The 67,901-nt window shown below is 42.1% G+C and overlaps 1 protein-coding gene across 2 annotated transcripts; it reads left to right on the top strand.

Annotated features, from left to right (window-relative positions):
- Positions 1 to 41,797: 41,797 nt before the first annotated feature.
- LOC306774001 (TSC22 domain family protein 1) lies at positions 41,798 to 63,143 on the top strand. Of its 2 annotated transcripts, none has more exons than XM_079263967.1 (3): positions 41,798 to 44,548; positions 59,984 to 60,035; positions 61,420 to 63,143. In XM_079263967.1, the coding sequence occupies exons 1-3, from the start codon at positions 42,495 to 42,497 to the stop codon at positions 61,681 to 61,683; spliced, it is 2,370 nt and encodes a 789-aa protein (XP_079120093.1). In that variant the 5' UTR covers positions 41,798 to 42,494; the 3' UTR covers positions 61,684 to 63,143. The 2 variants fall into 2 exon arrangements, with proteins under 2 accessions (XP_079120093.1, XP_079120094.1); XM_079263968.1 differs by lacking the exon at positions 41,798 to 44,548 and adding an exon at positions 59,431 to 59,695.
- The last annotated feature ends 4,758 nt before the right edge of the window (positions 63,144 to 67,901 follow it).

Genomic DNA, 67,901 nt, shown 5'->3' with positions numbered 1-67,901 from the left:
TGCAACGAAGTCGTGAGGCCAGGATATAGTACTGCCCACTGGTGCCGACAATTACCCGCGGTCTTCCCACACCAGCTGACACCACCTGCGGATGGGCACAGCCATTGAGGCAGGGCAGGATGTAATTGTTCCGTAGCCTAACCATGACGTCACTCTCAGGCTTCCAAATGAAAAAAGGATGCAGCTGGAAAAAATTTGGCGAAGGCAGGTCAGCCACTGTATCCAAGAGCTCGGGTTGCGGAGGGAGACGCCACAGTGAGATGGCGTTGCCTGGATTACGCACTGGGCGGGACCCAGGCCACAGCCCGAGGTCTTGAAGCTCTGTCTTCATCCATAGCTTTTGTTGTGGTGAACAGCTCCAGGTAACCATGTCTTGGTCAGGTGGGAGAACAAGAGGTTGTTGCTGTGTCGATGGCGCTATTACATAAAAACAATACAGATACAACATAATAAAATTATTAGACTCAAATTATCTATCTATATTATTTAATATTATTTATACATACACACAAACATACACACACACACACACACATATATATATATATATATATATATATATATATATATATATATATATATACACATATATTATATAATATATATATATATGTATATATATATATATATATATATATATATATATATATATATATATACAAAGACAGAGTGGAAATGAAAATTTGTTGTTCTTACCATCTTCACTTGTATGCTCAAAAGCAAGTACCCTCTTTGCAGAGGAGGCAGCAGCACTTGTGCTGGGACCTGAAATCAAGCAGTGTCCTTCAGTTATGCATTTAGCTTTTGATTGTGATTTGAAAACATCAGTGATTGTGTAAATTATACTTGCGTCTATAAATTGTGTAACTGAAAATGTAGCGGTACCTATAAATGACTCCGACTGGTTCTCTTCCTTTGAAAGGAACACCAGCTGCGGCGGTAGAGGCACAGGGGCTTTTTCTTTGAAAGTTGTCAAAGCTGGAACCAAAATAAAGTATATTATTATATTTACATTTTTTAAATCACATTATTGACCCTACATTTAGTTACACAAATAGGAAAATTGCTTTTACCATCAGCTGTCAATGCCTGTGGTTCAACTTTTCTCCCCACAGGAAGTCTGGACAGCGTTGCAGCTGGGACTAAAAGACAAGAAAAAAAAAACAGTCATTCCTGCATTCATAGTGTATCCACATGCTGGTGTTAGAACTCAAAACAGCAACAGCAGTTGTCTTCTTTCTCCTGCTTGTCAGAGCGTCACAGGTTTGTTTTAAAGCCTAATTCTTGTGGAGACAAACAAAATTTAACCTTCTTGATCACTTTTGACTCTAAGCAGGAGGAACAATCAGACCTCATGAACATGCATGCAATCTGGTGTTAGTACTTGACTGTCATACAGAAAACGAATGGTTTTACTTACCCTCATTGTGTTTGGAATGTAATCGTCACGGCAGAAATCAACACACACCCCTTTTAATAATAAGGGCAATAGTAGCATGCCAAACTGTAACAGGAACATGGCCGGAACGTGGCCGGGATGCAAAAACAAACAAAGAACACCACAAGTTATGGCTCAGTTTAGGAGGGATATTCAACGTGCGAAGGAATCACACTCCAGCCCCGAAACCTCTCATTTTAAAAACCTGGTTTTGCCACTTCTGCTGCAGCTGGTGTTGCTGGTGATGCTGCAGGTGCTTCTTCTGCAAGATAGTTGCGTAATGTTGGAAAAATTCATGCAAAACACACAGGCTCAGACTACTGTCAGAATTTGTAATAACTTTTTCTTCACTGCTCAATAGCTTCGAGGGCGAGATGCTCATCATGCCGCTGTCCAGCTCAAAGTCTTCTTCCATTTCTTTGGTGTGGACAAGGATTAAAAGAATAATTGGTGGATCAGTTTGAGATGAACAATTCACTTTAGAAAAACAAAAACATTAGCAAAGTAACTTACCCAAAGGTTTCACTAGTGGAGCAGTGACATTTTCAGTCAGTGATGGAGCAGAGGCAGACTGCTGCATCCTGCACAGGTACTGTTGCAGCTTGTGCATCTTTGTCCCTGGATGTAAGCTCTTCTTCATGATGAAGTCTGCATATCCATCACTTCTGCTGTCCCAAATTTCCCTCCAAGTGTTTCTGCTCCGGGAACCAAACCCAACTAGCTGCTGGTCTTCTGAAGCGGCTGCTGCATCACCTGCCGAACTCTTTTCATAGCTCAGAAGAGAGCTCAGTTCAACAAAACTGAGTGCATAACGCACAAAGCTTAATAAGCTGGCTTTGCCATGACCCTCACTTATGCAAATCCCTGCTTCTTCTTCCTTCTGAAGATTTCTAATGAGGTACAAAGTGTACCCAACATCATTCTCCAGAAGCCATCTAAAACACTTGCTCTTGTACTTCCCAAACTGGAGGATGTATTCTCCCAGCACCTCTGTTCTATCAGAAGCATCTCCACCTCTCTGTCGAACCACAGTTAGCGCATTCTGCCGCACAAGGTCCTCCTTTAAAAGAAGAGATAGAAACTAATTCAGTAATTGCAGACAAAAATATATAATTGAATATATACTATATAGGAAGCTAAAAGCATTACAATTCAGTGATTTGGTGGAGTTCCAAACAGGATAATATAGTAATGCTTAAAGCTGGAGGGCACAGAAGCTGCATGGAAAATGGCATCTTCAGATTTTGGGTGTAAGAACACCCATGTAACGCATGTCTCTTACAGAATATGGTGTAAATTTATTAAAAATTCTGCAGGAAGAACTCAGACAATGTCCAAACATAATTCAGTTTAAGAGAAAATGCCAAGTTATTTTAAAAAGTCTGAAGACAAAAACATATGTAATCCCATACAGTTAATTAAGCTTTTATTATTAAAATAATCTGTTGCCTATTTTTTTTTCATTCTAAATAAATTAAACATATTAATACCTGCATGGGTGCTGACTTGTCTTGGAGGCGTGGTTCATCTTTAAGGTGTTTGGCCTCAGGTGATGGGTCCTGTCTGAGAAAGCCAAGTGGTCCCTTGCGGAAAACAACCTGCCGTCTTCCAGGGAAGAAAGACATCTTCTTCTTCTGCACCCTGATCTCTGCAGTGATTTAAAAAAAAAAAAAAAAGACAGACACAACCAATTCGGTTGCGTCAGTAACATCGCCACCCCCAGAGAGGTGGCCATGTTCGGTTGTACTCATAATATTACAAGTTGAAATTTATAATCACTTACAAAACCTTAGAATATAACGATGGACATTATGTTATGAGGATCGTTAACTTGACTCCATCTAGCGTCTCATTTTTACCATCATTTGCTCGTAATTTACCGAGCTACTTAACGGCTGCTCACTCATAGTAATTAACAATTTTAATGAATGAACGACAAAAACTGTTGTCAATTCAATGTATTTATCCACAATCACGTCTTACCTTTGACTGATGAAGATGAAATAAGACGATCTTGGTAGCCACCGATTACTTTCGAAGAAAGTTTTTTAAATGTCCGCCACAAAATCTATTTCTCGCCGTCGACTGCCGCTCTGTCGAGGAAGCTGCAAGAACTAAACTTTCCCCTGAGGGAAATAGAAAAAGAGAAATAGCGCCACACCTTCGTAGTGGCCAAAAATGTATTGCATCCGTAGTGGTTTAGGACTACCATAGAGAATGAATGGGAAACGATTTAGGGGCGTTTAGCTAAACAATTGTTGAAGCAAGCATTGGTGGTTCAGTGGTAGAATTCTCGCCTGCCACGCGGGAGGCCCGGGTTCGATTCCCGGCCAATGCAATTCTGTCTTTTCTTTTGTTCTCTAATCTTTCTGCCTGTTAATGCCGCATAATTGGGGAGTTATGGCGTCAATGCAAATGCACATAGGTCATGAAAAATGTTTATGTGCCCCCTTGATTGTAACGCGGTGATGTGGACGGTACTTACCCCCTTCTAAGTGTCTAAATGATTACAAGTTTCTACATTTCTAGCACCTTTTGCTGTATTTTGAGCACTTTTTGCTGTACCACGAAAGAGAAACTGCGGTGCAGAGACAAGGTGCAGTACAAGAGTGTATTTCACTGACATCAGCATTGCTGACAGGCATGAGTTTTGGTCGGTTTGCCAAACCTGTTTATATATGGATGTTTTGTCCACACAGACATATATAATATATATATATACAAAACCTGCTTGGAGGTGAGCACATCCGCAGCCTCGTTGGCGCAGTAGGCAGCGCGTCAGTCTCATAATCTGAAGGTCGTGAGTTCGAGCCTCACACGGGGCACTTCTTTTGACTTCCAGCAAGAGCATGACTTGCTAAGATCGAAGAACAGCAGTTTTGACTCTTTTGTTAGTTGATGACCTATGGCCATGAGCTGTGGGTCGTGACCGAAAGAACGAGTTCTCGTATACAGGCGGCTCAAATCAGTTTCCGCCGCAGGGTGGCTGGGCTTTCCCTTAGAAGATAGGGTGAGGAGCTCGGTCATCCGGGAGGGGCACAGAGTAGAGCCGCTGCTCCTTCGCATTGAGAGGAACCAGTTGAGGTGGCTCGGGCATCTGGTTAGGATGCCTCCTGGACGCCTCCCTGGTGAGGTTTTCCAGGCACGTCCCTCTGGAAATCTAGCTTTTTTTTTTTTTTTTGAACTGGGACACCACCAGATGCTGGCTGGCAGGAAAAACCTTGGTGACTTTTTTTTACTAAATCTGGTGACTTTAGTTTTTATTTATTTATTTATTTATTTTCATTAACTCTGTTCATCGGTCCTCACAAGTTCTGCCTTCTCAGCGGTTGAACAAGCCTCCTCTCAAGCCCTGGGTGATTGTGAGCAGTGCGGGCAAAGTGGAATGAAGCCGCTGCACCTGTATGGCAGGAGTAGCTGAGACCTGAATGCATGTAGGTGCGCTCCTATTTAAATTGGAGGCAACTGTCCGCATCCGTGGAATGAAGACTGTGACAGATGTGCCAGCATACTGGGTTTTTCCCAGTAACTTAAAGATTCAACCAGAACTGGGATATAAGATTTTTGTTACTCAGTCGGATGACTGTGATCTGGTTGTTTAGACGGAACAGGAATTTGTAGCGGTGCGCATCTTCCCAGACAGGGAGTTTTAGAAAACTATCTTCCAGAAGGCACAAGTCTTCTTTAGGAGGGTGTGCCTGCCAGAGCTACTACACTAAGGCTCTGGAGCCCAGCGAGTAAAGTGAACTTGAATGCAAGCGTTTAACTTTGTTTTGCAACTTTTTTTGCGACAGACGGATCGGTGCGGCATCTGCAGTAATGCGGACTCTGCACCAGTCTGTCATGGTGAAGAAGGAGCTGAACCAGAAGGCGAAGCTCTCGATTTATCAGTTGATCTACATTCCTACCCTCACCTATGGTCATGAGCTGTGGGTTGTGACCGAAAGAACGAGATCTCGTATATAGGCAGCTGAAATGAGTTTCCTCCGCAGGGTGGCCGGGCTCTCCCTTAGAGATAGGGTGAGGAGCTTGGTCATCTGGGAGGAGCTCAGAGTAGAGCCGCTGCTCCTCCTCATCGAGAGGAATCAGTTGAGGTGGCTAGGGCAGAGGGGAGAGGGAAGTCTGGGCTTCCCAGCTTAGGCTGCTGACCCCACGACCCGACCCCGGATAAGCGGCATGAAGATGAAGATGACATATTTACTGCAATCCTTCTCTATGGCCTTAAACAATGGCAGCTTTTCCCATCAGCCATTGCGGTGCCAGCGTCGTGACATCACGTTGCCAAGCCCCATTAATGTATATTAATTCATATGGGCTGAAAATACAATTAAGATTGGTACTTTGAATGTAATTCTGCTCTCAACTTACCAATAGCTGAGTGACTATATTTGTTGACTATATTTGTCCCACTATCGGTTGTGATGCAGACTTGTTTGTCTTCATTCAGTCCCCAGGATGTAGGTGCTTCTGACAGTCCTAAAGCAATGACTTCGCCTGTATTGTCATCAGGAAAGTAGGCAGTTTGAAGACATTTGCTTTTTAAATTCCACTCCGGGTCGATGTTGTGGGCAGTGAGGCTAAGGTAAGGTTCCGACATGCGACTTGACTACATGTCGGATGTGGTAGCAAAGTACGACACACTTTGCAGCTCCTTCTCAAACATCTCTCTGCACTAATAGAGAATAAAGTTTTGGAAGTGCTACTTGAGAGGAACGTTTACGCCCAGGGACTTGGTAACAAGGGTCAATCACCTTAATTAGCTGCTTGAATTCATCGTTTTCCACCGTGCTTATTGGTAGCAAGACAGTAGGCTATTTTTGTCTGTATGTTTTGTATGTTTGGTTTTTTTTGTCGTATGGAATAACGCTGGAGAAAGCTGACTCTATGGACTGTTGTTGCTGCCAGCATTTTCAAAAACACCGTCACCAGGCCCATGGACTGCCAAACCCCCTCCCCTCATAGAGAAAGGTGCACTGCATCAGGGCCAAAACAATAATAAAGCTACATTAGATTTATGGGAAACATTAGACTTATGTGCATATATTAGAATACACATCACTTTAAAAGCACATACACACACACTAAGAACAAACTTACATCCAATCAGGGTTTGGTAAATGTGCTTTAGCGTTAGCTTCGCTATGGAGCGACTTCATGAAGACATGAAACAGACTTTGTCAAGACTGTATGAATACTTACTCTTGATGGGACTAAACCATTCTAAAATATCTTATGTAATGTCAACTGACCTAGTTGCTAGTCACCTATGACAACTTGTCAAGTCAATGGTCCCTGGTTTTAGAATACTTAAATACATGTAATGGAGTCACTGCTTTGTGGTTGGTCTGAGGGTTAAAAACGTACCTTTGTAACCTTTGGCCTTATTCTGGGTCGATACCATTATTTTTCTTTTCCCTAAAACAAACAGAATTTCTAAATGATATTTTATAACAATTGTTAAGGCGGATTCATTACGAGCAATATATTAATGTAAGAGATTAGTCTAACGTCAAAGTGACAATGATTTATTGATTGAAAACATACACTAATAATACATTATGGATCCGTATGAACAGTAGAGACAAATTTATCAAACAATATTGATCATACACTACCAGTCATAAGTTTTAACACATTTTCCTATTAAACCCAATGGGAAAGTGTGTCCAACCTTTTGACCGGTAGTGCATAAGTCCCTTTGCCACTAGTGCTATTTTTGCTCCCTTTCCCATTGGAACACATGCAGCACATTGCCTGTGATATAGAGGAGAAAAAAAAAGGTTGTTTTTTTTTCCACATTACTAGAGGTGCTGGTGGGCTCTTCATGCATCTCCATTTTTTGACTTTCGACATTCTTTTTTTATTTTTATTTTTTTGTAATTTTGTAAGTTATGTAAGTTACGTAAATGTTTGTAAATGACTTCTCTATTTATTTTTCACGCCTGCTACCACACAGTAAGTACAGTATTCATGATGGATGTAGCTTGCTGTCCCCACCATGACATGCAGCTGTCATAATCATAATGATAATTTAACAAGGTGACCGTCTGATATTGCCACCTATTGGATATCGGCGGGGAGGATATTTTATTTCCATCGTATTTATTCACCGAACCAGAATGAAAACTTTTTATTTCTGACATCTTCATGTCATGTTTAAGGATGAAAGGATAAAAGTATATGAGGTTTTACCTTTTATTTTAGGAAATCTAAAAATAAAATGTGCACATTTTTTTAGGAAATTTGTTACATCAATCCTTTTTAATATCTGTCCCATTAAAGGTTTATTATTCTCAGTGGTTTTCACGGCTCAAGTTCCAGAGTTTAGGACAATATTTGGCTTTTGCTAAGTAAGAGTCAGGACTTTGTGTACAACTGTAGTTGTACACAAATAACATGGTCAATAACACTGTAATTACGTATTTGATCAAATAGCTTCCATATTATATGCTACAAAAAGGATCGTTAACTTGACTCCATCTAGCGTCTCATTTTTACCATCATTTGCTCGTAATTTACCGAGCTACTTAGCGGCTGCTCACTCATAGTAATTAACAATTTTAATGAATGAACGACAAAAACTGTTGTCAATTCAATGTATTTATCCACAATCACGTCTTACCTTTGACTGATGAAGATGAAATAAGACGATCTTGGTAGCCACCGATTACTTTCGAAGAAAGTTTTTTAAATGTCCGCCACAAAATCTATTTCTCGCTGTCGACTGCCGCTCTGTCGAGGAAGCCGCAAGAACTAAACTTTCCCCCGAGGGAAATAGAAAAAGAGAAATAGCGCCACACCTTCGTAGTGGCCAAAAATGTATTGCATCCGTAGTGGTTTAGGACTACCATAGAGAATGAATGGGAAACAGTTTAGGGGCGTTTAGCTAAACAATTCTCGATGCCTGCGCGGGAGGCCCGGGTTCGATTCCCGGCCAATGCATACTCCTTTTTGTTTTTACTTGTTTAGTCTTAATCTTTATATTCTAATTTTTTATTCTGTAGTCATTTAGCAGACGCTTTTATCCAAAGCGACTTACATATGAGTGAGACCAACACAAGAACAAAATCAAACAGTAGAAGACATCATAGGAAGGTGCTAGTGGACTGTCCAGTTGGATAGTTTGTTGCAAAGAACTGGGCTAAGATCTCCAACTTTCCAATAAATATAGCTATACTAAGTGTTGAAGTGTTCCTTGAAGAGCTGAGTCTTCAGCTTGCCCTTAAAAGTAGACAGGGACTCTGCAGAGCTGACAGAGTTTGGGAGATCATTCCACCATCGTGGCACAACAGAGGAAAAGAGTCTGGCTAGGGATTTAGTCCCATGTATTGGTGGTAACACGAGGCGTCTTTCACTGGTGGAACGTAGCTGTCGAGAGGGAGTGTAGGCCTGGATTAGGGAGTAAAGGTACACAGGAGCCATTTGAGTTATTGTTTTCTAAGCCAGAGGAAAAACTTGAAATTTGATGCATGCTGCGACCGGAAGCCAGTGAAGAGCGATTAGCAGCGGAGTGACATGAGCTTGTTTGAGTTGGTTTAAAACCGTACGCGCTGCGGCATTCTGGATCATTGCAGATGTTTAACAGAGCACGCAGGCAGACCTGCCAGTAGGAATCGATGCATGAGATGACCAGAGCCTGAACCAACTGCTGAGTTGTGTGTTCTGTCGGGTGCGGTCTGATTCTCTTGAAGGCAAGAGGCAGAACTGAGGCAACATGGACTTTAAAGGTTAACTGTTCATCCACCATGACCTCAAGATTCTGGGCAGCAGGCATAGGAACAAGTGTGACAGAGTCAAGCTCCACACTTAATTGCAGATGTAAGGAAGGATTGGCTGGGCAGACAATTAGCTCTCTCTTGGACAGGTGGCGTGCCTTCATCCATGCCGAGATATCAGCAAGGCAAGCTGATATTCTCATTGAGACGGTTGTGTCATCCAGAGGGAAGGAGAAGAGAAGCGTGTCATCAGCATAACAGTAATAGGAGAAGCCGTGAGATCTTATGACTGCACCAAGTGAGCAGGAGAAGAGAAGAGGGCTGAGTACTGACCCTTGAGGCACCCCTGTTTTAAACTCATGTGAGCTGGACACTTCTCCTCTCCAGGAGAGGACAGATCCAGAGATGCCAAGCTCAGAGAGTGTGGAGAGGAGAATTTGATGGTTCACTATGTCAAAAGCTGCAGACAAGTCAAGAAGTATCAGGACTGAGGATTGACCAGCGGATCTGAAGACTGCATGCTCTAGTAGTTTAGATAAGAACGGCACCAGGGAGACCGGCCGGTAGTTTTCAACCTGGGCTGGGTCAAATGTGGGTTTTTTCCGCAGTGGGGTGACCCGAGCTTGCTTGAAGACAGAGGGAAAGACACCAGATATAAGAGAGGAATTGACACTATGGGTCACGGCAGCCTTGATTGTAGGAGAAATGCTCTGCAGGATATCAGTAGGTACCGGAAGCAGCTTGTTTTCTTGTTGGAAACTTAGCACCCCTTTAATTTCTGTATTTGATCGAATACTCACTGCTAGTGTTTCTATAAAAATAAGAAATAACAGGGGACTCACCGAGCACCCTTGCCGAGCCCCGCGTGACAGACTGAAAAACTGAAATTGTGCCATTAGAAATAACGGCAGCCTTTGGTTCCTTGTATAGTATTTTCACCCATTTGATAAAATTAGGTCCGAAGCCGAATCGCGACAAATCAGAGAAAAGAAAGCGCCATTAAACTTTATCAAGTTTAATGCCGTGAATAGGCTACGTTCAACTTAACGATGACATCTAATAAAATAGGCCAAGTTAAAAAAAATAAACAAGCAACAACATTAGGTAGCCATCCATACCTTAGGCCTTTTTAGTAGACATGGATTTATTTACTTATTCTTGTTTAAAAAGATAAGCATATCCACATGTTCAGGAGACAGCTGAATGCGGAGGCGATTTAAAATTAGTCCCACCGTTGAAAATACTCTTTCAGCTGGTACTGCGGTAGCAGGAATGCTCAGATACTGCCTCGCTAGCTCACTGAGTTTCCTGTACCTGGTCTCGTTGCATTGCCACCACTGCAAGGGGTTTTGGTCGGTGGGATGCAGGCCTCCTTGAAGTACTGATCCAACTCATCATGATCAGCCTCAGGCTGGCTTCACAGTCACCTCTCCAAACTTGGAAGCTATAGTAGAGTTCAGTCAGTCTCTTTCGGACATCTACACAAATGGCTGGGTCCAGGAAACACAGGTGCTTGTGCCTGGGAGCCAGAGCAGGGGCAATAAGCGCTGCGTTGCCTGCAAAAAGTAAATAGTAGCTTTTAAAGCTCAGTGTAGCTTTATAACATAGAATGTGTGTTATCTAAATACCCGTAATTCCATTAGATTACAATGAATTGTTATTTATGGGGGTTTAAAGGATCAAATTATTACCAGGGTTAGTTGTGCTGTTGGTGGACAGATGCTTTCTCAGGGAGTGGGCAACTGTGGTCTTGAATTCAGTCACCTTGGCTGACTCTCCATCTTGTGGCTTTAGATGCCTGGACAGGAGGCTGGAGGTAACTGGATGCACCATGGAGATGCAAACATGGGATTCACAACACATAGCTGAAGTGCAGGCAAGATATCCTTGAGTGTCTGCCAGTTGTCGTCGGCAAGCTTGGTAATGTGCCTGTCAGAGAGGGTCGCTGGCACAGCCCATCTTTGTTCCAAAAGCCGCTCAAACATTTCAAACACCGAGTTCCACCTAGTGTGGCAGCATTGGATCAGTTTGTGGTCCAGGAGGTTCTGCTCTGCCTGGTTTCTCTTCAGGGCAGCTGTTGCCACTGTGCTGTGGTGGAAATGAACTACAAGCCTGCTACATGCACCAACGAGCCAATTCACACTTGCTATCTTGAAGCCATCACTTATTGCAAGCTGGAGTGCGTGTGCAAAGCACGGGACCGATTCCCACTCAAGGAGATTCTCGTTTGCCACCACCATATTACTGGCATTGTTGTGTACACAGGCTGACACCTTCCTCACCACGCCCCACTCCCCGGCAGCGGCTTTAAGGTGGTCCACTATATTTTCTGCGGTGTGCCGCTCATCAGTACAGCATGACTGAAGGACAGCGATCTTCAGCTCCCAGTTCTCAATGAAATGACAAGTGATGGTAATATATGACTCCGTGGTGAGAGCTGTCCACGAGTCTGTAGTAACAGCCACCTTGTCCACACGTTGCAAATCAGCCCTAAGTTCTGCTGCGCTCTCTTCGTACATATTCTCCACTCTTGGAGCTGTTGTTGCTATTAGTTCGCGGAAGCCTTCTCCTTCCACAAAACTTAATGGAAACATATCTCTTGTCACCATTTTCGTTATTAGCTAGCTAATCTTCTCCGCTCTGGTATCATCGCAACGGCGTGTGCTAAGAGGGCTAGCAAATGATGTGATGCGGGACCGCTTGTTGTCTGTCTCTGCTGTTTTCTCCTTGTGCTTTGTGTTTTGTGCGTGTGACAGGTTCATAAATGAGGCCCCAAGGACTCCATGTCACAGGCTTTTGTCATATACTGGAATGTGGAAGCCATGCTTATAGTTCTGCTTGATCAGAGTTCTCTAGTGCAGGAAAATAATGACTTTTCTGCAAGCTGTGCACTGATCAATGACCTTGTCTCATCATATAACTTGGGAATTTCATAATACATGAATCAATTTCTCAGAGGAATGTGACATTTTTAGCCCATATCTAGGATTCGTCTGTGTGTAGTGGCTCTTGATGCTCTAACTCCAGCTTCAGTCCATAGTTAAATATTTGCAAGATTGAACTTTGCAGGGTATCACTGTTAGAACTGCTGAGAACATTATATTACATGATAACTTTATATTTATTGTATTTTTTATCTGTTGGGAAGTGAAGTTTAAAAAATTAAATACAACATTTAAAAACAGAAACTGGAAAATAAGTTTATGCTCCCCGTCGGGGAATCGAACCCCGGTCTCCCGCGTGACAGGCGGGGATACTTACCACTATACTAACGAGGAGATACCAATAGCATGGTTGCTACAGAATATGACGGTGAACAAACTGGCTGTGCTTGATCTGTTCAAATCTGTTTTGTTCTAGTCATTTAGCAGTCGGTTTTATCCTTTCTTTGTCTTGTTTTAACTTTTTAGTTCCAGTGGCTTTTCCTCATAGTGATCATCCATGTCATGGACTGCAGGCGGGGCCATTGTGGTGGGGGTTGCCCTGGCGGGGGTTGTGTATATGTGTGTAAAGTGCGTGTTTGTTTGTAAGTGTGAAACTGTTTTTTTAATGTTAATGTTGTAAAGCACTTTGAAGCCCATCCAGTTGCTGACTGATTGGTCTTTTTGCTGTGACATTCTTGCTAAAATCCAAACAAGGCTCTTCTCCCTGGCAAGCTGAATATGGGCTGAAGTATCAGCATCTGAACTTGTGGTGTATGGTGGTGCCACTCGCTTTCCAGCATTGTAAGTTGGTAACGTCAGCAGGGGTGAAACAATGCTTCTCTAATTTTATTTAACAATAGCAGGCATAGGTTTACCAGGGACTGGGTTGGCTGTCTTGGCTTGCACAGCCATTCCATTAACCCTGTGAGATGTTCCCACTCCAATGAGAGGATTGTAGGAGCCCCTGAACTCTCTGGGGTACATGATCGGGATTGTTAGAGCCTGTGAGCAAACAGCCCAGGAAGGCACTGAGTGACTGTGGAATAGTAGTGCATTCTGCTTCTGGTTTGACTTAAGGTGGCCAGGCTTGAGGAACATCTCGACTCTTGAAATCCCCTCTGAGTTTGATGGCTGCTATAGCTATAACATCTTGGGCATTGGTGCTTTTCAAGCTCAACCCTCTTTGAGATTGTAGGAACCACAAGTAAGCCTGCAGTCTGGGAACAACTCTGCTTGGAATATAAGGAACTATATTCAAGGAAAAAATAAATAAATGTCAGTTTTCTAATTGTTTTAGATCATTTTACTTTTCTAAATTATATTAAAATATGTCTTTGACACAATAGTTGCATTGTTACAACAAATTGTGGTATATGTTGGCTGACCCCAAATGTCCACACAGAGGCTGGCTTTAGGCAGGGGCAAGAGGGGGAAATGCCACCTCAAACAACTACTTTGCCCCCTCAAATCAAATCCGCCAAAACTGCACAAACTACCTAAACTCTCCCTCTGCACAGAGCTGTGTGCCGGTTGTACAGCACTGCATTGTCTGACCCCCTCCTTCTCCCCCAGTGAAAAACCAATCATCATTTAGTATGCAAATGAGTTGACAAGCAGCCTGATTGTTGGGTGTCAGGTTTCTCCCCATCGCTGAGGCGCTGCAGCTGTAAAACTTTAAGGAAGTGAAGCTCGGTTAAATACCTCGTGGCGCTTTATATCGTAAGATATGCTACTTAATAACTAATTAACAATAAATACAGTGGCATATACCATCTATATGTTCTGTCAACAGGAAGTTGTTACTTTTTTAAGTGTGTAAGCCTGTCAGTGGGATCATTACTTAGTCACACATGAACACTGGATGTGTGTGCGCGCTCAGAGCCAATCAGACTGAGGAAAATGAACCATGTGAGCCAGATCCCGTCAGAAAGCTCTCCCCAGCCTCTAGTTCTACATGTTGATTTGAGGATGATCACACAAGTTTTACTTTTTGTTTTTTTCCTTACTCCCGCTCGTTTTAGCAGCTCATATAGAGCTTAATGTTTGCGTCTGCATCCATTTTCTCCGAACTCAAACTGTAGACAGCGTGCATTACGGATTTGGTTCTTAGGACTAATAACATTACAAAACTTGCCATACTAGAAGTTTAATTCAGTTCTCTGTGATGCATCCATTCTTCAGAGCTTTTAAAAAAGGCAGTACTGCTCCTGCTTTCACCAGTAGCAATGAAGCTGCTAGTACATCACAGACAGCAGCTAAAACACAGCTAATGACACCCTTGTCAGCAAGCGCTGCTTCTCCTGCCTCATGTGCTGGTCACTTAATGCAGCCTACTAAGCAAGGTTTACCTAGTGATTTAAATGGCAATACACCATATCAGCCAATACTAAGTAGCTACCCAAAGCTTGCATTTGGAACAACATTAAGATCATTTAATCCAGCCTGGTACCGCACAAGACCATGGCTAGAGTACTCAGTTGTACGAGATGCATGCTTCTGTTTGCCTTGTCAGAAATATGCATCTGCTAATGAGAAGGATGTTGTTTTTACTTTAACTGGTTTTAACACCTGGAAAGCAGCACTTGATCGAGACAAGGGGCTACAGAGGCATGTGTCCAGTCATAACCATGTCCATACTTCAAGCATTATGACTCAGCACAAAAGCAGAGGCTGCAGGGGAGACTGTTGACTCCTTGTTGGTTGGTAAAACACAACTTGAAAAAAACATTACTATGTCAAGAGTGTAGGTAATGATGTTAAAGGGGTGCTATTATGGTATTTCAAGTTTTCTGAGGTTTCTACAGTGTTACAGTGTTGAATCCTCATCAGACATGTGAACGGCACCGTTTTTGATCACCTAAACGCATGTTTGAGTTTGAGTTCCAGCACGCTCGCCGTTCGGTTTCCATGGCGACGAAAAACGAGTCATTTTAGAGAGTTTTTTCTACTTGGAAATCCTTGTGACGTCCCGGGGGATAAGGTTCGGTGATTGGTTACCTTCTACTGGTTAACAAGGGCATGTACAAATACATCAGGCGTGTGGAAAACGTCGGATAAAGTTATTTCCAACGATGGGTAGTGACTTTACCAAAGAGAGACATTGTGCAGCATTCGTTGCTGTGGGTTGCTGTTTTCCACTTCGTTTTCAGGGTCTGATTCAGGTTGTAGGCCTGGCTCAGACAGGCCTACAGCTGAAGGTGGTGATATTGCTTCAGGTTTGTTTCTAAAACTGATGGAATACACATTGGAGATAGATGAAAAACTGGCAAACATTGCCAAAAGTATCCCAAAAAATGCAAAATACACATATAACGATATTCAAAATGAAATAATTCAAACATTGGCAGACATGGTGCTTGGAGAAGTCAAGAAAAAATATGAAAGTGCTGATTATGCAGGGTTTTGTCTCAAAAGTGATGGCACCAGGGACAGGTGCAATTTGGAAAATTTGTCTGGTGATTCAATTTGTGAGCAATTCCATACCAGAAGAGCACCTTATTGGGTTGCCTGACCTGGGTCAACTTGATGCAGAGTACAACACCTCTGCAATACTGACACACCTTTCTGATGCTGGCTACAGTGCTGACAACATACTGAGCCAGTGTTATGATGGAGCCTCTGTTATGAGTGGAGTAAGAGGTGGTGTACAAGCTCTGCTCCAAAAGAAGCTTGGAAGACATGTTCCTTACATACACTGCTCCAACCACCACACTTCATGGCTGTGCAGGTCATGCAGAATGAACCATGTGCAAGAAGATTTTTTGACCTCTCCAACTCACTCCAGCTTTTTTCAGCATCATTATGTGTCCAAGCAATATGATGCTCCTAATCTTAGAAGGCTGCTTCATATTCGATGGACAAGCCACTATGAAGTGACAAGATGCATTGTGGGAAACAAAGACCAGATTCTCCACATACTCTCTGATATGACAGAGGATGATAATGCTGCAGTTGAGCTGTGCACTGAGGCATCAGGCCTTCTCTGTCAAATTAAGAGGCAAGGCTTCTTTGAGACAGGCAAGTTTTTAGTGCGAGTGCTTGGTGTCTTGAAACCAGCCAATGCAATACTCCAGTCTCAGACAGTTAATGTGCAGCGCTTCTGAGGTTGTTGGTGCAGCACTAGAGTCGTTTGAGAGAAAGAGGAATGTGGTGATATTGGCCCATGAGAAAACCATTACAAATAACCTTGACATGGACAACTTTGTGAGAGTTTTCTCTCAGAAAAGTAGGAGAAAAAAAAAAGGGGGGGGGGGGGGGGGGGGGGGGGGGGGGAGCCGATAAAATTAAGAAAAAAATGTAACTTTCTGTCTTGGTTGATTTTGTTGTTTGCTGAACTATGCCAGCTTAGTTTTATACAGTTGATTGTTATTTGGCTGTCTAATGAGACATTTGTTATGTTGTTAGCTGTTATAACTTTGATGATTGATATTTGTAAATTTTTTTCTTATATTAATGTATCTAATATTCGTATATTACATTTCCTCTCTGAGGGAATGCCACCTTACTGTGGTTTGGAGTTTGATGTTCTGCCCTGTTTTTGTTGTTTGTGATAGGCCTAACTATTTCAGCTTCGTTTAATAGTTTAGTTTATTGTTATTTGGCTATCTAATGAGACATTTGTTTTTTTGTTGGTTGTTAAAACTTTGATTATTGATATTTCTTCTTTTTTTGTTATTTTAATGTATCTATATATATTTTTATTCCTTTCCCCATCTGAGGGATTGCCACCTTATTGTGGTCAGAGGGTTTGCGTGCCTCAGTGACCCTAAGAGCTATACCAGCAGGAGCTTTAGTTTCAGGTGGGACACCCAAGCTGGACAGGTCTTACGTTAGAGGCCTGACAAAGTGCAATCTATTTCTTTAGTGTCAGACTCTTAACAGTCCCATTAAGAAAACACTTACAAAGAACAATAACAACAAAAAGAGCACAAGCGTGATTTGCACGCATGATGCCCCCTTCACATATCTGCCTGCCCCCTCAAGTATGCATTCCTAGAGCCGGCCTTGGTCCACACTATTCCCTAGCAGAATGAGTTCACTAAATAGTCTGCTACATAGTGTAGCACTGTGTATTAAATGAGGGATTAGGGAACAGTGTGGACATTCAAACACAGCCAGTGTTTTACCACTCGAACACAAGGGATTAGCTTAGCAACTGTAGCTAATGCATGAAAGTGTTAGACAATAGCATCATTACATTATCCATTTCTTGTTGCTGAGTTGTTCACTCTCGTTTTCAGGGTCTGATTCTGACCGAAACATGTATGACTGTGAAACATGTATGACCGTTTGTTTGGTGTTCACATTATTGAGTAGCTATTCTGGTTTACCAGTTCTGTCCGTGTCTCTACAAGGAAAAAAGCTGATGTGCGCACTCCCGACAACTACTCCCAGTGCCATTTACTACTCCTGGCGGTTGACCAATCAGACGCAGGCATAAGGTGGAGCTTTCTCTGTTCGCCTGTTTTTGGCAAAGGCTGATCTGGGAGGATCAATACATAATAAATGAAGGGGTTTGTGAAAATGCTTGATTATTTCTTCCCCTTCTAGACTTGCTTATAAAAATAAATCTAATGGGGTTGGGTAACTTCATGAGCTGATCATAATGATACAGCTGCCAGTTGGAAAGGGTTATCATACCAAAATATCATTACAGACATGGATCTTCTTAAAAGTCATGAGTAAGTAAGTAGCTTTCGTCACCTAGAGTGGTACCAGAGTGGTACTAAAAAATTTTAGCTCTGGCCCATGGAGTTATGGCGCCCACGCACGTCTTAACAATTTTGGTAATTCTAAACTTGTGAAGTCAGCAACTTGTGAGGACAGTACTAACAGACAGATCAGATTTTTTATATCACCATATAAAAAAAAATTCCTCTCCCCGTCGGGGAATTGAACCCCGGTCTCCCGCGTGACAGGCGGGGATACTCACCACTATACTAACGAGGAGGTGACAGTATGCACATGATGATGTCCTCAAATCGCTGCACTCAGCGCACTGTCACTGGGCTTGGGCATAGACCTCATATATACATAGACGCCTCATTGAGCGCTAGAGAGTGAACCAGCGTCGCCGCCATATTGGATGGGTCTCCGCTGTCGAGTTTTGCTGCAGCGTCAACGTAGTTTCCCCACAAAACTCTTTTTTGTGGAACAACCCGTATATATATCACACACTAAAAAAAAACACTTTACTACATAATTGGTTGATAAATAATATTAACACAGTGAATAATCTCCTAAATGCAAGTGAATTATTAGAATTCGCTTGCATTATTAGAATTATTATGATATTATTATTAGAACTATTCCTGCACACAGTGGGGAGAAGACATTACATTTAACAAAGAATGAATGAAGAATAAAATAAACCTAAATTAACACTAATACACACACAAAAATTATATATATATATATATATATATATATATATATATATATATATAAACATATATATACATACATATATATATATATATATATATACATATACATATATATATATACATATATATATATATGTACTGGCACTCTAGTTTGTAGATGCTGTTGAGGTTGTTGGCAAGTCTGGGATTCTCCACAGTTGTAGGCTTATTCATACTGATGAAGGGTCGTTGGCTAAGAGGTTCACTGTGCGAAAACCCTGAGAATCCAGAGATATCTTTGCCTGGATATGCCTCAAGCATGGTGATACCTGTCGTAGATACTCTCTGACTATGACAGTTTCAGCTGTCATGTCAGGAGCATATCAACTCCCGGTATAGGACCACTTTGATACTAGCAGAATCTGTAGTTCAGATTTTACCCAGATATAGGATACGGGTCAAGGCCCATATTCTGAGAGTATCCCTACACTAGAGATATCCAGGGTGGTGGCAGCCCTACCCTTGTCTTAGTATATTGAGAGAAAGGATTTGCGCTAGCTTGAGTTGTGTGATATCGGTACACTATTATTAATACCAAGTTCGAGTACACACGTTGGGTGTTTTCGGTGTATCCCTGTGTAAAAGGAAGAACCATATGAAAAGACTGATTCTCCCCGTCGGGGAATTGAACCCCGGTCTCCCGCGTGACAGGCGGGGATACTCACCACTATACTAACGAGGAGGTGACAGTATGCACATGATGTGGCAAAACCAGGTTTTTAAAATGAGAGGTTTCGGGGCTGGAGTGTGATTCCTTTGCATGTTCAATATCCCTCCTAAACTGAGCCATAACTTGTGGTGTTCTTTGTTTGTTTTTGCATCCCGGCCACGTTCCGGCCATGTTCCTGTTACAGTTGGGCATGCTACTATTGCCCTTATTATTAAAAGGGGTGTGTGTTGATTTCTGCCGTGACGATTACATTCCAAACACAATGAGGGTAAGTAAAACCATTCGTTTTCTGTATGACAGTCAAGTACTAACACCAGATTGCATGCATGTTCATGAGGTCTGATTGTTCCTCCTGCTTAGAGTCAAAAGTGATCAAGAAGGTTAAATTTTGTTTGTCTCCACAAGAATTAGGCTTTAAAACAAACCTGTGACGCTCTGACAAGCAGGAGAAAGAAGACAACTGCTGTTGCTGTTTTGAGTTCTAACACCAGCATGTGGATACACTATGAATGCAGGAATGACTGTTTTTTTTTTCTTGTCTTTTAGTCCCAGCTGCAACGCTGTCCAGACTTCCTGTGGGGAGAAAAGTTGAACCACAGGCATTGACAGCTGATGGTAAAAGCAATTTTCCTATTTGTGTAACTAAATGTAGGGTCAATAATGTGATTTAAAAAATGTAAATATAATAATATACTTTATTTTGGTTCCAGCTTTGACAACTTTCAAAGAAAAAGCCCCTGTGCCTCTACCGCCGCAGCTGGTGTTCCTTTCAAAGGAAGAGAACCAGTCGGAGTCATTTATAGGTACCGCTACATTTTCAGTTACACAATTTATAGACGCAAGTATAATTTACACAATCACTGATGTTTTCAAATCACAATCAAAAGCTAAATGCATAACTGAAGGACACTGCTTGATTTCAGGTCCCAGCACAAGTGCTGCTGCCTCCTCTGCAAAGAGGGTACTTGCTTTTGAGCATACAAGTGAAGATGGTAAGAACAACAAATTTTCATTTCCACTCTGTCTTTGTATATATATATATATATATATATATATATATATATATATATATATATATATATATATATACATATATATATATATATTATATAATATATGTATATATATATATATATATGTGTGTGTGTGTGTGTATGTTTGTGTGTATGTATAAATAATATTAAATAATATAGATAGATAATTTGAGTCTAATAATTTTATTATGTTATATCTGTATTGTTTTTATGTAATAGCGCCATCGACACAGCAACAACCTCTTGTTCTCCGACCTGACCAAGACATGGTTACCTGGAGCTGTTCACCACAACAAAAGCTATGGATGAAGACAGAGCTTCAAGACCTCGGGCTGTGGCCTGGGTCCCGCCCAGTGCGTAATCCAGGCAACGCCATCTCACTGTGGCGTCTCCCTCCGCAACCCGAGCTCTTGGATACAGTGGCTGACCTGCCTTCGCCAAATTTTTTCCAGCTGCATCCTTTTTTCATTTGGAAGCCTGAGAGTGACGTCATGGTTAGGCTACGGAACAATTACATCCTGCCCTGCCTCAATGGCTGTGCCCATCCGCAGGTGGTGTCAGCTGGTGTGGGAAGACCGCGGGTAATTGTCGGCACCAGTGGGCAGTACTATATCCTGGCCTCACGACTTCGTTGCAGAGCCTGCCAGAGGTGCTGGTTTGCAGACAGCCCGTGCTGGCTTGAGAAGTTGCCCAAGCGATTTACCAATATTTTGCCTGCTTTTGTGACCTACAAAAAAGCCATCTGTAGGTCTGTCATGGATGAGCTGCGGCGGACCGGCAAGTCTCCAGCAGACATGGCCAATCAGATAAATGAGCTCATACATCTGAAGTATGAACGAGCTCACCTGGCCTATTTGCACGCCATAGAAAATGTACGAGACGCAGAGGCAGGCAGATATGGGCAGCAGAGGACCATCAGCCACTTCATCAGAAAGGACACCACTCCACGGGACTTTGGGCCTTTTGATGACCCCAATGGCTGGCGTGGCGTTTCTGTGTCCAGCTACTACTTAACAGACTGTCTGCTTGATGAGTTCAAGCGTCAGGAGTCAGCCATCTCAAAGCTCCTCCAGGGCACTTTTGGGCAAGTTTTGAGGTCTGACCACACAAGGAAAGTTGCGCGGAAAGTCACACTGGCTTCTGGGGTCATGTCTAGCTATGCCGTCATGAATGAGAACTGGATGATAGTGTCCTGGGTGATGGTCCAGTCCGAGACAGACAAGTCCTTGCAGCCCATGTATCAGGGTTTGGCCAAGAGGTACGCAGATGCTGGCGTGGACAAGGCTGGTCACCAGTGGGTGGACAGGTGAGCGTCTGTAACTTTCTACTGACCGCAGTTAATAAGTGAAATTCTTTAAAAACCAAATGAGTACGTCAATAAAAAGGGTCTTTATCATTAAATGCATCCTGTTCCTCTGAAAGAGGACAAGAGAGAAAAGAAGTGAGGCGCGCTGACACGCGCGTCTGCTGATACTCACTATAAGTAAAGCAGTTATTGAGTGATATCAATTAAAAACCAATAAAAAAGTGTGAATAGATCAATAACTGCATCCAGTTCCTCTGAACCACTATATATTACTGTATATGGGCATGTGTGTGTGATTCCAGTCGTCCACACAAACTGGCTTCCTGCTCGTTAATGTCGTCCTGGCAACGGGGACATTTTGTAACTGCCATCTCACTCAAACTGACACAGACAGAGATCACAGAGACTAATAGGAAATTAATGAACCCCCCGAACAACCGAGTGCTGTTTGCAAACGAAAAGTCGTTTCAAAATAATTCTTGAACCGTGAGCGGCAGAAGACTTTCAGGAACACAGGGATGTAATTTATTTTTCCCTATTGTGAAAGGAATTTAAATGGTGGCGAGTTTAAAAAATGTTGGGTATTTTTCAGTCCGGTCAGATTTGAATGGAGCTTCAATGGGAGGAAAAGTAGACTTTCTGACTTTTGGAACTCCGTAACTCAAAAACCGTGCATCTGAGCAATTTCGAACCTAGTCTAGATTGTAGCCAACTTGATTCCCGACGTTTTGGTGTAAAGCTTGTGCATGTACGACGAAAACTCTGGGCGTGAGAGCCATTTGCTTGAGAATTTCAGAAATTAAATTTTTTAGAGTGTGGTTAGAGTGGAGAGGGATTTTGGCCGTTTCTCTGATTTTTCATAAGACGTAACTCGCGGTAGTGTCAAAACCGTACAATATAAGACAATATCCTTTCAGTTGGTTAAAGTTTCATTTGTTGTGACCAGTTTAAACTTTGAATGATGTTCCTAGGTAAAAGTATGGCTGAGCTGTAGAGCTCCAAAGTAGGCTGGGTTTTGGGATTTTCTGCCGCTCCTTTCGGTCAGATCCCATTCATTCCTAAGGGACAAAAATTTGCAGTTTTTTGCGAATTATGTTAAAACCGTAAGACTTTTGTAGAAGAAAAGTCATAGCACACTTCTCTGGGCCAAGACGCACGTTTTGATATAACTTTTGTGGGGGTGCTGGAAACGGCCTAGGAGGAGATACGTGCCGAAAATCGCGACGGAAACGGGAGAAGTTTAAAGCGATAGTAATATGTGTGCCTCAATGCTTACAGCATTGGCACCCATAATTACTTAGCTGCCGAAGAATGGTCCGGGGGAAATGTTGAAAATGTTGAAGTTGCCGGCCAATCACGTTCAAGAAATGTTGAAAATGTTGAAGATTCTAGCCAATCACGTTCAAGAAATGTTGAAAATGTTGAAGTTGCCGACCAATCACGTTGGAGAAATGTTGAAAGCTGATGGCCAATGACGTCGTGAAAGTTACGTATCGCAATGTAAAATGTTTAATGAAGGTAAAGGTTACGGGAGGTCGAAGGTTAAATCCGTATGTAAATTGGAAGTTCTTGGGAACAGTTGGAGTGAACAAGAATTTACGAGTGAAAGCGGTCTATTTAGCGACATGGTAAGTATCGGCTCATTCATGAAAATGCTGTATGATGTACATCGATGTGTAACAATAAAAATTTCCCGGTTTTACGCCGATGTTACTCGACATTGGTTTCACAGTCGTGTCTTTTTTTCCCATTCCCATTTCCCGAGCGAGTCGATGAAAAACGTTTCATATGTGGGATTAACCAAGTTGTTAGCTATTAAAGCTAAGATAACTTTGGTCTATAAAATATTATTTACGTGCTTATTACACCGAGGTTATGTTAGACGTGGCTTTGTTTTCAGTCATGTCCTATTCATTCTCGCCCTCGGCTTCTTAAGACATTTAAAATAAAAATCACATCATGGGGATTAACCATCATCATATATGGTCGTCGGCATAAACTACCGCGTTTAAAAAAAGTGGGAAAATAGGGGTCATTTTATAATCAGTACTGTCCTGTATTCGGGTCAGTATGTTAGTCCTGTTGGATAACCATGCCAAGCTAACTTTTGTCTATGAAGTACTTTAACAAACCCAGCAAAATTTCTCAACATATAGAATATATCAGTACTGGGACCAAACAGGAAGCTGAAGGTCATACAAGATAACAAACTAAAGACCATATTAAAGCCAGTAGTAATAATATATCCACAATCCTCCATATAGGAGCTGCTGATTGACAACTGGCCTGTCTGACAGAGCTTTTTTTTTTTTTTTTTTAAATCATATTTACTAATAACAGGTCCCAGATATTATTAACCAGGCTTGAGGTGATTGAGTGGTTGGACATATTTTGGAGTATTTTACCTAATCATTACCAGACGTTAGGTCTAGTCATTGAGGACAGTGTCTCATCATAATCATTATGGGTTTTTATTCTTTTAGTTTTTGTATAGGCTTGATAAGCTCTTATGTTGTTACCATTTACTTTTAAATCATCTTCAACCAAAGGCATCGAAGTCCCACAAAGCAATGCCCGACACTGTCTGGATGGCACGCCTCAAGAGCTTCGCCTCCACAGGATCATGACCTCCAGGTGAGGGCAACAGGCCAGCACCCAGACAGAAGAAGTGGTACGAGCTGTATCAGAGGGTATGTGTGTCTTTATCAGGTGTTTACTTTTATACTTAATTTGTACTAAATGCAACAGCATAAACCGGATTTTCACACATTAATAAATATTTGATTAAGTAAAAATTCAAAATGGTTTCTGCTACAACACACACAACTGAATGACATGGAGATAAATCTTCAACTGTTCTTTTTAGATTGAGAAATGTCCAATGATGCAGCATGGGCAGACGTCCCTGTTTGGTAGTGTGAGGAGATGTGTGTGTGGATTCCACATCCAGATGGTAGGCGAAAAACACAGTAGTTTTGTAGTATAGTACAAATATGACATCACAAAGTGACCAGTGTTAAACCTACTTTGCCATTAAACAGCAGCCAGCTCCTGCTGTCCAGCCAGCTCCTGCTGTCCAGCCAGCTCCTGCTGTCCAGTCAGCTCCTGCTGTCCAGGGTGCCCTGATGTCACAGACTTCAGCTGCAGGTGCTGCCCAGTCTGCTGGGCTGACACAAATGAAGGGAGCTGAAGGCCACAAACAGCGACCACCACTGAATTTGTCTATGGTATTTAGTTGTTGTTGCTCCTACATGTACTATCAATAGATTCATCAAATGGCTTGTCTTTATACAGTCTTTTGCTTCTTAACTTTCAGTTTACCAAACCAAGATATGGTGGTTCACTTAGCGCAGCTGCAAAGCCAAACCTTGCCATGGCCAGGAAAGTGACACAGGTAAAGGGGGTTCAAAAGTCAACTGTGTAAAAGTGTGTTGTTAATACATGTGACTTAGACTCTGTTTTATAGAAACAGGTCACAGAACGCCAGGAGACACCTGCTCCTCCAGTCAGCACTGCCATATCAGTGAGTGATTACATTTTCAGCTCGAGCATCTGTAGTTCTAGACTTCATTCAATGTACAGGATTAGAGATTTATCCTGTAGATTTTAATATCTGATTCTTAAACTTCATACAGGCCGTAGGCTCCCAAACAGAGGCACCAGCAGTACCAGCTGAGACACCAGTGGCTGCTCCTGTGTCAGTAAGTGTTCTAGCACTGTGCTTTAAACATGAATACTTTTGCAGCAGTGTATTTTACCAGAACTAAGTATAGTTACACATTGTTTTCCTGCTGCAACTCCTCAGCTTCCCCGTTTGTGGGCAGAGGGCTTTCCACCTGAAGACCATAGGTGGATATCCAAAGCTTTGTTTAGGATGGGGGCGAAGGGCAGACTGGAACTCCAGGACAACCTGAAGCTGTGGTACTACCCACCTCAGCCGAGTCACCTCTACCACCAGGCACCTTCCCCAGACCGCTTTTTTGCCCATCCACTACTTGTTTGGATGCCTTACAAGTTGTGGAAGGTTAAGGTGGTCTGCCCCAATCCTTCTTGTGCTGGGCATCAGCTGACAGGAGCAGGGCTGCACAAGAGGGCACGGCGGGTCCTGGACATAGACCGCATGTACACCATGGTCACTGAGACGCTGACTTGTGCCAGGTGTAAAGCCTCTCATGTGTCCTGGAGCCAGGCTGTCCTCCAACAGCTGGACTTGGCTCACAGGTCAGAATTTCGGGTCATCATGACTCAAAAGTGAGTAGTGTCTTTTTTCTCTTTTTCCATGTTCAAGTCAAAGCTGTACATTCTTACTGATATATTTATCTGTGACCAAGGTATGCCTGTGACGTGAGGGTGATTCGGCTTCTGCGGGAGAGGGGCCTTGGCAACAGCCCAACCCGGGTACTGAAACAGCTGAGGGAGAACCACACAGAGGAGTGGCTCCAACGTGTATCGCGGTACACCACGGAGTGCATGAGCTTCCTCCAGCGCCCTGGATTGCTGCCTGTAAAGTTCCCGGAACCTCCAAAGCCAGATGTTGTGCCCAGCTGCAGGTGGCTTCTGTCCGTCTACAGCCAGGACATCTTGACCAGGCTGGAGGACATCAAGGCACACATTACATCAACCTTTGGCACCATTCTGAAGATGGACTCCACAAAAAAGGTTGAATCATCTTATTTTCTGCAAAATAGGCTTCAATAAACCACTAGCTGGATTTCTACATGTCTCCATCTTATTGTGTGTCTCTGTTCATGTTTTGTGCTTCAGATCACAAAGAAGCTGGCTGGGACAGCCAAAGGGACAGCTCTCTGGCTCACCTCTGTGGGAAATGAGTATGGCCAGATTTTAATCAGTGTCCTGACTGCTCAGGAGGGAGCTGGTTTAGACAGGATGGCTGGTGACCTGGTGAGGAGGTACCAGCAGGCCAGTGTGGATCCCCCTGTTGTCCTGTATGTGGACTGTGGATGCTGTGCTGAGGCTGTGGAGACAACAAAGCTGGAGGCTAGATTCAGCGGGTGGCCTCAGCTTCTGGTACGGCTGGACATCTGGCATTTTATGCGACGGCTTGCCCTGGGATGCACCACTGATGCCCATCAGCTGTACCCACTCTACATGGCACGCATCTCAGCGTGCATTTTTGAGTGGGTTGCAGCTGACTTAGCGCTGTTGCGTGAAGCCAAGGCCCAGCAGCTTCGGAACCAGGGACTGTCATCTGCAGATGTGAACAGACACCTGACCAGGGAGGAGTTGGCTCTCCACTGCAGACGGAGGACACGAGGAGTGGACACCACAGTTAAGCTGCTGGAGGAGCTGTTTGCTTTACTTATGGGGTCCAGTGGCAATGACTCCCTTGGTGTTCCTCTGTTTGATCAGGAGAGGATGGAGCACATCTGGCGGGTCCAGAAGAAGCATGTAAAGTGCATCCAAGATCCACCAGGTGTTGCGCTCTACATTAAAACTGGAGAGCTGACCAAGGGAGGTGTGTGGCTGCCGGTGTTTAGGTGTGCCAGAGGCTCTACTTCCTTGGAGTCATTTCATCTGCACCTAAACCGCTTCATACCAGGTGTGTGACACTAAAATGTGTATCTTATTATACGCGTGTTTGTTCATTTGATGTGATGTTTATGTCAAAAATGCTTTTGATATTTCATGTTGCATTTCATTGTACTTGTAGGGACCAGTGCCAACAGCCTGAATTTCCAGGTTTACCTGCTGGAAGGTCTGCACAGGTGGAACCAGGACCGGCGCGTTGCTGCCATGGCGACTGAGAAGTCTCCTTTGTGCTGCTACTCTGGTGATCTGCTGCATTCTGTCAACCAGAACTACGAGAAGCTGTTTGGCAGAAAGGTGGCACCAGAGTTCTGTCCACCCTCACGTTACACAGGTAATGACAGAATGACCTGCCAAAGGAAAAGTACAAAGCTGCATCTCTCTGACAGCTCCTCACAGTAAAACTGTGTTGCTAAGGGGGGAAATTTATATTTATATTTAATGTATTTCATGATTCTGATGAGCTGATTGGTTTTTACTCATTCCAGTCTGCATTGTGCTTTATTTATGTTGTTGTGTCTCAGGTGAGCTCATAGGAGTGCAGTATCTGTTCCGGCAGACTGGTCAGGCCCTGCAGGACATGAACCCGGACTCAGAGGAGACTGCCCGCTTGGTGGAGGAGCATGATGTGGCAGCAGATGAGGACGATGAGGGTTTTTCTGACCTCACAGATGACCCCACAGTGCTGGATATAGAGGTTCAGCCTGCTCCCAGCATCTCCTCCACAGCAGCTCCCAGCGCCTCCTCCCCACTGACTCCCAGCACCTCCTCCCTGTTTGCTCCCAGCGCCTCCTCCCCACTGGCTCCTGGCACCTCCTCCCCACTGGCTCCCAGCATCTCTGAGGCTGGGGACACCTCTGAAGAAACTGTGGTCAGTAACAGTTATTCACTGCTGTTTTCTACATTCTGCATGTTGACGTATATTGAAACTAAAACTGTTAAAAGGTTTTAAACTATTTTCTGTTTTCTGCTTAATGATTTTAGCAGGCTGTTGATGACCAGAATGTGCCTGGATACCAGCATGTGGACAGACTTGCTGAGTACTTGGTTGGGCTTCGGGAGCAGACCTCTCTCTATCTCAGCAACCTGCAGGCGGACCAAATTATAGGACTCTGGCAGAACCTGAGCGAAGGGGACAAGCAGCGGGTTGTTTATTCAGCGCGGCACCAAGACAGACTTCTGAGTGGACGCTTCCGAACCCCAAAGAAGCCCTCAAAAACACCAGGTGTGGAGAGCACAATCCGCTGCGTGCTAGGTGCAAGTAGTGCACCTGCACAATGGCCTGACTGCTGCAGGTTGGTGGAGACCATTTTCATCAGACTGTGTGGTCTGCATCCAGCCCCCAAGGCAAAGGAGCAGAGTCAAGGTGGTCCTTAATTATTAGGGACTACCGTAAAATCAGGGAGCTGGTTGTTGGGAATGCCCGGGTCATGCAGGGAACAGACATGCAGCTTGTGGAGGTCAACCAGAACACTCTGATTCAGTGGCACAATGGCAGACAGAAAAAGCAGGAGCTTTCTGTCCTGCTTCAGGGAACTGGTGTACCCTCAGAGATTGCAGTAGCTGAAGAACCACTGATGGATGCAAGACCGCTGCCTTCTTATCCTGTGCCAGCAGAGGATGAACATCAGTACCGGCTGCCAGAGAGTACGGCTGGCCAGGCTAAGCAAAGGCAGGCACCATGCACCATCCTTCCAAAAGGCGGTGTGAAGAGGCAGTTGTCAGTGGCACCAGGTGCTTTCCCAGGCCCAGCAGCCCCTGCAGCCCCAGCACCTGGGATTCCTCACCAGGGCCTCACACAGGCAGGACAACCTGTTTTCTTCTATCAGGTTGTCATGCCTTCAACCATGCAGGCCACAACCCAGCAACCAACAACAAAGAGGCCATACAAGAGGACTGTGCAGGCAAACACCTGCAAGGAGTGTGGCCTCTTTCGCACAGCAGAGACTGGACATAGCCACTACCGTGGGAGGGTCTACTGCCCCCAGTCTGAAAGCCTGACAAAGGAACAGTGGCTGGAGGAGATGAGGAAGGCGCAGAAATAAGCACTTTGTAAATAGATGTATATAGTTTGTAGTTAAGTGTTATAGTGACTTGCGTTGTTTGCTCCTTTTTAATTATATATCTATTTTAAAACCTTTTTATTGTGAACCTTATTGTGACACAACTAGGATGAAACCAGAGGAAGTATCCTCAATACAAGTTAAAGTACTTGCTGTACAGTAATTGTAAATAGTTGTGGTTGTTGTACATATTCTCATTTTTAAAATTGTTTTTTTATTATATTTTTGTAAAAGTTAAGAGTAAGATTAAACAGCACAGTATTAGTTGTAAATTGATTGTAAATAGTTTTAATTTTTTGTTTTGGTATTTATTCAAAAGCAATGTTATTGTTTTTAATGACTGAACATTAAACAGTGAGTTTGACATGTTTATTGTGGTGATTATGAGTAATTATGTAAATGAAATCAAGACTAGTAAGAAAAAAATGTTTTATTACAATTCAATTCACATATGAATATCTAATGTTATTATAAATATCTAAAATTATTATAATAATAATATAAATACAAAGTTGCTAGACTGACTTCAAAGTGGTGGTAAAGAAGAGAAACGAAGTGCCACTACACAAATATACACACATATCATACCGATATAAAGGCTCTTGTTATTTATATTTATATAGTGTGTGTGTGTGTGTGTGTATTCCATATACAGAACAGGTTCCTTACATTCTATTAACTACAATATTTTATAAACACACACAATGTTATTTTTTCCATGCCAATAAAAATTGACTTTAACAGGTTAATAAATTCTGAAATAGGTCAGCCACTGAAATCCTGCCATGACTCCCTGTTCTGCATCGCTTCTGGTTCCTCAGCTCCTTTTTGAGAAAGAGAAAAAAGAGAAATATTAACAGAAATTACCATTGAATTAGAGCTAAATGCAGAATTACATTAATAGATGAGTAAATGAGGTGTTGAAATATTTTCACTACTTCATATTTACAATTTCAGATGCGTGTGTCTGCAAAAAGATAACCCTCAATATAAAAACATATCAGGTTTAGTTCATATCAATTGTATTCTCCGCGTCATCTGACGGAGGCCATGTCACGTGATCTTCAATGCAGGCCCAGCACCTAGTTGCGAGTTCAAATCCCGTTCACTGCATGACAGACCTGGGTCAACACGTAAAAACATCTCCAGGCCACTAGACATGTGTTTATGTCCCAGAAATTTCCACATTTTTTCTTCATTTTTCCTCCTTTCTCCCTTTTCTCCTCCTTTCCCCTCTTTTTCCTTCTTCCCCCCTCTCCCCCCTTCTTCCCCAAGACATGCCCAAGTGGTGGCCAGTGTTTGTATGTGTCTAATTATTTCAAAAGTGAATGAAAACAGTATGTAATTTGTTACATACTCCAGAAGAGAAAACTTCTCTTGAAATTGTTCTAAAAAAAATCCGTCTGTAACCTTTTGAGTTATCTTGAGGACAAAGACGCCGGGAAAAACATCGCCTCCTTGGCAGAGGTAACAACCGGGTTCATTGCACATAAAAGCAGACATCTTGGAGTGTGTGGAAGAAATTAAAAGTTGTTTGCGCCCAACGTGGGGCTCGAACCCACGACCCTGAGATTAAGAGTCTCATGCTCTACCGACTGAGCTAGCCGGGCCATGTGAACCTTTCCATCTTGGGTCCCCTCCCTCTGGTACTCGCATGCCGTCGGAGGTGCTGGACTAAAATCCGCAAATACAAGTTGTAAAAATATCAGATCATCATATAAATACATTGTAGGTGTAAACTGCAGTTTAAGAGTAATCAAATATTGTAATACAAATAGATCAAATCAAACTTCATAAAGCATTTTCATTCCAAAGGCAACACAAAGTGCTTTGCATACTTTTATTTTTAAAAAGTTGATTAAATAAATCAGGTTTTCAAACACCGAAATATTAACAGAATATTAAAAACACTAATTTTATTTCACACAGTTATACACAGACACAATTTTCCCTAACCTCTGTGTCTTCACTGCAATTTTTATTCACTTCACTTCGCTTTCAAATCCATCATACCAGGAGTTAGACCTCCATATCCACATAGGCTGCAGCTCCAGATATTAATCCTGCACAGCTCCCGTTTTACAAACATGACATGAAGATGTCAGAAATAAAAAGTTTTCATTCTGGTTCGGTGAATAAATACGATGGAAATAAAATATCCTCCCCGCCGATATCCAATAGGTGGCAATATCAGACAGTCACCTTGTTAAATTATCATTATGATTATGACAGCTGCATGTCATGGTGGGGACAGCAAGCTACATCCATCATGAATACTGTACTTACTGTGTGGTAGCAGGCGTGAAAAATAAATAGAGAAGTCATTTACAAACATTTACGTAACTTACATAACTTACAAAATTACAAAAAATAAAAATAAAAAAAGAATGTCGAAAGTCAAAAAATGGAGATGCATGAAGAGCCCACCAGCACCTCTAGTAATGTGGAAAAAAAAACAACCTTTTTTTTTCTCCTCTATATCACAGGCAATGTGCTGCATGTGTTCCAATGGGAAAGGGAGCAAAAATAGCACTAGTGGCAAAGGGACTTATGCACTACCGGTCAAAAGGTTGGACACACTTTCCCATTGGGTTTAATAGGAAAATGTGTTAAAACTTATGACTGGTAGTGTATGATCAATATTGTTTGATAAATTTGTCTCTACTGTTCATACGGATCCATAATGTATTATTAGTGTATGTTTTCAATCAATAAATCATTGTCACTTTGACGTTAGACTAATCTCTTACATTAATATATTGCTCGTAATGAATCCGCCTTAACAATTGTTATAAAATATCATTTAGAAATTCTGTTTGTTTTAGGGAAAAGAAAAATAATGGTATCGACCCAGAATAAGGCCAAAGGTTACAAAGGTACGTTTTTAACCCTCAGACCAACCACAAAGCAGTGACTCCATTACATGTATTTAAGTATTCTAAAACCAGGGACCATTGACTTGACAAGTTGTCATAGGTGACTAGCAACTAGGTCAGTTGACATTACATAAGATATTTTAGAATGGTTTAGTCCCATCAAGAGTAAGTATTCATACAGTCTTGACAAAGTCTGTTTCATGTCTTCATGAAGTCGCTCCATAGCGAAGCTAACGCTAAAGCACATTTACCAAACCCTGATTGGATGTAAGTTTGTTCTTAGTGTGTGTGTATGTGCTTTTAAAGTGATGTGTATTCTAATATATGCACATAAGTCTAATGTTTCCCATAAATCTAATGTAGCTTTATTATTGTTTTGGCCCTGATGCAGTGCACCTTTCTCTATGAGGGGAGGGGGTTTGGCAGTCCATGGGCCTGGTGACGGTGTTTTTGAAAATGCTGACAGCAACAACAGTCCATAGAGTCAGCTTTCTCCAGCGTTATTCCATACGACAAAAAAAACCAAACATACAAAACATACAGACAAAAATAGCCTACTGTCTTGCTACCAATAAGCACGGTGGAAAACGATGAATTCAAGCAGCTAATTAAGGTGATTGACCCTTGTTACCAAGTCCCTGGGCGTAAACGTTCCTCTCAAGTAGCACTTCCAAAACTTTATTCTCTATTAGTGCAGAGAGATGTTTGAGAAGGAGCTGCAAAGTGTGTCGTACTTTGCTACCACATCCGACATGTAGTCAAGTCGCATGTCGGAACCTTACCTTAGCCTCACTGCCCACAACATCGACCCGGAGTGGAATTTAAAAAGCAAATGTCTTCAAACTGCCTACTTTCCTGATGACAATACAGGCGAAGTCATTGCTTTAGGACTGTCAGAAGCACCTACATCCTGGGGACTGAATGAAGACAAACAAGTCTGCATCACAACCGATAGTGGGACAAATATAGTCAACAAATATAGTCACTCAGCTATTGGTAAGTTGAGAGCAGAATTACATTCAAAGTACCAATCTTAATTGTATTTTCAGCCCATATGAATTAATATACATTAATGGGGCTTGGCAACGTGATGTCACGACGCTGGCACCGCAATGGCTGATGGGAAAAGCTGCCATTGTTTAAGGCCATAGAGAAGGATTGCAGTAAATATGTCATCTTCATCTTCATGCCGCTTATCCGGGGTCGGGTCGTGGGGTCAGCAGCCTAAGCTGGGAAGCCCAGACTTCCCTCTCCCCTCTGCCCTAGCCACCTCAACTGATTCCTCTCGATGAGGAGGAGCAGCGGCTCTACTCTGAGCTCCTCCCAGATGACCAAGCTCCTCACCCTATCTCTAAGGGAGAGCCCGGCCACCCTGCGGAGGAAACTCATTTCAGCTGCCTATATACGAGATCTCGTTCTTTCGGTCACAACCCACAGCTCATGACCATAGGTGAGGGTAGGAATGTAGATCAACTGATAAATCGAGAGCTTCGCCTTCTGGTTCAGCTCCTTCTTCACCATGACAGACTGGTGCAGAGTCCGCATTACTGCAGATGCCGCACCGATCCGTCTGTCGCAAAAAAAGTTGCAAAACAAAGTTAAACGCTTGCATTCAAGTTCACTTTACTCGCTGGGCTCCAGAGCCTTAGTGTAGTAGCTCTGGCAGGCACACCCTCCTAAAGAAGACTTGTGCCTTCTGGAAGATAGTTTTCTAAAACTCCCTGTCTGGGAAGATGCGCACCGCTACAAATTCCTGTTCCGTCTAAACAACCAGATCACAGTCATCCGACTGAGTAACAAAAATCTTATATCCCAGTTCTGGTTGAATCTTTAAGTTACTGGGAAAAACCCAGTATGCTGGCACATCTGTCACAGTCTTCATTCCACGGATGCGGACAGTTGCCTCCAATTTAAATAGGAGCGCACCTACATGCATTCAGGTCTCAGCTACTCCTGCCATACAGGTGCAGCGGCTTCATTCCACTTTGCCCGCACTGCTCACAATCACCCAGGGCTTGAGAGGAGGCTTGTTCAACCGCTGAGAAGGCAGAACTTGTGAGGACCGATGAACAGAGTTAATGAAAATAAATAAATAAATAAATAAAAACTAAAGTCACCAGATTTAGTAAAAAAAAAGTCACCAAGGTTTTTCCTGCCAGCCAGCATCTGGTGGTGTCCCAGTTCAAAAAAAAAAAAAAAGCTAGATTTCCAGAGGGACGTGCCTGGAAAACCTCACCAGGGAGGCGTCCAGGAGGCATCCTAACCAGATGCCCGAGCCACCTCAACTGGTTCCTCTCAATGCGAAGGAGCAGCGGCTCTTCTCTGTGCCCCTCCCGGATGACCGAGCTCCTCACCCTATCTTCTAAGGGAAAGCCCAGCCACCCTGCGGCGGAAACTGATTTCGCCGCCTGTATACGAGAACTCGTTCTTTCGGTCACGACCCACAGCTCATGGCCATAGGTCATCAACTAACAAGAGTCAAAACTGCTGTTCTTCGATCTTAGCAAGTCATACTCTTGCTGGAAGTCAAAAGAAGTGCCCCGTGTGAGGCTCGAACTCACGACCTTCAGATTATGAGACTGACGCGCTGCCTACTGCGCCAACGAGGCTGCGGATGTACTCACCTCCAAGCGGGATTTTGTATGACAGCTTTTTCAAACTCCTGAAGGCATGTTCTGTGTGGACAAAACATCCATATATAAACAGGTTTGGCAAACCGACCAAAACTCATGCCTGTCAGCAATGCTGATGTCAGTGAAATACACTCTTGTACTGCACCTTGTCTCTGCACCGCAGTTTCTCTTTCGTGGTACAGCAAAAAGTGCTCAAAATACAGCAAAAGGTGCTAGAAATGTAGAAACTTGTAATCATTTAGACACTTAGAAGGGGGTAAGTACCGTCCACATCACCGCGTTACAATCAAGGGGGCACATAAACACATTTCCTATGTGCATTTGCATTGACGCCATAACTCCCCAATTATGCGGTATTAACAGGCAGAAAGATTAGAGAACAAAAGAAAAGACAGAATTGCATTGGCCGGGAATCGAACCCGGGCCCGGGCCAGTCGGCATCGAGAATTGTTTAGCTAAACGCCCCTAAACCGTTTCCTATTCATTCTCTATGGTAGTCCTAAACCACTACGGATGCAATACATTTTTGGCCACTACGAAGGTGTGGCGCTATTTCTCTTTTTCTATTTCCCTCGGGGGAAAGTTTAGTTCTTGCGGCTTCCTCGACAGAGCGGCAGTCGACGGCGAGAAATAGATTTTGTGGCGGACATTTAAAAAACTTTCTTCGAAAGTAATCGGTGGCTACCAAGATCGTCTTATTTCATCTTCATCAGTCAAAGGTAAGACGTGATTGTGGATAAATACATTGAATTGACAACAGTTTTTGTCGTTCATTCATTAAAATTGTTAATTACTATGAGTGAGCAGCCGCTAAGTAGCTCGGGACAGATGGAAAGACTTCCAGAAGTCTCCATTTTATGACCTTGAGAAAAAGAGATGGTCAGAGGAAAGGAAATAATCTAATTGTATATATTTTATATTTTATTATATATATTATATTTATATTTTATTCTCATTGAAATGTTTTCTGCTCATGTAAAACGTTTTATGTGGTATGATACACTTATTTTATCATAAACAAATTCTCATATTTTACAAACATGTTTAGATATATAGAGTTGTCTGTACATACGCTTTCTTGTAAAACCATTTGCTTCGTTCATTATTCAATAATAGTCATTGTAAATATCTGTAAATGTTTTTTTTTACTGTAAAGTTATGTTTATACACATTTATTTTATTATTTCAAATATATGTTGATATTTATATATTCATTTTTGTAACCTCTTTACAACTTTTCTCACTCATTCATTATCACTTGCTCTTACACACACACATGCACACACACACACAAACTCTGCCCCTTACACACACTGTTATTCACTGTAAAGTATTGTATTATACTTATAATTAATATTTTGGAGCCATATGTTTTCCCTAATTATTTGTGTGATGTTTACATTATTTTGTTCATACTCAGTTAGCACAAAGTCCTCCACACAGGAAACTGCTGATGTGCACAGAATTTCACTGATAAATAAAAACAACTTTGTGAAAGTACTTTGTGGTAGGAAAGTTTTTTTCAATACAGTTATATGTCCACCGACATTAAGTGGTAATACAATATAGAGTTTCATACAATAATAAGTAAAATTATATCAGATCATTTATTTCAAACATGTCATAAATATTCAAACCAATAATTCCACCACAGACGTACATGAAAAAAAAACCCAAAGTTAACAATTACATTTTAAATTTTTATATACAAAAGGAAGTGGTAGGAAGTACAAATTTATTTTGTCCTAACTCTTCTTAGAAATATTAATCATGTAACTTCTTCTCAATACAGTAATAATAATAATGATGATAGCACAAATAATATTAAAAATAATAGTGCCTACTTCTACAAGCAAGGAAACTGTATATACATATACATACATATAATTTTTCATGTGTGTACATATATGAACAGTACCACTAATACCACCATTATCAATCTGATGTTCATACTGAACCCTTAAAATGACCTCCACTCTTAAATGTCCGATTTGACATGCTTCAAAAGGGATTCGAACTCGTGACCTTGAGGTTACTGCTGTTGCTGGCGTTGCTAGTGCTTTGAGGATATTAATTATTCATGAGCAAGACAACCTCGCCTGCCTATTGGCTCGTTCATTCGTGCCAACTATACGCGGCTGGCCCTGGCCCCAGTGACAGGCGGGGATACTCACCACTATACTAACGAGGAGGTAGTAGCATCACCTGATGATGTCACAATACGTCCCCACCATATTGACACTCTGTCTCTACCAGAGCATACAAAAATGGATAAAAAAGATAGAGCTGGGAGCATTGTATCATGCTGCCTATACGAGCTGACATCTCATCACGCCGCCGTCTTGGATGTGTCTCCCATGCGCCTCCAATGCATTTATTTGTTATCCCAACAATAACTCTACGAAGTTATTGTTGGGATTACAAATAACTTCAATTGCAATTAACGGCTGGATAGATCACTCAAAGAGTGTGCTTGTGGTAGAAAATTTCCCCATTAAGTTTTGTTATGTGGTTCTTGAGATATTTCGTGATAAGTGTCGACGCTGTCGCTTTAGATCAGCACTGAATCAGATGAGTTCTGAGAGTTAAAGGGGTCCTATTATGGTATTTCAAGTTTGCTGAGCTTTCTACTGTGTTACATTATTGAATCCTCATCAGACATGTGAGTTCCAGCACTCTCTCTGTTCGGTTTCCATGGTGACGAAAAACGCGTTGTTTTAGAGTCTTTTTCTACTTCGAAATCCTTGTGACGTCCCGGGGGATAAGGTTCGGTGATTGTGGGTTGCTGTTTTCCACTTCGTTTTCAGGGTCTGATTCAGGTTCCAACATGTAGGGCTGTATGCTATGTGTTGACATTGTATTTTGTTTTTTTTATTGAGTTCATATTAGCCTAATCCTTCTGTTTATGAGAGCGAAACCTCCGCCAAGCACAATGTTAAAGAATCCTTTTAAAACATTCCTGGATCCAAACGGTGATCCGGATCACCACCAGAATTTAATCAGTCCGTAACCTTTTAAGTTAGACGCCGGGGAAAACCACCTCCTTGGCAGAGGTAACCGGGTTCGCACATAAAAGCAGACATCCCCCCGCAGTGATCCCTCCCCGCTGCAGACGTGCTTGTCATGGAGTATGTACGGACCTGCCGAACAAGACGTTTTTTCTTGTTCTTGCAGCCTCGAGAACAATAACTCAGTTCTTGCATCTCGTGGAGTATGTAACAAGCTTAAGAGGTATAGAAAATGAATGATTTGTTTATCCTCAAACCACAATCATTCATTGTTATTGACAACTTGTCACTCCACTCTTACATGTCAGGTTTGAGAATTCATCAAGGAGGATTTGAACCCCAGGTTTTGAGGTGATCAGCAGTATAATCTCATCTGGTTATTGGCTTGTCCATCTGTGCCAACTATACTTGACTGGCATGGCAGGCGGGATACTAGAAGAGGAGATGCCGCCTTTGGGATGATTGTAACGTCAGAATGTCAAAATCACAGCTGATGTCAAGAGACTTTGGCTTTGTTGTCATAGTCCCCTGTACTTTCAGTAGTTATGAAGTCATATTAGTGCACTAAAAAGAACACGGATGTGTTTTTAAATGATCTTAATAATGGTGTGTGAAGGCTTGTTTTATTTTAATCTGCACAACTTGGTTTTATTGTGTAAAGCACTTTGTGTTGCCTCTGGCATGAAAAGCGCTTTAGAAATAAAGTTTGATTTTATTCATGTGAGATAAATGCGTTTAAACTTTCCTTCTTGGAGAAACAGAAAAATTTCAAGCCCTCTCAAAAAAATATTGGATCGCTTTCTGGTGTCATTTTACACTGGAAATGATTTGTGATGACGTGGAGGAAGGCCACTCTACCAAATCTTGATCTTATCTTTAACAAAGTGAAAGAAGTGTCCTTTGAACTTCTACATTGATTTTACCACTCCTAAAGTTAAGGAAAAAATGAGATTACATATCAATGTATTATGTACTTTTTGTAAATACTATCCCTCAGACTGACACATTTATTTTGGCTCTGTCTTCAATAAAATCTATTTTGGCAACATGTCTGTGGTTTCATTTGTCAATTAACAATCCATTTCCACTCACAATGGAAAAGGATTAGTTTGGTTTCCACTGGAGTAAAAACAAGCTCAGGGGAACTCTCTGTTCATCAGTTCATCCTTGTGGTCTGATTTCACATTTATAAATGTAAATTCTTACAAAGGAAACTTGAGTTAACTTTTCTGGAGGATGTCACGTAATGTGGAGTCTATTCACAAAAGGTCTCGAAACCATTACAAATCTGGTCCCAGTTTAAATTGATCTGATCACTCATGTTGATGTCATATTGTCATTTGTCCTCTTTTTTGTTTTACTCTCTCTCTCTTTACTGCCTAGCATATGTTCCATGTTTATTGTTTTTTGTGTCATTTCGGACAGCATTTCTGCTTTTTGTAAAGTACTCAATATTATAATAAAGTTTTTTAGGGATATAATCAATAGGATTGTAAAGGAAAGAAAAACATAGCACACATTCTGTCACAAACAGTTTATTTGTAAAACAAGCTGATCCATTTATGATCCAGATTAAGATTTTTCTTTATGTATAGGCATGTAAACATCTTCCCTTGAAAAAAAATAGTAAACACCTTGGTGGTTAGGAGGAGCTGATGAGTATGGCTACAGCGAAGATGTCCAGCGACTCGTAGTGTGGTGTTCAGATGAAACCAAAGGGGTGTTGCAGATTTATGGAGATCCAGAGTGAACCAGTCGTCTCTGCATAGGGTGCACCATCCTTCAAGGCAATGATACAAAGGCCCAACAGCAGCTGCATTTCCTGACACTCCCATGGAGAAGCAAATTACAGCTAAAGCTACTTGTGAACTTCTGTTGTTATGCAATAGTACCTATTGTACGATGTGTAGGTGTGGTGCACTGGGAACTCTGCTGCAGACCGGAAGGAACTTAAGAGAATTGTTGGTGGCCCTCTGCCTTTCTTGGAAGAGATTGCCAGATCTCAGGAGGTCTTCCTAGACTCCTTTCACACAGCACACCATACACATGCGACCATTGATAATATGCAAACTTGTAATACATACATCTATTTTTTAAACTGCAAATAGTATTGTATTTAAAATCCTATACACTACATACAATGATACTAAAAGCTTTTTGTTCCAAGTTATTCTATTGACTGTATGATGTTTGTGTAAGCAAGTATAAGATGGATATCTTCCCACATAAATACAGAGAATGTACATGGTGTGAATGGAAGTTTTTAAGAGTGGCAGTAGTGAGGACCCAAGTGCAGGAACAATGTTAAGGACTAAATCAAAGGCCACAGAAGGAAACAGAAACACAACAGGATGGTCTGATAAACACACATTGGAACCAAGGGAAAATAATGGGAAATATATGATGAACAGATGGAGTGGGTTAGCTATTAAATCATGTGAGCCAATGAACAGGAAATGAAGCAAATGTAACACAACAGAGATTTATTTTTTTTAAAAATGGAAATGGAACATAAAACAAAACCCACAGACCATGATGGAAGCAATATTTAATCCAATATGTCCATTAGTAGATGGTGTTAAGATATTTTAAACTATGTTTTGCTATAACTTTCTGAAATGTGTTTACATATATCTGTTGGATTAAAATTTCCCTTCTTTTTTAATTTTTTAAATCACATTTTACATTTGAATTTGAAGTCAGTGTAGAAGTGATGGTTGTGGTAAGCTGTTTGACATCCTTATTAGTCAAACAGGCTGTCCAGAATGGTCTTCATGTTCAGGTTGAGTGCTTACAGAAAGCATGGTGTGTATTTCTGCTTACTTACTTACTTCTTCAAAGCTCTTCCTCTTGGTCAGGGGTGGGCAACTCGAGTCATGGAGGGCCATGTTCCTGCAAGTGTTCAGTTGCCCTGCTGCAACACACCTGACTCACACCAGACTTAATTAGCAGACCAATGCAGAGCTTGACATAACTCTGCACTAGTCTGCAATCAGCCACTGCTATGAGTCTGGCGTGTTGCAGTAGGGAAGCTCTGAACACTTGCAGGAACATGCGCTCAAGGACTAGAGTTGCCCACCCCTGCTGCTGCAGGTGTATTGGAAGTGTTTGGGAATAGTCATGATTCTGACATGTCTGAAAAGCTTTGAGAAACATGTTTCAACTCAGAAGGCAGACTAAAAAAAGACAGGGTTTTTAAATCAATCAAGAGAAGTTTCTATCAAGACTCCAATCTGTACACACATATGTGTGTATATATATATATATATATATATATATATATATATATATATATATATATATATATATATATATATATATGTGTGTGTGTGTGTGTGTGTGTGTGTGTGTGTGTGTGTGTGTGTGTGTGTGTGTGTGTGTGTGATCAATTTATCCATCCCCAATAATGGGAATATCAGGAAAAAGGAGCATGAGAAACTAGAGAAGTACCAAGGCCTCAAGAAAGAACTGGAGAAAGCCTGGAGGGTGAAAGCACAGTAGTATCCATAGTGATCAGAGCATTGGGGCCGAGCATTGTTCCCTCACACTAGAGAAGTGGCTCCAACAGATACCTGGTGAGACATCAGAGAACCCGACCTTGAGAGTTGGTTGTGTACTATGGAAATGTTATTACAAATATTTTATACATTAATTAAAAATTTATTAAAGCTAATAAGCAAGGAAAACGACTTTGCCTAAAACGGAGGTAGCAGACATATATCAATGTTTAAACAGCCTGTTTTATAGTAGCGCTACCCAAACAGTGAATTCCTAGAAAACAAAAAAATAATAAACACAAAACCAAGCTTCAATGCTTTATTTACGTACTAGGTAAATATGCGACAGTTTGTCTCTTCATTTAAACGTTTTAGAGTAGAACACATTTAACCCGAATTGCTGAGATTCTATATTTTATCCAGAAAATCTGTCACTAAATACGACAATTCTACTTAATTATGTAGTGGAGAACGTGTGAAAAGGAGGTTTTACAATCAACTTGGTTAAATCCGATGAATTTGTGGGACCTGAACGCTCCATCAAGAGAAAAAAAAAACTGGGCGGTCTTACGCATGCGCAGTGTGTCTGTTTGCGTTCCTCCTCCCTCCTGTGAGACTGACAGCCCGTTCCTGCTGCTGCTCACCGGCAATGATACAGCAAACGCGGAGACACAGAGATGGACTTATCGAGCACTTTTTCATCACTATAAAGACGGACTCTACTTTGACACTATTGTGTATCAACAGTAGACGGTGCATATTTTTAGCCGGTTTCGTTTTTTTGTGTGTGTCGGCGTGGAAAGAAGACCCGTCGACTGGGAGAGGAATGTATGCGCCGCCTGGTTTCCTGCGACACACACCGGGCAGCTAAGAGGCTTCTACGTCACTTTAAACAGTGGCATTTGGAGATAAAATTGTTTCTCGTTGCTTATTTGTCACAAATTTTCCCGGTAGTTATTCGCATTTTGAAGTATAAAGGTACACAAAGTTCTCCAAGAGCGTAGCTAATCGCCACTGCCGACCTAACGGCTTGCGGCTAGCTCAATTTCGCAGTCTTTGTTTTTTTTTTTTTTTTTTTGCTTCATTAAATAGAGTTTTAGATTGTCCTGATGCTGGATTAATGCTTCTGTTAAGAGGAGGAATGCCATCGACAAGCTAGTTTTTCAGTATAATTAAAACTGGAACGTGTAGCTTGATTTTTTTAAAGGACATAAATCATATGACTTGTCACTTAGTTAGTATCGCGGTACTGCAGCTGACCCGGCCAGCTAGCATCTGTTAGCTCGCAGGTAGCGCCAGCCACCGCTTGCCACTTCTTGGCCTCGAGAAAACCTTTTAAAAAATAGAATACAATAAAAATGCATCATCAGGACTTTTCCGGAGACCCGCCCGGGAGCGGGACTCGCAAAACGGCGTACCACTTGAGGAGAGGCAGCAGCGGTGCGTCGTCGTCCTCTGCGGCCGGTGGCAGTGGAGGCAGCGCGGTGGACGACAATCCGAGCCAGCCTGGATCATCTTCTCCTGCTCTTCATCACCAGCCCCAAGGGACAGGAGCTCAGGTGAAGAAGAAAAGTGGCTTCCAGATAACTAGTGTCACTTCTGCGCAGATCAACGTCAGCGGCAACAACAGTTTAGCAGATGATACAGAGAGCTATGATGATATGGATGAATCACACACTGAAGACCTCTCCTCTTCTGATATGCTGGATGTCTCCGTGTCTAAAGCCACAGACACAGGTGTTCCGGAGAGAAGCTCCTCTGATGAGACCTTGAACAGTCTCCATGGCGTTGACACACCTGGACTAGTGTCGCCCAATGAGCCTCTTCAGCCTCATGCTGTCTCTCAGGGGGCTCAGCAGCACTCCTCTTTGGTAAATGGGACTCTGCATCAACAATATTATCCTCAGCAACACAGCAAGCCCCCTCATCACTCTGACAGCTTGGGAGGAGTCGAACCATCCTTGCCCACTCTTCCCATTGCACCACTGGCCAGCTCCAGCCCAGCTATGGTTTCTAAAGCTGTGCCCAGCCAGTCCCAGAGACCACCGGTGTTGAATAATCCAAAATCTGTGGGGGTGGTGGGTCAACAAGTAGTTCCTGTTATTGGTGGGACATCCAGTGATGCACATGTACAAGGCATTGTGAACATTTCCAGTGTGTCTGCTGTTCCAGTACCCCCCATGGGGCCTGCTGGTTCTGACAACACTATTGTAAGTGGGCAAGTGGCTTCTGCTGGAGGAGGAACAGGCCAGCCTGCTTCTGCCCACAGCACTCACACCCATACTCAGACAGCCACCGGGTCTCGTTTTAGGGTGGTCAAGCTGGATACACACTCGGAACCAATTCGCAAGGGAAGATGGACATGTACAGAATATTATGAAAAGGAGGTTCCTCATCCAACTCCACCTGAGGTACCGAAAGCTGCAGACGTGGCTGCAGAAACCGAGGCAGGTAATTCTGGGATTAGTCCAGTTGTACCTGCTTTACAGCCCCCTCACACGCTGCAGGCCTATCAGCCACCAAGCCAGGACTTCACCAGTCCACAAACCATGCAGAGCCCACCACAGGCCCTGACACAGATTACTCCTCTGAGCTATGTTTCACCACAGGAGGTTGTCGGAGTGACTCACATGCAAAAACCAGTGGCTCCTGTTGCTGCTCATACAGTAACACCACAGGTGACTGCACAGCCTCTTCCAGTTATACCCAAGCAGATTCCCTATGCTGTGGACCTACAGCAGGCTCATCTCCAGGGCGGTTACCCCACACCTCAGCTGCAAGCAGGGGCAGCCATAGTCCCAGAAAGTGGGAGACAGCCAGACTTTATCCAGCCCACGGCTCCCTTCCAGACCCAAGTCCAGCCTCCGCTTCCCCATGTTACAACAGGAATCTCCATCACACCAGTGCCAGTGGTGCCAGCATCACAACCAGTTAACATTACGCAGCAGCTGCCACTTCAGGGTCAAGTAGCCCCTCCTGCTCCTGCAGTTTATGCTGCACCGCAGCCTCAGGCCCTTCCAGTTCAACCTCAACCACAGCCACAAATCCAGCCTCCCTCTAGTGGCCCAGTCCCTGTAATGCCCATCCATGGGACCCCCTATATGCCTCTGACCGCACTGCAAGCTGACCTTCAACCGCTCCTAACATCGGGCGCCAGCATCACTCACGTCCCTGGTGGAGGGAGTTCCATAAAACCCTCCCAATTGGAGGATGCCCAGAAGCTTCTGTTCCAGCACCAGGGCCTGTTGGGTCTGCCCCGGCTGGGGGCCGCAGCAGCAGGTGGCGGGGTAGCTGCGGAGGGCGGCGGTGCTGTTGGATCTCTGGCTCACATGGGGATGTCAGCTGAGGCCAGTGCCTTCATGGCTGCTGCTGCAGGCCTGAGGAGTCAGCATGCTGAAGGAGAGGAGGACAGGTGAGAATTAAACTGCGTATTACAATGCAGACTCAGTTTTTCTAAAAGAAATAAAAAGTAAAAGTAATTTCATGTTACATCATTACTCAGACAGATGTTCAGGTGCTAATAATGAGGATGAAAATGCAGGGTAATATTTCTTAACAGTGTGTTTTTCCACGCTGTAACTGCAACCCTGCAGGCAGTAGCTTGCTGCAAGTGGCCTCATTTTGTTAGTTCTGATTTTTAAGCCCAATGTCACATTTGCTCGGTCCTCTGAGGTCCCCATGGCTGCTCTCAGAAGAAGACAAAGTTAAAAACAGCTCACTGGACATGGCTGGTGTAAAACATCAGTGTCCGGCTTAGAGGCAGCAGAGCTGCAGAGTCACTGAGGAACGTGGTGACTCAGCAGATGATCTGCCCCTGTTGACCCCCTTCAATCATCACATATTTGTCTCAGTGGTCCCAGTTTGTGTAATCCTGCTTCATGATGTCCGCCATTAACTGTTCAGCTCTTCCTCCTTGGGTCTTTAATCTTCATTATTAAGTCATTTTTATGGTATGTATTTATAGTTAAAAGGATTGAATTGATTCCATTTTTCCTGCTCACATGCTGTTTTCCTATTTTCTGGTGATCTTTTAATATGCGCGGTTGGTCTAAATTGGGTCGATGCCCTGGAAAAACTTTCCATGTCTGTCAGAGTCTGAGCAGGATCAGAAGTTGTGCTGAATAAATTAGATAAACTCCAGCTGCAGAGGAATGGAGAATTGTTGTGTAATCAGCCCAGTGCTTCCACCGTGTGGCCTTTTGTACTGGTTAAGCGGGAGATTCATGTTGTTTATGCTACTGTAATGCCTGCGGCGTTTAGAGGAAGTTCTTGTCACAACCGTAAGCCGCATCTTAACACCTATAGCTGAAGCATTAAATATTTTCTCAGATATTTGAGCTTTTTTTTTTCTTTTTTTAACCAGACCATTTCCACTCATTATTACCAGTAAAATGAAGAAAACATTGGCTGAATCAACAGTTAGCCAAGCGCACAGATGAGTAGAAATCAGCTGTTGTAATTGCAGGTTATTGATATTGGCTTCGGATCTTACTTTGAGCTCAAGATGAACGATGCAACAACTGCAGACTGAATATTGACGTAATGGCTACTAAAAACAGAGCAGGTCTGTGTCTGTGTGCAGGCTTTTGTCACCAGCTGGTGTTACTGTGTCAAGACTGCATGCATTTCCAGCGGCCTCTGCCAGTGTGTCGGCCAGCTTACTTCACATGAATCGGCCTCTGTTCTGCTGCAGCAGACAGTCGAGCTGTCAGGGTCTTCTTTGTTTACTGTGAAGTTCTGCTCAGCCTCTAGGTTGCTGTCACTGCTTTCTGTCTGTTTCTTTCCTCCAGTGCATTATTTCACCTCCGCACAGACTTTCGTTTTTTTTTCCTTCCCGCTTGTAAAATCCCGTTCTTTCCCTGCATGCACACCATGTTTGGATTTCTCTCTGTTTATGGCACTCAGATGCCATCGGGAACTTTACAGGTTTACCTCTAATCATCAGGTGGTTACGACTTTATTATATAATGAGTGTGAAAGAGTAGGGTGAAACTGACGGTGAACAGGAAGTGGTAAAAGGTCCTTTTTAGCTAATCTTGTATGATAAACTGAACAGGGACATTGTTAACCGTGCCAATGGCCTGAATCCTGCAGCAACGCTCCAAAACACACCGTCTTTAAACGCCTGTGTCAAAGCTGCCAGGGCTTTAAAAACACCTGATCTAGTAAGACTGTGTGCACGACTTGACTTTAAAGCAGGGACATGTTTTTGCAAGAATCTGCTTGTTTTGCTTTTTTTTTCCCTTTTAAATCAAAGCAACCTAATACAACATGAAAACTTCCCTCTGAGATAAATAAAAGTATCTTTTGTTTCATATCACCTTCCTGCTGATTCTCACGTGTGTCAGCAAGGACGTTGACTTTAATCAGAGCTCTCAACAGGACTCTGCGCCTCCTCAGGCAGAGTTACTGCCTCACAGGTCCGTGCTGGTATCATTCGATCTTTGGACATCAGCCAGCGTCAGTTCAGAGGAAGGGAGATCACGCCTGACCTTCACACATGTAAACACACAAACACATCCCTAGCAGATTGTGCACCCGTCATGTGTGCCTTCTATATGACTGTGTGTTATATTAAATGGTCACTTTTAAACCAGTTCTGTTTTCCAGATGCAGACCTGAAAACTTAATACCGCAAGAAGTTTCAGAAAGATTATTTTTCACCATGTGACTGTTCTTTTGTAGGGAAAACATCATGTTGAGGGAATAAGCTTTCCACGATTGCATGCAGTGCATTTTATAGGGATTATTTATGTGTGTGACTTCATCCGTTGGAGCTGTAAAAGCAAGCAGCGCAATCTGCTGATTGTTTGCACATAAAACCTGCTTGCAGTGTTTCTCTTCAGCTGCGTTTCATCTACTTGTGTTTTATGGCCATTGTGAGGGAACTCCAAACATTGAGTCAGATGAAAGAGTGGAAGAGTTATGAGTTCAGTTTGACAGCGTAGCGGAAGGATCAGCAGTCCATCAAAACTGCTTTTAGAAGTCACCAGGCAGGCCGAGGGCAGATGGAAGGTAGTCGGAGCTCTTTTGTATCCAGCAAAGCATGATTAGACGGTGAACAGCCCTCTTTCAGAAGAGGCTCCGTGTTTTGCTGAAGTGAGAAGCAGTGAAGTGATTTTTAATAATTCTGAGCTTAAGAGTCTCCAGATTTACCATCAGCAGAGGCAGATCTTTTTCCTTCAACAACTCAAACAATGACAGCTTGTTTATTTTTTTAGTCTAACACTTTAAGACCTTTTAATCCATTTCTAGTGACACTTTGGTCGTGTTTGATTTTTCTTTGCGGCCGCAAACATTAGCTGTTTAACTAAGCAGCTTCTCCATGTCTGTGTTTAGTTTTAAGTATGTCTTCTTTTCACAATAGTTTCTCCCATTCAACCGATGCATTTGGTTATGCTGATTTGTGATTGAAAAGAAACTTGACACACCTGTTTAAGTTGGCTCACCATTGAAAAGCAACATTTCTTTAAGGTTGAAGGGCGTTACTTGAAGGGAAAGGAGAGTTGCTGTAGGGACGTTTCTGATTTGGAAAGCCGAACAAAGCTTTCATTTAAGTGCCAAGTACTGATGATTCCCAAGGCTTCCTGTCAAAGCTGTAGCGGCGTAATCTCACACACACTTCAGGTTGCTTACAGCGATTGTATTAATGGTGAGCTTTGAGTCACACTACATGAGATATAAATCACTGCTAATGAGCACATGCCCCCTGGTAAGATTATTGGGTGTATGACATCGCTGTTCACATGTGGCAAACAAACTAATAAATTATTGACCTGCTTTTAGTTTAAATGTCATTTTCACTAAAAAAGAGTTTACTTTTATAACTCGAAGCTTGTGATGAAGAAGAAGCATCTGCAGGTGGATGTGCTGCTCTTACTGCAACACTCACATCAGAGATTAATGTCCATTGTTTACATACTGTCCTAAAACCTGAACATCAAGTCAAATTTTGGCTTTTAATGTTAATCTCCGCTGTATACTTTTTGCTAATCGAGATTTCTTTTCCTCAGTGAGATAGTTGGTGCTTGTTTTAGATCAATATAAAGTTGTTTGAGATTTTTGTTTTTATTGAATGAAGTCAAATTTGTGTAATATTTAAAAAAAAAAAAAAGAACATATAACTCCATATATGCTTCCAGTGATGAAATACTTTTTACTAGCTGCTTCTCCATGATCAGACTTTTCTTTTTTTTTTTTTTTTTTTTTTTACTGGTTTGCATTATAAAAGTTGGAAAGAAGCTTTATGAAACCATTCTCCTACCTTTACTGGGCGGTGGTTCCCGTCTGTCAAGAGAAATAAATCAAACCCGAAGCTGGATGGATAATCTGATAATTAGGTTTCACATGTAGTTATTATCCGGAGGCATGAACTGTGGAGCCGCTCTCCCATGCTGTTATACTGGTATTCCTCCATGAGGTGGCAGCCTGGGACCAGAAATCCCTCCAGCTTACATGACAGCCGTTTATCTAACCATAACGTGCTTTGAGAATCACTGACCTAAAACGTGGCTTGTGGGTGAGTGGAAATGTCCTTCTTGCACTAATGAGCAACTAATGAGGGGGTTTGAAACTTCTTTTTGTGAAAACACTGTGCTTAGTGTGCGAGGATGTTTGATCAGCTTTCAGATGCCCCTTTAGTCAGACTGTGGCTGATTTCAAATGTTCTCTTGCAGGCTTTCGGATGCAATAATTGTGCTTATTTCTAGGAATGATTATATATTTAAGGTTATAAATACGTGTTAAGTCATTAGTGTTAATAGTGTTAGATTAAGTTTGTCCATTTTGTCTCGATGAAAACGATCAGATTTTTTCCTCTTTTTCTAAATGAAGATATTTTCAAAGGATTATTCAGGGATGAAAGTATATGATTAGTTTATGCTTTTTAAGCCTTTAGCCTGCATGTAGCTTGCAGAAATATATGTTTAAACCTATTGTTGGTGATTAATTTATTCCCTTTTCTTTATTTAAAAGAATCCCACAGCCACGTCGAAGTATTTACCAGCTGTGACAGACTCCGTTTTAGTCCATACAGAAAGGAGTTTTTGGTGGCAGCATAGTCAAGTAGCCGGGCGTCACGTTTGCTTGCCGTGTGCTTTTATGCAGAGCTGCATGTTCCTGCAGACTCACAGGTCTGAGAAGATGTAACATGTGTCCATGCCTTTCTGTTCTCTCCTCCTTCCTCCTCAACCGGAGCGTGTTTATGGAGTCAGTTGTCAAGGTGGTTTATGGTGTGTGAAATGTTATGCCTTCACAGTTTTCTGAGCTGCTTCTGGTCTTTAAGAGCGAATGAAAGACATGTGGAGGAAAAGAAGAATTTCGCAAGCTAATTGGTGTTGTCATGATCGGTTTGCTGACATCTGTAATGACATTTCCCTTTCTTTCTGCACGATCAGGTACATTTTTACAAAACACGCCTTTACATAACAGGAGAGAAAGGTCAGATTTGTCACGGTGCCACTGACAAATAGTTGTCAAGAAAATCACACTTAATAATCATAACAGCTAATATGACTGGACTTAAACATAATGCTTTGGTACATTATGTAACCATACTTTTATAGAAATAGTCTTTTAGTATTGGATGAGGCTAATACGAAACATTTCTTTATTTGTATATTCATTTATTCACATTCAGTGAGGTTATATATTTATTTGAACCAACATCATTTTATAATGGCAGGAATATTTCAGTCATATTGCTAAAAATGCACTTTGTCCCCAAAATCAGCAAAGTTAATGATTTTTTTTTTATTTGGTTGATGAGTTTGTTTTTTTTTTTGTTTATTTAAAATGTGAAAACGTATAGAAATGCATTGCATGTGGCTGATTGATACAGCATTAATAGTATAAACATTTTCTTCAAACATGACAAGACATTTATGAGCAAGTGAAGATAATTTATTCAGTGTTTTTGCTGGAAAAATAAGTAAAACTGATAAAAACCAGCCTGCATATAAGGTGCATCTGCAGGATTGTTAACGTGCAGCAGCGCTCCACACTAACATATGGTTGCATTGATGCAAACTTTCAATTTGGATGCACCTCAAAATGAGTCACTGTCATTTTTTATGCTTTTAATGATTTATTTTATTCATTACATGTTGATATTGACATCTATTTATACAATTGTGGACAATCAGGTTTAGAAAAATGTCTATTTGAAGCATGAAAAGTAAAAAAAAAAACCATTTAAGAATAAAGTTTGAGCTTTACTGAATTGAAGGAAACGAAACATTTCAAACTTTGAAATGGCTCACAAGGTTGTTTTGCTTCTGGCGAATTCCTCTCGTCTACATTAACATTCAATCTCTTCATGATAATTATCTACTTGGACGTGAAATGTGTAAAAAGCAGCTCCTCTTTGCCTTTAATACTTGACATGTTTATGGCTGCTCAAACAGCCAGAAACATCCAGAGTTTTTTTTTTTTTTTTATATACATGAAAGCCTCTGATATTAGTAGCTTCATTGATATGACATCATCCAGGTTTAGTTCAAGCACACTTGTTTCCTCATTACGTTTATCAGGCACTATTTTCTCACACTAATGCTTCACCAGAAACTGATTTAGCCTTTTCTGAGTTTCTTGATCTGTAGCCTTGGTTTTCATTTTTTTTAAATAAATAACAGCCACATATGAGCTGAATCTACATTTTACAATTGATTCCAGTTTTTCTTTTTTTCTTTTTTTCTTTTTTTTTTTTGTCGCTGGACCAGAGCTGGAATCTGCTCTGGTCTTAATTTCAAACCAATCTCACACAACTGTGGATCAGAGCTAATCAGAAGTAAAAATTTTAGCTATGCAATTATTCTTCTCTGAGCTCGGGTTAGGCGGGATTGAATACGGAAAACTCAGACAGACGTTCAGACAGATAATAAAAGTCCTTTCCCTGGATCTGTGAAATTTTAGGCACACCAGACCAAGACAAAACGCTGGTCTCACTTTTCTTGGTACTGTGAGAGAAAATAAAGATCAGCAGATTGGGCGAAATTCTGAAGAAATGTCAGCGTGATCTTAAAGTTCGTGTGTAAGTACATCAAGTAATCAGGTCAGAACATATTTGGTCTCCATGTTCTTTTTTGTCACCAAGCCAGCCGGCGTCGGCAGAAGTTATGACTGATTAGGAATGGAGCATTTATGAGTTTGGAAATCTCTTTGAATGACTTTAACAGGCGGATGAATAAATGCTGTGGATATTTTATGACTGTTTCAGGGTTGATTTAAACTATATTTATCAGGGGTGGGAATATCGAATATTGGGATTTTTTGCTTCTCAATTTTATAATCGATTTTTTTCCCTTTTTTTTGTTAAATAGATCAGATTATAAATTTTTATTGATCTTTTTACTTGTTCTCTAGGGCATTATAGCAGCAGAATGATGATCTGGCTACTGTTTTGTTGTTTCTTAATTGAAATCAAGAAAAATGACGAACGAATTGTGAGAATCTGAAAAATCTGAATTGAATCGATTCGAGACAAATGTATATCTTCACAGCCCTATTATTTATATAGGGTATTTAAAACAGGCATACGTGACCCAGAGTGATGTACAAAGGTAAAGCATACACAAAGATAAGTATACTGATAATAAAATACACAAAAGTGCACAGTAAAGATTAAGATCATGTTGTTACATGGCAAATAACTGTCAATGAAGCGGCGCCGATCCGCCGTTACAGTACAGACGGGATTTTTTGTAAGAAGTGATCATCTTTACGATCCATCATGTTGTTAATACCATAGACTTAAATAGGTAGACGCTGCATTGTATCACGCTGCCAATGAGCTGACGTCTCATCGCGCCGCCATCTTGGATGGGTCTGCTATGCGCCTCCAATGCATTTATTTGTAATGTGTAGGTCCAACCACAAAAATAGCGTCACCAGTCTTTTACCTGATTTTTTTTTCACAGTTTGGTTTGTTAGGAAGGTCAGAGATATTATGATACAGATCACTGTAAAACATTAAAAACATTGTGCTTTTATGCTGAAGTATTTTTATATTGCTATTTAACAAAAACATATGGTAGCTACAATATAAATAAATGTAGAAATGAATTTGACACTAACATGTTTGATTGTTTATTGATGCATTTGGATTAATTTATCTATTTTTATCTGGTCAAATAAGTTATTATTCAACCTTGTAAAATGTAATTCCACACAATCTGCTTTCAGCATTTCGCCGTTTATTGCAACCGTATGCTGAATAAAATACAGAAATAGTTGCTGGCTTTCTCCGGACTATGGTTGACTCTTAATTTTTTTACATTTATTAATTTATCAATATAGAGATACAGTTGTACAAAGTCTGAAAATAAAGTACTGTATCAAAACTGCAAGTCAGAAGTTACCCAGAAAAACACTCGTAAACCTCCGCCAAGACCTTTGAAATGTTCCTGGATCCAAACAGTGATCTGGATCACCACCAAAATTAAATTAGTTCTGCCTTTTCACATTTCCAACATGTCCTGAAAATTTCATGAAAATCCGTTCATAACTTTTTAAGTTATCTTGAACACAAACAGAAAAATGAATAAAGGCGGTAAAAACATAACCTCCTTGGCGGAGGTAATTATGCTACCATGCAAGACTGTCTTTGTAAAGCAATTTTTTCACATTTTTCCATTAACACCTCATAGAAGTAAAATTTATCATTTGCATTTAGATTATTCACTGTGTTAACATTATTTATCAACCATTTATGTAGAAAAGTGTTTTGTTTGTGTGTAATATAAATGCGTTGTTCCACAGAAAACAGTGATGTGGGGAAACAACGTCAACTCTGCAGCAAGACTCGAAAGCCGAGACCCACCCAATATGGCGGCAATGCTGGTTGACTCTCCAGCGCACAATGAGGCTACTATGTCTGTTTGATGTCTATGGTTAATACCCCGAGGAACTGAATAATTGTGACACCCCCAGTTAGATGTCAAACATTTTAATCTGGTATTTCTGTCTTAGAGGTGATTAAATCTGCCAGCAAGTTTTACAGAAAGGATTTTATTTCTAAAAAAAATTCTTGGATTTAATTTAAAAAAAAAAAGATTTTCTTTCAGTTGCTGATTGCATCATGATGTCTTTATATCCATTTGCAGCCTATATCTGTGAGAGATGCTGCACATATTTAAACCGCTGTGGTAATATTAGAGGCTTCAGTCTCCACCTTCAGGCCTGAAGTAAATCCTGTCTCTACTGATAGATGGAAGATTTATCTTCTCATATGATTTATTGCTGCACACCTGGGGACTAGTCACATCAGTTTAATCCTTTTTCCCTCCAAAACACTGCTATATAATGCTGGGAAAGTATAGAAAGAAATAAACCGACATAAATGTTCTATGCTTTTTTTTTATGTTTTCATGGTGTACAACTAAGAAACAAACATATAATTACATTGATTTGTGGGTGGTCTACACAGAGTGTGGAGAAATTCAACCAAATTCATTGTTTCCTGAGACTGATGCTGTAGTTTGAGTCAGCTGTGCATGTTTTTGCAGGGTGCTGCAGCTGCGTACTTTGCCTTTTACCAGGAGGGAAATCAAAGTAAACTCTTCTGTCGTTGGTCTCGGGCTTGTCACGCTCAGCCCCCTGGAGACCACGTGAACCTTAAAGTCTTGTCAGTTTCTTCCATTTCGTCTTTGACGTTGTCTGAAGCAGGATTTCTAACATACACAGCAATGTGACTGCTGCTGTACTTGCCGAAGAAGAACATTTATTCCCATCTGAAAGAGACAATTCTTGGTTTAAAAAAAACAAAAAACTGACTTCACAGTAAAAAGGGAAAAAAAAGTTATGTTTTAGTGTCAAGTCACTCATGTTGTGTAGAGTCAGGGGCCTTGACCTTTCCCACTGTTAAAACACAATCAGGCGACCACATGAAGCCGCTCACTGCTGAGAGCCTCAAGTAAAGTTTCAGGACCTCTGCTGTGCAGATTCTAACTATTAAGTCGGCTTTCTGGCCATGTTTACACCGACGGAGAGCTTTCACAGCTTAAAACCAAACACTGCAGGTCCATGTGACTGCGAGTGACGCCTCATGTTGTCAGTCAGTTGTGTAATGTTTGTATTTATTTTTTCAAGAAGGATTTTAGTGACTGAAAAGGGATTTTTCTGCTTTATTCAATTTGATTTGAATGATGGTGATTTGTTGGTGTTTTTAATGTAGAGCTTGCCCCCTTGTTAGATGTGGAGGCTGAAAACTCTTAGTTATTTTTGTTCATGTTATAAAGTGTCACAGCATCCGAGTTGATGGAGAAAGTGTGAGACTGTTGAAAGTTAAAACCTGATCCATCAGGATGGAAAAAGCATGGCTGGCCTGTGAGTGAAGCTGTGGAGATGTAGGAGCTCAGAGGGTGTTTGCTTCTTTTGCGTTGCCTTCTTTCTGTTTCATGGCTCATATGGCACAGAGGCTAGTTATGTAAGGCGTTGCGTGCATGGCAGACGGATTCACTTACGCTCCACAGAGTTGCAGCCCTGAAGCTCTGCAAAATGATCAGACCTGTTTGAGTTTAGCTTGGCTTGGCTTTTTCCTTTTTGTTTTGTCAGCATTCGGGCACAAATCTATGGTGATAATTCTTGAAGAGTTTTCTTCTTTCTAAATGCCTTCTTAGAGTACTCCTTAAACTCCCTAATAAATGCATTACAAGATTCAATTATGCAATTTTAAGGATGTTGTTTTTAGACACTGGCCGGTCGTCATTTAAATTGGTAAAAACGCACTTTCTTTGTGTGAGCGCGGGCGTGTAATCTGCCTCAGTTCTCTGCTGTTTAGAGGCCAGTATTACAAGCCTCCCAAACCGGATTCCGCCAGTCTGACAGCCTCACACACACATGGGCAGATCCACAAACACAAACAGGGCATAAAAACACACACACAAGCTCATTCCTCTCTACTGCTGAGAGAAGTGATGCAGAAGGAGACGGGCGAATCGCAGCACAGCATGCAAACTGATGGAGGAAAGAACAAGGATGCAAGGAAAGGAACACTTTTTTGTGGAGACCAGTCTGCTACATGGTCCTACAAGTGTGTTTGGAAGTTGGTTTATTGGTTCAAAGTGTCCCTCATCACATTTGTATTTACTTTAAGATGTTCTGCTATCAAACCCCTGCATGGATATTCTTCTGGACCACCTTCAGCCTCTCTCACCAACACAAGCGTTGCTCACACTCAGCTGGATGCTTTGGTGTGTGTGAGCTTAGATAAAAGGAGAGAGGCCATTAATGTACAGCAAATACACAAGAGGGTCTTTATGTCAATGCATGCAGAACATAACCAGCATGAAGACATTTTTTCTGCTTGTTATAATATTTATCCGTGTGTTCTTTGCTGATGTGGAACACAGCTTCTGGTCCAGCTTTACAGTACATGTAACCCCACCCCTTCGCCTCCCGTCCAGATTTTTTAAGAAAGCTTTACGGTGGATGCAGTGAAACTCTGTGTCTCACACTAAAAACTCTGGTTCATGTTTATATTTATACCCAGAATGTAAACACCAGCTGTTTTTTTGGGGGGTTTTTGTGTCACCGTGGCTGCACTTCCACCCTTGTGTAACCCCTGCTGGGTGTGGTAGAGATGCACCCCGTCACTGGTTTATCTGCTAAAACAGTTTTTGTGGAGGTGAATCAGAACCCAGTCTCAATCGTTGCCAATTTGTTAATCTGAGGACTTCCCAAGATGCTGTTTGCCATGTTTACTGGGAGCTTTGGGCGCTAGAAATAGTTTAAATGAGATTTAATTCAGATAAAAGCTTGTTGGAAAAACAACAGTCAACAAGGAGGACTCAAGTTTGTCTTTGAACCGACATAAACTTCTGTATTACTCCATCGTTTTGCTCCCAGTCTAAACATCAAGCTTTAACATTTTGTTTAACTGATATTTGGGTCAGTCTTTTGTACAGTCTGTACACATGAGCGAGGGATGTACATGGATAAAATAAAACATCCCATCTGTGATGTCATGATGTCACGGACTTCCATCATTGGCCAGGTCAGGTCTGTTCAGCCATTGGCTGAAAGTAAAGAGTCTCCACATCAGCAAGAGGCTTCCTTTTCAAGCCCTTTGTTTTGAAGCGAGCATGCGCACCCTGACCCCAGACCAGCCAGTACACGGTTTACAGACACGGAAGATAAAGTGGTGGTACGCTTTAGTTGGGAAGTTGATGGTTATGAATTCCCAGTACTGTCCATTATGAGCGCTTCGGTGGTCTCGTTTTGGGGTCGCTTGCTGTTTTACATGTAACTGAAACTTGCAGTGAAGAAAGGAATATGCGACCGACACCTAATGAGGTTAATAATTTCACAATGTGTCAGTTTGCTTGTGGGTGCCCCTCGCCGCCATCTTGGATCAGTGTTGCCTCTTCTTCCCCCCCCCCCCAACTCAACTGATGCTGCTTTTCCTGCTGACTTCCAGCGTGTCTGCTGAGCATTCCTGGGCTCTCCATGAGCTCTTTGTCTGCTGTGCCATCTAGCTTCCCATCTCGTTTGATCCTCTTTGTTCAGACTGCAACTCTGTGCACTCGCCCGTTTGGTAGCCGGTATGGAGGTAAACGTTAGGCGTGCTCATGTTGGGAAACCACACTGTGTGTCCAGTGTAATGAGGAGTGACGGGATGGCTGCAGCAACGCTCCTCAATAACCCAAGGAGAGCCACCGTCCTTGAGGAGTGAGAGCTGCTGAAGGTGGATGTTTCGGAGTTTTCAGAGCAGATGCGACCACTTTTCCATCACATGTTTGATCTGAAGGAGCGTGAGGCTGCAGATCAAAGGGAGTGGCTCGCCGTCGACCAGGAGCGAGCATGCGGGGTGTGTGGTCAAAAGTAGCTCATCCCATTGGACAAATCTCCTCTGATATCTCCTGACAGTTTACATAACCACAGAATGGATGGTGACGTGACTCCTTATGCAGTGACATCACCACCCACCCTCCTATGTCTCCTCTCACGCACCCAATCATCACACAGTCTATATGGGATCCAGGCTTAGTAAGGAGGCAATCAGGAGGACTTAACACACAAACGCGCGCTCCCGCTGTACAAACACACACACTCCCTCTCCCATCTCCGTCCTACATAGCTCCATCCTGGGCTCCATTGTTGCTCAGGCTCCCCTATGTGAAGCCCCCTCACTTTAGGGGGAGCAGGGGGTCGGGGCCAGAGGGCGCACTGGTGGTAGTGGCGTTTGTTTTGGGGCGGGGGTGCTGGGCCTCTGCTCGGTCGGAGTGTGTGTTTTTAGCATCAATGAGAGAGAAAGTGCTGGCCAGGGCAGGAGAGGCAGCACGGGGCCCGGACGCCATGGCCCTGAAGCTGCTCTTCTGGGAGCTGGAGAAGCATCTGAAGAGGTAACGACAGCTGTGGTGTTGTCATGGGGATGGGGTTAACAGAGATGTCGGAGGGCACGTGTCTGTCTGGCTGCTGCTGATGTTTTGCTGGCGTTCAGGCATCTGTTTTGTTTTCATTTCAAATTAAACTTTTTCATTAGACGTTACACGTGTGGTTACATTTTGTGCCCCCCCCTGCGCAACAAAGGATTAAGGCTCATCAGCATGTTTCAACTTCTGCTCAGCTACCCTAAAGGGCTGCGTTCGAGGACACCATGTTCCCTCTTTTGCACATGTATGCATGTTTTGTTTGACTGTAAGCGACCGTGAAGGTGTGATTTGTCGACGCTGTTACTTTTAAATGAATTTGTCCCTTCTCAGCTCGCCCGCCAAAGATCATTTTTCTAGTTCCTCAAAACAACCACATATCATTAAAACACTCCACTTTCCCAAACACAATGAATGAAAAATATGTTCAGTATCTCCAACATGACACATTTTTCCTTCACCAAACCTCTAACTTGTACCTTTCTCTAAGGTTTGTAGGATATGTTTTCAGTGGTTTCATTTTTTTTGTCCTAATAAAGCAAACATCCCAACATGTGGCTGCTCTGTAGGAAGAAAAGAAAGCAGAAGTTACTCATTACCTTGTAAGCTAACTTTACTGGAGTCAGTGACTGAGCTGCACAAAGTAAGACAGAAAAATACTAGCAGGTTACAGGTGTTGGAGTTAGCTCTTTCCCTCAAACTGCTTCCATTTATAAAGCTAACGCACACTCAACAACACTACACATCCAGTACAGGAGGGAATACAACGCGGCTAAGGTGCTTACAGCAAGAACAGGTGTCCGAGAGGAGCTCAAACATGCGGCCAAAGATTGTATCCCTGATTGATGGGGCTGAGTGCCGTCAGTGAAAGTCTACAAAGGTTGGGAGTGAACAGCATTTAGAGGTCTATTGTATTAAATAATGTTGGCAGGAATGAAAAGAGGGAACAGTGTGTTGTGGTCTTTTTAATCTAAACCCCAGCTGTGTACACAAAATGTGCTTCTTTTTTTTGTTTCTATAGCAACAGTAATCCAAAATATCATGCGTTAAAAACTCCAGTCAGGAGTAAATGTGTGAAATTCATTTTCCCAGTTCTTTAAACAGTTTTTCATTCGTTTACTAATTTTTTTCTTTGCTATGTTTTCTGCTCATCTTTCCCTCTTGCAGGTTAAAATGTCCAGTTACTAGAATAAGTATAAAAAGGGTGGTAATGGTACGTTTACTTTACTGATCAGTAATAATGCAAGAGGGTGGTCCTGTTTTACTGTACAGAACATACTGTTAAAGATAGAGTTGAGGGTCTGATATCTCCACAGTCTGACTCTCCTCCTCTTCTGCCATGACTCTTCAGTCATTCTGCTTTTGTTGGTTAATCTTTGACATCTGGACAGCTCTACGGTCAGTTTTTATTGCGGGGTCAACCCACGGGCCACTGGGAAAGTCTAGTTAAATTACATTAAGTCTGTGACCTGCTGAGATTGTTTCCTTCTCTGACCATTAGTGGGAGACATTTCTTCATCTAATTTGTTGCCCACGTTTCTCATCACCTGCCAGTCTCAATTCAGGCTTAATCCGCTCCGTAAATATGTACATTTTAGGGATAGATATTGAAAAGGAAGCAGTTAAAAGTGGAAAATATCGTGTTAACTTCAAGGCTTGTGCGTTTTAAGTGTAGAGAGTTTGTCGTTTCGGCCTGAAAATTTGGTGCGGGATTTGTAGAGGACAGTGCAGCAGGTAGAGGCACTGCATGTATTATGATAATGAGCAGCCGTTCCACCAATCAGACGGGGCCGTTATGCTAATGAGTTCACTTCTCCGCCAATCGCGCGGCAGCAGGAGCTGTTTTTCCTGCATAAATTATGCAGAGACGGAGCGGAAGAGCGCGGAGCAGCAGCCCGCCGCTTCAGTCCATTGTGTGCTACGTCCCCGGTGCGAGCAGCTCGGTCGGCCGCGAGCAGACTCACCGCGCACAGCACCAATAATGCGCGATCTTTTCTACTTTTATACCGCTGGATTTCCAGTTTTTACAACAGACAAATCGCCTTTGGGGGTTTTAATGGGAGGGTTGGCATGAATTCCCAATGTTACACAGTGGCGATGGACCTTGGCGTTTGTCAACTGAGGAATTTCTCCATATCGTTTCTGTCCTCTGTGCTTGGGAAGGAGAGTGCATCAGTCAAGGTTGACAATAGGTAATCTTTTTGCTGGTTGTGTCGTGCATTGGCTGTGTTGACCTCCATTTGGTTTGTTTTGTTGCGCTCACATATTTGGATATCATCAATGGCTTAGTCGTTTTTTCTACTCTTAACAGTCTCGTACATACTTAATATCTCAGCTTTTTGTGTCTTTTGATGCAGCCTAGCATTAAAACACTTTAAACTGTCGCACATTTCAATGAAATGCCTCCAAATCAGCCGCAGTGCTCATCCAATATTACATCATCCAGGCGCACTAACATCCCATTTTCCTCTGTCTTCCAGCTCTTCGGGTGCAAGTGTGGTGGCCATTGATAACAAAATTGAACAAGCAATGGTAAGCAACTGTTTTCCTCCCCTTTTAACCAGTGAGTGTATTTGTAAATAGGCTGCTGGCATGCCGGTGTGTGTGCTCCCTCCAGTGTTATGTAACCCAAACACTGATGTTGACTGGTGCTTCCACAGCAGCTCTTCCAGCTTCCATTATGTCCTCGTTGAATAGTTATTATTGCAAGATGGTTTGGTGGCATTATTCAGAGGGAATCTCAGAAAGAAAGGAGTTTATAAAAGCTGAGCAGTGATTGTGTATATGAATGAAAGAATGAATGAAAAGCTGGAAATGAAGCTGCAGATGTGTCAATACAAGTCATATATCTGCACCTGCTTCTTTGGAGGAAACAGGAGCTTCCAGCTCTGTCATGATTTTGACCGATGACCCGATGACTTTATGTGGACCAAGCTGAGGTTCGCACGCTACCCTCCTCCCTTCCTTTCCCGTGCACAGCTCCCTCACTCCCTGTCAGCCTCTCCATGCTGTGTTGCTAGGCAAGCAGCAGCCTCCCCTCCGCGCAGTATAAATAACTCTGCCTGTGATTGGCTCCTCCCACTCCAGTGCAGGAACATTTTGTTCCCTAGCTGGGGCAGGAGGAGGAGGAGGAGGAGGGAGGGGCCGTTTCACAGAGGAGGGATGCTCTCAGATTATTAAGCAAATCCCCTCGGCTCTGAGCTGGCTCTGCTCGGGCATCATCATGAGAATAATCTAGTCTAGAAAGCTGTTTTTGTTGTTCTCCTTTTTATATTCAGTTATCTGTCAAAGTAATTGCCGCAGTGCGGTGTCACGTTTTTCTTTAAGGCTATTTTTATGCGTCACATCGTTAATTCCAGTCCAAAATCTCCTTTTATCGTCACACCATACAAAGAAGATAAACGTTTCTTGTGAAGTGGTTAAAATAGTGGTGGAAAAATCCATTTCAGAGAGCTGAAACTGCCTGAAACCAAAACAAACTTGCATGTTCTCACAGTTTATTAGGAAGAATCAACATACTTTTGTTTGAAAATGGAGAAATGGTCATTTATTAAGACTTTTTATTAGCTGTTTTTAACTGTTGAACTTTACATTGATCAGGCTGAGGATGGTTGTCTTCATAAAATTGAAACTAAAGTGCACGTCCCCATTCTGAAACTGAGAGTCTGAAACCTTTAAAATATTCACTTTCCTTAATAAGAAAGGACAGAAATTAATAGTGATAATTAAAAATATCTGACTGATTACTAAATAAGTCTGTTAACTTCTGATCGCATGCAGCTTTTGTTCTGTCGTAGTGAGTCGGCTGTATGAGCAGTTTGAACAAGATGTCTCCTCACTGAAGGGATGAAACACGGAGGAGGGAATGTGCTGCATTATTTAACCGCCTCCGTCTGCTTCCTCCCTCCGTCTGCAGGACCTGGTGAAGAGCCACCTGATGTACGCCGTGCGCGAGGAGGTGGAGGTGCTGAAGGAGCAGATCAAAGAGCTGATTGAGCGCAACACTCAGCTGGAACAGGAGAACAACCTGCTCAAGACCTTGGCCAGCCCCGAGCAGATGGCTCAGTTCCAGGCGCAGGTCCAGACCGACGGCTCCCCGACCAGCACTGCCCAGCCTCCGGTCCTGTCCGGGAGCAGCCAAGCCCCTCCCTCCTCGCACAACTCCGGCACATCGGCGTAACGCAGGAGCAGCACACTGGAGAGTCCCCTGAGGATGAGGGACAGGGGTGACGGACGACAGAAGATGAGGAGGAAGAGGAGGGAGTTTTGCCATACTGTGAATGGACTCCAGCATCATCAAGCCTGACTATGCCACAGTTTGGATGAGCGCACACTTCAACCTAACCGGAAACAACTTTCTTTTGTTGCACATTAATTTAACTGAAAGACTTTGGAGTTGCACCGGTGTGTGTGTGTGTGTGTGTGTGTGTGTGTGTGTGTGTGTGTGTGTGTGTGTGTGTGTGTGTGTATCCTCCCTTTGTCTGCAACATCTACTACCTGCTTCAGACAATCGTCGTTGTCGTCGTGGTGATAACGCGGGGCAGGACAGAGCTGACGGGAACGGGCAGTCGACACTCGCAGCGCTCTCGTCAGTGCCGTCTTATCCCACGGAAAAGTGTGCCATTGCCTCGCCTCCTTCCCACCACACCTCCTCCACCCGCACAACGTTTTGTTTGAGTCCCTTTGCACTTTCAAACGACGCCGACAGACTTTTAATGGACAAAGGATTGCCGGACCCACCTGGAGTGGGAGGTTCCGCATCCTCACAGCATCGACGACCGTCTAGGTGTGGGACGATATCTGCATTAGCTGCGCCTCTTTGTTCACTTTGAGAACTTGGTGTTCTTTGTGGAATCCATGTTCCCACCCTTGATGAACCCCCTTCTTTCTCCGATGGAGCATTAAACATTCATGCTGGGAATCAGTGTTCTCCCTTTCTTTTCCTTTTTTTTAATTTTTTTAATTTTTTAGGTAGGGCTGGGAAACATTTGCTTTAGTCCGTTTCTGTTTTTATTCCTGTTATCAATGTCCAAGTGGTCTGTTAAATAACAGAAAGCCGATTACATAGGACACGGACATGACTGTTTGTAGGTAATAAACTTTGTACAGATGAAAGATTTCCAGTTAAACTCTGCCAAGTGCCTGGTTTCTAACCATAGATACATATATGGAGCTTGTTTTTTTAAGCTGTTTTTGTTTTTAGGTTTGTATATATATCTATGGTTTTGCCAGGTTTTGAACTACCTGTGATGTCGAAACTCAGGGTGGGAACAGAAGAGGATCTTTTACCTCCACACTAAGATGCTGTCTCTCCTGCAGTGACACACGGCTTTGTACTGTACGTGAACTCTTCAGACTCACTAACTCACCATCTGGACTCTTTCACCACTTTGAGAAATGTGTAGATTTTGTTTTTTAAATGTAAATGACAATGTTTGTTTAATATTTTTTTTTCTTTTTTTTCTATTTTGTACAGCCAAGTGTGTGAGTTGCTCATAGTGCGAACTGGAGCGCAACACGACTTGGCATAAGGAAAGGAAAATGCCGAGCCATGTTGGATGTTTTGTGCATGTTCCTTCAAGCCCATCACAAATGTGACGTTACAATTGCACTAGACAGTTGCACCTCAAAATAAAAACAAAAAACTACATATAACTGGACTGTTGGGTTTCTTTTTCTAAATGGTTTGTGTTTTGCATACCAGTCTGCAGGTTTTCTCATCACATATAAGGATAAAATACCAAGTTAAGCCATAAATATTGATTGTCTAATTCCTAAAACATGGCTGCCACTTAGCAGGTAAAAATCAGGTTGAGCTGAAGTTGACAAAAATAAAAAGGTTAACATTTGTATTCCCCCCCAGTTCAACCGCAGTCCTCCCAGTCAAAACCCACCAGACCTAATTAGACATGCGCAGAGGCGGGGCGTAACGTAAACAGCGTCTACATGGGGCCCTCTCATTGGCTGCACACGACGAGCCCTCTTATAGACGTCCTATGGTGGCTCCGCCCCTTCACGTGGACACGCACGCTGGAACAACACGCGGGAGCGCGCAGCAGACGATGCAGAGACACGTTTTTATCCACAACTGGTTGATTTAGTATCTTAATAATCTTCAGGAAAACTTTGAAATAAAGAGGTTTAATGAAACAGGTGGTCTTTTCTGAAGCAGTCTGTTGATCGTGATCGGGTGGATTACAGCCGACCCTCAGGCCAAATAAATTCATATCACACTGATCATTATTAGGAATACTTATGCATCTCTTATAGAGCTGACATTATTGTTTTTATTTATTTTTGTAATAAAACTGTATGAATGTAAGTACTATAATATCCTGGACATTTATAGTTGTGGTCGTGTCTCCACTGTATTAATGTACAGTTTTTGTTGGGATTATCAACCCTTAATCTTTTAATCTCCCTTTAAAACTCGCAGATGCTTAAGTGTAAAGTTGATCCTATATTTATGCACAGATAAATATAGACAATTATTATTCACAAGTAATCTGGAATAATAAATGAAAAGGAAGGTAATGACATGATAATATACCAACAGCTGCTTCTGTACTCGATAATAAACCTTTAGTGGTTTTTACAGCTGAGATATAAATCTGTCTAATTCTTGTTTATGTCTATGAGCTAATGAAACTGTCGTTTTACAGCCTTCATCCTTTATAGTTTATTGCAGGATTGTTCTTTTAGCGGATTTATCTCATTTATACTAGTTATGAATCAAATTTAATCTCAGGAAAAAGGGATATTTGCGCATTTTGGTTGGTTAGGAAAGTTTTCATTCCATGCTTATAGTAATCCCTTTTGAAATCAGACCACAGAGACTGAAAACAATTAGAACTTGAAGCATCTATGATGAACCAGCGGCTCTCTGTGTGAAAACAAGACAAGGCTGAAGAGTTTAAAGCTGCATATTTCTACAAAGATGCAAAACGCCATCGTCACGTGATGTGTGCCAGAAAGCTCTGGAAGCCAGCAGCCTCACCGAGATAACACTTCAGGAACGGATGTTTAATTTCAAGGCCAAATTGTAACCTCAAGGTGCAGTTGCTCCAGTGTGGGGGGGTATTTTTAGCAGCTTTTTCTAGGTTACACACATTTCCTTCTGTTCAGACTGCAGAAGGCGAAACTTAACGACGTCTTTAATTCTTTGCTGTAATAACAAGCCACTCACATGTTTCCAGCAGTAAGGTTGTGTTTGGACAGAATTCCAGGATAAAAAAATGTAACCTTGCTTTTTCATTTCATGTGTATCCATCCAGAGGGCCTCCATGCCTCAGGTCAGACCTGGTTCCAGGTCTTGACTTGCTGGAGGCTCTCTGGCTGACTCTGGTGGATCAGACGCAGCTCTTATGTGCAGATGGCACTTTCACAAATCCCATGTCATTGACAAAAGGTGTTTTCCTCGAGCAGGCCGACGTGGGGACAGGATGTACCGAGAGGCAGTGGGATCACACGTGGATTAAGTTGATCTATTTGCGTCGCTGCTGATGTTTGGAGGCTGAGGAACTCTGTTTACATTAAACAGAGATCTTCAAGTAGTTTTTTTAACCACACATAAGAAAATGTTCCGTTTTTGACCCGCTGTTTCCAGACACGTAAAGACCACTCTGCCCCAAAATCAACCCCAAAAATCCTCTTTACATCCCCCTGAGCGGACCTCCCTCTGTGCTGTTGATGTATTCCTTATTGCTGAGAAAGCAGGTGGCCTGCTGGTTAAACCCTAACTGTCCAGACTGTCAGTAAGTAGGTCTCCACCTTCTGTAGGCCTCCCAAGACTCTCGGCAGGGATTTGCCCATCCATCTGAAATGCACTTTATGTTTGTACACAAACGGTAAGAAAAACCTGTTAACAGAAACAAATACACGAAGGCTGAAGCCAGATTTTTTTAATTAAGAGTCGAAATCTGGTTAAAAAAGAAAAAAAGCCAGCTGACCACGCAGCGGGAAACTGCTGTGCATCGACCACCTGATCCACATCAGATACCAGGTTGTTCATCTTAAATCAGAGTGTGGGGTCAGACAGTGAGAGTGTGCTCTGGCTAAATTTCAGCCTAACATTTTAATCTAATGTTCTACCCCATTTCGTACAACCTCTTTGATTGCCTACACATATCTGATCAGCCTTCAGTGGAGCTCTCTGTTGAACACACGTGCACTCAATCAGGGTCCGCTCTCAATGCAAGTCAGCTGCTGTCAACCTCTGCACGGCTACTCACGCACAGAACACACAGACTGAGTCATCTGATGCTCCATGTGAGGCCGATACGAGCAACCCAGTGTGGACATTCCTGCTTAATGACCGCTTTTAGTGCCACTCTTACTGGAGCCGCTGGTGTATCTGGGTCATGTGTTTGTGTATGTTTTGGGAAGCAGCTGAGGGGAGGTGCGAACACGAGGCAGGGCTCCAACAGAGCGTGAGGAAAGAGACGCAACATATGAGCTCCTTGACCTGCACAGTGTGAAGACACCGTCTGCCATGGTCTGAAGTTGTTCTGATGGTCCGATATGATCACAAACTCATTTCTCCTGCGTGATTTGTTATTAATATAATCAATATTAATATGAATGTATTGAATTAATATGAATGTTTTACTGGCTTAATGAGCCGTTTGATTGTATTTTACATCTATCTATCTATCTATCTATCTATCTATCTATCTATCTATCTATCTATCTATCTATCTATCTATCTATCTATCTATCTATCTATCTATCTAGCTAAGACAGGAAAGAAAGGATGCAGGTACATTTTATACAATATTTATATAAATTTGATAATATTTTCAAACAAGTAAAATGTTGGATGGATGATAAGGTTTAATGACATTTTAAAGACAAATAAATATACTACTAATAATAAAATATATGTTGGCTTGTTCTTTGTGAAACATTTAGTTTTATGGTTTGTTTTTGTATTTTTTTTTTTTTTAAATCTTTTGTTAATATTTTTATTTTTGTGTTTTCATTTAATTGTTAAACTTAATAAAATGATTATGTCTTTTTACAAATATTTTCTTCTCATGTCTTTTGTTAAAATATATTTTTCTCTATTTGTAATTTTTTGGTTTCTTTTGTGAATTTTTTCTCTCTTTTTCATGAATTTAGCAATATTTTGTTCCCCTCTTACGCCGTGCAGTGTTGCCTTTTCTGTTTTGTGTGTTTTATTTCTTTTTTTTGTTCATGTAACATTTTATTTTGTAAATGAAGATTTTGCATGTGTCTATTTGTGAAATCTCATGTTTGTTGTGCTGTTAAATGTATTTCCTCCTTGGTCTGCATTACCTACAAAACCACCCTGCTTTTTTTTCCTGCACACTTAAAACTAATGTCATCAACAAAACTATTGCACATGCCAGCAATGTTGCACACAAAAATAAACAGATTGCTGTTATATCTGCAGATAAATCCAGATGAAAACCGTCCGGTGGATGGTTTTATCAGATAAGTGCTGTGTTTGAGTGGATGAAAGTTAAGTGAAGCATATCTGGTCCAGTCTGATAAACCCACATGCAGCTTTCACGCCACTGCAGTGGGTTTCCTGCTTCTGAACAGTAAGTATAACTCCCAGGTATTTTAGGTCCTGAGACAGGAAACTGGCACATTGAGCTATTTTAACCAAACTCAAGCCATATTCTATCTATAGCTGTGATTCATGCTGTTATGTCTGGTTCCACATGGAGCTGATTACCTGCTGTCTGCTGTTCAACACAGCTCCTAAATATTGATTGTAGAAAGGATATTTTACAACAAAGTCAGCAGAATCAATCACCACAAAGCATGAAAAGGCGATAAACCTGAGTTATAGTTAGTGTAGGAAGACATGCCTACATCTCAGGCTTCAACCTGAATTACAAATAAACTACCAACTTCCCCTGGATAAGCAGTGTTATGCTCACTGTGTATTTACATGTACGGTCCTGTTCTGGTTCCTTCTCTGCACAAGGTCACATTTCTAAGAGGCACGTGCCTCACAGCCGGGCAAGAGGCTTCTGAAATCTCCAAACAGACCGCAGACAGAAGCACGGCGATGGCGGAGGTAGTTTGTACCCTGCTGGGCAGAGTGGGAGATTATGGGGGGATTATATCCCTCTTTTATCCTCCACTTTTCCTCCCCTCTGCGCCTTCCTCTGCCCCTAAAAGTTGTCAAAACAGGACAATGTTTCCATCCTGCAGTGTGGGTGTTTCTCAGTCGCTTTGGTGCCTTTCTAACAACAGAATTAACATTTGCACAACATTTAGTAGCTAAAAACTGCAGAACCTAGTGGATACCCTGCAAACTTGTGTCACTATAAAAACAGATAGTTCATTCTTCCAAAGCAGGCATTTATGTACAGGAAACTGTCAGAGCCATCAAAATGAAAAGTCCTGTCACCACAGGAATCA

Source organism: Telmatherina bonti (genome assembly GCF_933228915.1).
Source record: "Telmatherina bonti genome assembly, chromosome: 24".
NCBI classification, from domain to species: domain Eukaryota; kingdom Metazoa; phylum Chordata; class Actinopteri; order Atheriniformes; family Telmatherinidae; genus Telmatherina; species Telmatherina bonti.
The sequence above is the reverse complement of the archived record's forward strand: the minus strand, read 5'-3'. Positions and strand labels throughout refer to the sequence as shown.

Excerpts from the sequence above, each read along its gene's own strand:
- LOC306774001 (XM_079263967.1), top strand. The coding sequence starts at position 42,495 with ATGCATCATCAGGACTTTTCCGGAGACCCGCCCGGGAGCGGGACTCGC. Across the intron at positions 44,549-59,983 it reads GCTGAAGGAGAGGAGGACAG|CTCTTCGGGTGCAAGTGTGG; the intron begins GTGAGAATTAAA and ends TCTGTCTTCCAG. Across the intron at positions 60,036-61,419 it reads ACAAAATTGAACAAGCAATG|GACCTGGTGAAGAGCCACCT; the intron begins GTAAGCAACTGT and ends CTCCGTCTGCAG.